At 54.1% G+C, this 70006-nt stretch overlaps 3 protein-coding genes across 4 annotated transcripts; 2 read left to right on the forward strand and 1 right to left on the reverse strand.

Moving 5' to 3' along the window:
- Nucleotides 1–3708: 3708 nt before the first annotated feature.
- Nucleotides 3709–12410, forward strand: LOC144279320 (epididymal sperm-binding protein 1-like). Its single transcript, XM_077840791.1, has 6 exons — nucleotides 3709–3817; nucleotides 5556–5720; nucleotides 6386–6524; nucleotides 7445–7596; nucleotides 10856–11020; nucleotides 12247–12410. Exons 1-6 carry the CDS (start codon nucleotides 3709–3711, stop codon nucleotides 12408–12410), a joined length of 894 nt encoding a protein of 297 aa, XP_077696917.1.
- A 13816-nt stretch (nucleotides 12411–26226) lies between these two features.
- On the forward strand, nucleotides 26227–31822 carry THAP7 (THAP domain containing 7). Of its 2 annotated transcripts, none has more exons than XM_077840458.1 (5): nucleotides 26227–26346; nucleotides 27078–27157; nucleotides 27776–27931; nucleotides 30264–30392; nucleotides 30880–31822. In XM_077840458.1, the coding sequence occupies exons 2-5, from the start codon at nucleotides 27078–27080 to the stop codon at nucleotides 31547–31549; spliced, it is 1035 nt and encodes a 344-aa protein (XP_077696584.1). In that variant the 5' UTR covers nucleotides 26227–26346; the 3' UTR covers nucleotides 31550–31822. The 2 variants fall into 2 exon arrangements, with proteins under 2 accessions (XP_077696584.1, XP_077696585.1); XM_077840459.1 differs by having other exon boundaries at nucleotides 30910–31822.
- A 4774-nt stretch (nucleotides 31823–36596) lies between these two features.
- On the reverse strand, nucleotides 36597–37541 carry LOC144279031 (olfactory receptor 2D2-like). Its single transcript, XM_077840460.1, has one exon. The coding sequence runs from the start codon at nucleotides 37539–37541 to the stop codon at nucleotides 36597–36599; it is 945 nt and encodes a 314-aa protein (XP_077696586.1).
- Nucleotides 37542–70006: the final 32465 nt, after the last annotated feature.

Raw genomic sequence — 70006 nt, forward strand, 5'->3', positions numbered from 1 at the left:
GAGCTACAAAAGGATCTCTCAAAACTGGGTGACTGGGCAACAAAATGGCAGATGAAGTTTAATGTTGATAAACGCAAAGTAATGCACATTGGAAAGCATAATCCCAACTATACATTTAAAATGATGGGGTCTAAATTAGCTGTGACCATTTAAGAGAGATCTTGGAGTCATTGTGGAGAGTTCTCCGAAAACATCCACTCAATGTGCAGCAGCAGTCAAAAAAACAAACAGAACGCTGGGTTAGCTCAGTGGTTTGAGCATTGGCCTGCTAAAACCCAGGGTTGTGAGTTCAATCCTTGAGGGGGCCATTTGGGATCTGGGGCAAAAATTGGGGATTGGTCCTGCTTTGAGCAGGGGGTGGGACTGGATGACCTCCCTGAGGTCCCTTCCATCCCTGATATTCTATGATTCTGTGTTGCCTCTATATAAATCCATGGTACGCCCACATCTTGAATATTGCATGCAGATGTGGTTGCCCCATCTCTCAAAAAAGATACATTGGAATTGGAAAAGGTTCAGAATAGGGCAACAAAAATGATTAGGGGTATGGAATGGCTTCTATATGAGGAGAGATTAATAACACTGGGACTTTTCAGCTTGGAAAAGAGACGGTGAAGGGGAGATATGATTGAGATCTATAAAATCATGACTGGTGTAGAGAAAGTAGATAAGGAAGTATTGTTTACTGCTTCTCATAACACAAGAACTAGGGGTCACCAAATGAAATTAATAGGCAGCAGGTTTAAAACAAATAAAAGGAAGTATTTCTTCACAAAACACACAGTCAACCTGTGGAACTCCTTGCCAGAGGATGTTATTAAGGCCAAGACTATAACAGGGTTCAAAGAAGAACTAGATAAATTCATAGAGGATAGGTCCATCAATGGCTATTAGCCAGGATGGGCAGGGATGGTGTCCCTAGCCTCTGGTTGTCAGAAGCTGGGAATAAGAGACAGGGGATGGATCACTTGATGATTCCCTGTTCTGTTCATTCCCTCTGGAGCACCTGGCATTGGCCACTGTTGGAGGACAGGATACTGGAATAGGTGGACCTTTGGTCTGACCCAGAAGGGACATTCTTATGTTCTTATCACGAAAAGTGAAAATCTCAAAAATATTCCTGTCCTGAAATACTGAAATCTTAAATTTGCTCATCACAAGAAGGGGAAATCTTGGCATTTTTCTGACACGGAAAAGTGAAGTCTCAAAAATTTGCCATCACGAAAAGTCAAAACCTCAAAAATTTTCATACACCAAAAATAAAAAAACAAACTCCATATGAATCAATCCTGGCAGTAAGTTTGAATTGTTTTGTTTCAGTTTTGACCTATTTTTTTATTTTCTACTTTTTTCTCCCATTACCAATTAACTGAAATTTCTAGACAAAAATCCATTCCAAACCAGAACTTTTCTGTTTCCAAAATCTCCAAACCGGCACAGTTGGGGCTACCCATAAATTACAGAATGCACGAGGGTGCTCGGTGGACCTTTAATTTTGCGTGATTGTTTCCGTATTACAAAGGTGGGTAGGTCTTGAAAATGCCCCAAAACTGTCCTGGAATTTCTGAACAGCTCCTTTCAGCAATTTCAAATGTTCCTTTTTCAAGACAAGCAATGTGTCAAAAGCCACTTTTTCCCATGGGCCATGTCACTTGCACCAGAGCTGCATTTCCAGCTGGAAAGTCGTGGCAAAAATTCCCGGCCCGCCATATTCAGGAGGGATTGAATCTCCCATTTCTCCAAAGCCACGCGGGTATTTAAGCACCTAATTTCCACTGATTTTGAATCGCTTTGTCAGGATCTGGGCCCCTGGGCTTTGGGGGTAGCTTTGTGGGGGACAATGAGACGGTCATGGGCAAGGAGTGAGGTGTGGGCAGGGGGGCTCAGGTTTCAGGAAGCAGAGGGCTGATGATTTGCCATGGGCGTGGCAGAGTGGTGAGGTGGCAAACCATCTGGTAATCCCCTGGCGGCGGCCAAGCCGAGGAGCCCCCAAGGGAGGCTGTATATATGGGGCTGCGGCTCCGGGGCTGGGACAGTGGGGACAGGACAATGGCTTCACCCGCAGCCACGTGCATTCTGGCCTGGGCCCTGGCACTGCTCTGCTAGGGGACCCAGAGTAAGGGAGGCAGGGATTGTCTCGGGTCGGTGTGTGTTGTTGTGTAGTGTGGTAGAGTGTGCGGCTGTGCAGCAGGCTGTTGGTGTGTAGTAGAGTGCATGTTGTGGAGCAGTGTGCAGTTGTGTTGTGGAGCAGTGTGTTGTTGTGTTGTGTAGTAAAGTATGTGTTGTGGAGCAGTGTGTTGTAGTGCAGCGGAGTGCATGTTGGGTAGTGGTGTGTAGTGTTGTGAAGCAGGCGTGTTGTGTAGTAGAATGCATGTTGTGGAGCAGTGTGTCGTGTAGTCAAGCATATGTTGTGGAGCAGTGTGTTGTAGTGGAGTGTATGTTGGGGAGTGGTGTGTTGTGTAGTGGAGTGTGGGATGTTGTGGAGAAACCTGTTGTGTTGTGTAGAAGAATGCTTGTTGTGTAGCGGTGTGTTGTGTTGTGTATTAGAATGCATGTTGTGTAGCAGTGTGTTGTGTTGTGTAGTAGTAGAATTCATGTTGTGGAGCAGGCTGTTGTGTTGTGGAGCGCATGTTGTGTTGTGTAGTAGAGTGCGTGTTGTGGAACAGTGTGCTGTTGTGTTGTGGAGCAGTGTAGGAGAGTGTGTGCCAAGGAGCAGTCTGTCGTTGTGTAGCTGTGTGGTGTGAGGTGTAACAGATTGTGTTGTGGAGCAGCGTGTTGTGCGATGGAGTCGTACGGTGCTGTTCAAGAGACTGTTTTGTTGTGTTGAGGAGTGTAATACACTGTGTATTGTGGAGCAGAGTGTTGTTGATTAGTGTCGTGGTGTGGGGACTGTGGTGTGGTGTGCGTGTGTAGTGCAGTGGGTCATGCTGCCGTTGTGCAGAGTAGCACACTGTGTTTTGTGAAGCGGTGTGTGACATACCAGCCTGGCAGGGGGTCGGAGATGGACAGAAGGAGTTTCTCAGTCTGCTCTGCTCTGACCACTAGACCCCCCGCCCCTCTCCTCCCCAAGGTAGGGAGAGAACCCAGGAGTCCTGGCTCCCAGGCCCTCCCCCTGACCACTAGACACCCCGCCCTTCCCCTCCCAGAGCCAGGGAGAGAACCCAGGAGTCCTGGCTCTCAGCCCCTCCCCCAGACCATGAGACACTCCTCCCTTCCTCTCCCAGAGCCAGGGAGAGAACCCAGGAATCCTGGCTCCCAGCCGCCCCCCCCCGCCAACCATTAGACACCCCTCCCTTCATCTCCCAGAGCCAGGGAGAGAACCCAGAAGTCCTGGCTCCCAGCCGCCCCCCCCCCGCCAACCATTAGACACTCCTCCCTTCCTCTCCCAGAGCCAGGGAGAGAACCCAGGAATCCTGGCTCCCAGCCCCCCCCCCCCCCCCCGCCAACCATTAGACACCCCTCCCTTCATCTCCCAGAGCCAGGGAGAGAACCCAGAAGTCCTGGCTCCCAGCCCCCCTGCTCAAACCACAACACCCCCTTTCCTCCCTGAGCCATGGCTAGAACCCAGGCATCCTGACCCCCGGCCCAGGGCTCTCCCTGCTAGGCTTGGAGGGGCCCCCTGGTGGCCATCGCCCCCTTTTCTGATCTCTGCCCCTTGTTCATGGCCAGGCACGGACCCTGCCCCCTGCATCTTCCCCTTCACCTACAATGGCAAGGTCTACACAGACTGCACGACCGTGGGCAGCAGCTGGCCCTGGTGCGACCACCACGGCCAGCTACGACTGGGACAAGGCCTACAGGTTCTGCTCTGAGGAGGGTGAGTGCCCAGGGGTGGGACACGGAATGGGGGCAGCCAGGGGGCGGAACATGGGGGAAGCCGGGGGATGGGGCAGGGGCAGCCAGGGGATGGGATGAGCATGGGGGGCAGCTGGGGGACAGGATGGGGTCAGGATGGGGAAGAAGCCGGGGGACGGGATGGGGACAGGGGGCAGCGCCGGGCAGCACAGACGACCGTCGTGTTCCCCACTTGTGATCCCTCACGCCCGGAGCTGGCGGGTCTGGCCACGGCCAGGCGTTTGACCACCATCTTCCTGGCACCCGCCCCAGCGACACCTCCAGGGCAGAGCCACCCCGTCCATCTGTCTGTCTAACCCATGCACCCTGTCTGTCTGTCTAGCCCCATATACCCACCTCTGTCTGTCTGTCTAACCCCATGTACTCCCCATCCGTCTGTTTAGCCCCATATACCCCTCTCTGTCTGTCTAGCCCCATACACCCCCCTTTGTCTCTCTCTCTAACCCCATACACCCCTTCTTTGTCTGTCTAGCCCAGTACACCCCTGCCATCTGTCTGTCTCTGGGTCAAACCCTTTGTCATGGACTCACAGGTCATGCCCACTCTTGGCCCCCTGTGGTCCGTGGGGGGAACCCCCTTCAGTGCGACAGCCCTTCTCGGGGGTCCACTGTATCTCGGGGGTTAAGCCCCTCCACCTCCTGGAGCCGCACCTCTCCGAGCCTTAGCATGCCTGTCTCTCACCGTGCTCCCCTTCAGGGAGTCCACTCACTCTGGACCCCGGGGGCCTCCACTCCCAGAGGGAATAATGCCCCCCTGATCCCTAGACCGAAGCAATCTGATGAGGTTCAATAAGGATAAGTGCAGGGTCCTGCACTTAGGACGGAAGAACCCAATGCACAGCTACAGACTAGGGACCGAATGGCTAGGCAGCAGTTCTGCGGAAAAGGACCTAGGGGTGACAGTGGACGAGAAGCTGGATATGAGTCAGCAGGTTGCCCTTGTTGCCAATAAGGCCAATGGCATTTTGGGATGTATAAGTAGGGACATAGCGAGTAGATCAAGGGACGTGATCGTCCCCCTCTATTCGACATTGGTGAGGCCTCATCTGGAGTACTGTGTCCAGTTTTGGGCCCCACACTACAAGAAGGATGTGGATAAATTGGAGAGAGTCCAGCGAAGGGCAACAAAAATGATTAGGGGTCTGGAACACATGACTTATGAGGAGAGGCTGAGGGAGCTGGGATTGTTTAGTCTGCAGAAGAGAAGAATGAGGGGAGATTTGCTAGCTGCTTTCAACTACCTGAGAGGTGGTTCCAGAGAGGATGGTTCTAGACTATTCTCAGTGGTAGAAGAGGACAAGACAAGGAGTAATGGTCTCAAGTTGCAGTGGGGGAGGTTTAGGTTGGATATTAGGAAAAACTTTTTCACTAGGAGGGTGGTGAAACACTGGAATGCGTTACCTAGGGAGGTGGTGGAATCTCCTTCCTTAGAAGTTTTTAAGGTCAGGCTTGACAAAGCCCTGGCTGGGATGATTTAATTGGGGATCGGTCCTGCTTTGAGCAGGCGGTTGGACTAGATGACCTCCTGAGGTCCCTTCCAACCCTGATATTCTATGATTCTATGAACACTCAGACAGCATAAAACAGGAGGGTTTATTAAGCATCTGAACCTAGGACAGCGTGGGGTGAGGGGTCCACACCCATCTGCGCTGCCCCCAGGGCGTCCCACCCCCTGACAATCCCTGTCTGTGTCTCCCCCAGTCTACGGCGGAAATACAGGTGGCCAGCCCTGCTTCTTCCCCTTTGTGTACCAGGGTCGCACCTTCCACACGTGCATCACGGAGTGGAGCCACAGGGCCAAGCCCTGGTGCACCGCCACAGCAAACTACGACATGGACACGGACGGCCTAGAAGCCAGAGGGACATGTCACTGCTTCCCAGGACCTGCCTGAAGTCAGCGTTGCTCAGAGCCCACATCCCCAAACCCCTCACTCCAGCCACACCCCAGAGCCCGCACCCCAAACCCCTCACTCCAGCCACACCCCAGAGCCCGCACCCCAAACCCCTCATCTCCAGCCCCATCCCAGAGCCCGCACCCCTCCCACATCCCTCCCTTCTGCCCCACCCCAGAGCCCCCTCCCACACCCCAAACCCCTCTTCCCCGGCCCCACCCCAGAACCTGCATCCCCTCCCATACCCCAACCCCCTGCCCCCGCCCGGTGAAAATGAGAGAGTGAGTGAAAGATGGGGAGAGCGAGCGACAGAGGGAAGGGGATGGAGTGAGCAGGGGTGAGGCCCCAGAGAAGTGGCGGGGCAAGGGTATTTGGTTTTCTGCAATTAGAAAGTTGGCAACCCTAGCTTCCCCCACAACTCTGCCAGTGCCCCATAACCCTGACCCCCATTCCCTGTACTACTCCGGGGTGGTTGGAGGGCAGTCGCCCGGCTGCTGGGGGGCTCAGGGTTTTTATTTAACTGGACACAGGCTCAACTTGGGGTGGTTCTGGTTTGAGTGTGAGCCACATTACCCAGCATGCTCTCTGTTTCCCGTGTCTCCCACATCCCATCTCCCTCCCCTGCCTCATCTCTCCCAGTGCTTGGTGAGAACTCAGAGGAGCCTTGTACGTTCCCGTTCAGGTACAAAGGCAGGAAGTACACGGCTTGTACCATGGATGACAGGAAGCGGCCCTGGTGTGCCACCATGAGCAACTACGAAGCGGACCATAAATGGAGGTACTGCAGCACGGCAGGTACGTGGGGCCAGGAGAGACACAAAGAGTGGGTGCAGTTTGCAGCTGGTATGGGCAGCACCCAGTGCAACAGGGCCCCAATCTCAGTGGCTGTCTGGGCAATGCCCAACCCGACGGGGCCCTGATCTCAGTGACTCTGTGTCTAGGCAGCGCCCGGCGTGACGGGCCCCAATCTCAGAGTCTCTGTATCTGGGCAGCGCCCAGCCCGATGGGGCCCCGATCTCAGTGAGTGTGTGTCTGGGTAGCACCTGGCCTGAGAGGGCCTTGATCTCAGTGATTCTCTGACTGGGCAGCAACTAGTGCGACGGGGCCCAAATCTCAGCGACTGTCTGGGCAACAGATTGAGACATTGGATCTGGGAAGGAGTCTTTTTCCTACCCTAGAAATATTTTGGGAGTTCAACATTTTTCCCATCTTTGATAGGAGGGGCAAAAATGAAACCTCGAAAATATTCATGAACTGAAAACCCAAACTCTCTTTCAATTCGGCTAAGTTGAAACGTTTCATTTCGATCATTTTGAAACTTTGTTTCCATTTCCACCTTTTTTCCTGTTTCTTAACTTTTTTTTCACTCTAATGAGCTTAAATTTCAAAACAAAAAGGTGCTCACAACAAGGAACCCAGGGTTTTGTTTTTTCATTTCAAACATGTCTAAACATTTCCACATTTTTTTCCCTCGACATCTTTTCAAGTCAGGAAATGCATCAAAACTGGCAAAATGCATCAAAATGTTGAAACACTTTCGGTTCCCGTGAATTGGCAGTTTTTCCACTTAAAAATATTGTTTTGTTGGGAAAATTTGCCCCCCATTTCCCCAGCAAATCGGCCGCCCTGCGTCCTACCTTCTGCCCTGTTTTAACCCTTTCCTCCCTTGCCTCTTTCTCCATCCGCGGTGTGGGGGAGTTCGGAGAGCTCCCCTGGTGTCTTCCCTTTCATCTATAAGGGCAAGACCTACCACAGCTGTACGGCCGTCGATGACCAGATGGGAAGGCCCTGGTGTGCTACCACTCCCAACTACGACAAAGACCATTACTGGCACTTCTGCTTGAGCGAGGGTGAGTCCCGGCCATGACCAGAGCGTTCCATGTCGGCACAGGGAGTGCTATCGCCCGGTCTTGCGGACCAAATGAGGTCGCTGGAGGGGCTGTGTGCTACAAATGGCTTCCCCTGTGCAACCAAATTCCCTGGCATCTCCTGGTGATGCAGCCATCAGAGGGGCCTCCAGGATGATCCCATGCTCCTAGACACAACGCCATTCACCCACTGTTAAAAATTATCTTTGGCTTTCGCCGCAGCAGTGAGACGAGACACCCCCACCCCAGCTTTTCTTTTTTGCTAAGAAAACTCTTTGGCTTTCATAGAATCATAGAACTGGAAGGGACCTTGAGAGGTCATCTAGCCCAGTCCCCTGCACTCATGGCAGGACCAAGTATTATCTAGACCATCTCTGACAGGTGTTTGTCCAACCTGCTCTTAAAAATCCCCAGTAATGGAGATTCCACAACCTCCCTGGGCAATTTATTCTAGAGCTTAACCACTCTGACGGTTAGGAAGTTTTTCCTAATGTCCAACCTAAATCTCCCTTGATTCAATTTAAGCCCATTGCGTCTTGTCCTATCCTCAGAGGTTAACGAGAACAATTTTCTCCCTCCTCTCAGTCTTCTCTTCTCCAGACTAAACAAACCCAATGTTTTTCAATCTTCCCTCATAGGTCATGCTTTCTAGACCTTTAATCATTTTTGTTGCTCTACACTGGACTTTCTCCAATCTTTCCTGAAATGTGGCGCCCAGAACTGGACACAATACTCCAGTTGAGGCTTAATCAGTGTGGAGTAGAGCGGAAGAATTACTTCTCGTGTCTTGCTTACAACACTCCTGCTAATACAGCCCAGAATGATGTTTGCTTTTTTTGCAACAGTGTTACACTATTGATTCATATTTAGTTTGTGATCCATTCTAACCCCCAGATCCCTTTCTGCAGTACTCCTTCAAAGGCAGTCCTTTCCCCTTTTGTATGCGTGCATCTGATTGTTCCTTCCTAAGTGGAGTACTTTGCATTTGTCCTTATTGAATTTCATCCTATTTACTTCAGACCATTTTTCCAGTTTGTCCAGATCATTTTCAATGTTAATCCTATCCTCCAAAGCACTTGCAACCCCTCCCCGCTTGGTATTGTCCGCAAACTTTATAAGTGTACTCTCTATGCTATTATGCAAAGTATCAGAGGGGTAGCCGTGTTAGTCTGTACCCACAAAAACAACGAGGAGTCCGGTGTTATCTTAAAGACTAAAAAATTTACTTCAGAAGTGGGTTTTTTACCCACGAAAGCTTATGCCCAAATAAATGTGTTAGTCTTTAACGTGCCACAGGACTCCTAATTGTTTCTATGCCGTTATCTAAATCATGGAACATTAAATCATTAATAATTAATCATTAAACATTTCCTGCTGTTCACTTGCCTTTGCTCATTGCCTTTGCAGCCTACGGGGGGAACTCCAATGGCCAGGGCTTCACGTTTCCTTTTGTCTACAAAACCCAGCTATTTTCCAGCTGCACCAACGCTGGAGACAAGATAGGACATTTCTGGTGCGCCACAACTCACAACTGAGACCGGAATAAGCTGTGGAGCTACTGCCCCGATACCAGCCCCCGATACCAGTATCCAGTCCGCTTTGTACGTTCTCTCTGGGGCAGATCTGACTCGGGTTTTACTTATACAGCTGGGCAAATAACTAGTTTTTGGTTTGCTGATGGTTCTGAAAAATCAGAGGGGAAACTTGTCATGGGTTGCCGTGAAAATGAATTTTTTTGAAATTGTCAGTGAATCAAAAACCAGGGGTGGGGGAATCATTTCAGGTGGATCGTGAAAGTTCATTTTTTTTAAAATTGTCATTGCATTGCAAAGTCAGGGAAATGGTTTTGAGTGGATTCCTAAAATGAAATGTCTGAAATTTTCAGTGAGTCAAAAAATTACAAAAACTTTTGTCTCAGGTTATCCAGAAAATGAAATATTTCAGAGTTTTCAATTAATCAACAAAAAATGGGGAACAATGTGTTTTGGGAGGATCCCGGAAACAAACGTGTTGGAAATTTTCCGTGATTTGAAAGATCGGGGGGGAAAACCATTTTGGGTGGATCCTGGAATTGAAATTTTCTTTAAAACTTTTGATGAATTAAAAAATCAGGAAACAAAATTATTTTGAGTGGATCCCAAAAATGATTTTTTTTTAATGTTCATTTAATTAAAAATTTAGGGGGAAAAATCCCTTTGGGTTGAACATTTCATTTCAATTTTGAACATTTTTTAAACTATCTAAACTTTGGTTTTAATAAAATAGAAGGAAATTTTGAAAGCAGAAGTTGTTTTGAATTGAAGAATTGACTTTTTCTGAAGGTTTTGGTTGTTTTTTCGACATGAACAATCCAACATAACTGACACGCATTCACAATATACTTTGGTTTCACTGAATCTGTACTTTTCGCCAAAAACATTTCATCTGAAAAGTTTCATCCACTTCTATTTACCAAGTTGTCCAGGAGCCTCCGGATCTCCTGTGTGTTCGCATCACCTCTCTGCTGTCCCCCTGAGCCAATGAGAAGTTGTGACACTTGGATGCCAATGGGAGTTGTGCAGTGGGTCTCTATCTGATTGGTGGGTGGAAACCTGGCTTTCAGCACACCCCTCCCAGCAGCTGAATGAGCCTCTAAGGATTCCTTCAGGAAAGGCTCAAGGCCAGGGTTTAGGAGCAGCCATAGAATCAGATCCAGAACCGAAGGAGGGACTGACCTCAGTGGGATTTGGGAAGCCAGGTTCCTGTTGGCCCTCCTGGAAGATGCTTTAGCCATGATAATGTCATAGAATCATAGAATATCAGGGTTGGAAGGGACCTCAGGAGGTCATCTAGTCCAACCCCCTGCTCAAAGCAGGACCAATCCCCAATTAAATCATCCCAGCCAGGGCTTTGTCAAGCCTGACCTTAAAAACTTCTAAGGAAGGAGATTCTACCACCTCCCTAGGTAACGCAAATCCAGATTAAACGCCGTTCTAGAAGACACTTTAGTGAAACCCAAGTTATTGGGTTCAATACAGAGAGAACTGGTGGACACTCACTGGCCTGTGTTCCACAGGAGTTCAGACTGTACGATCACAGTGGACACATCTGGCCATGGGATCTATGAATCCATAAAGCCTACCTGAGATTTCTTGGCTATTCGCAATAGGTGGCCAGGTCATAGTGGGATGCGGGAGCTGTTAGTCCGTGGGCAGGTGGGCGTGTTGGCGGAGTCTATAACCACCTCGCTTTGCCTCCCTAGTCCTGGGTGGGAACGCGGCAGGAAAGAGCTGTGCGTTCCCCTTCCTCTACAACAAACAAATGCACCACACCTGCACCAGCAACGGGGAGAGCTCGGGCCACCTGTGGTGCAGCACCACCAGGAATTACGAGGTGGACAAGAAGTGGACTTACTGCTCCACACCAGGTAAGGCAGGGGGCGGAGGAATCATAGAATCATAGAATATCAGGGTTGGAAGGGACCCCTGAAGGTCATCTAGTCCAACCCCCTGCTCGAAGCAGGACCAATTCCCAGTTAAATCATCCCAGCCAGGGCTTTGTCAAGCCTGACCTTAAAAACTTCCAAGGAAGGAGATTCCACCACCTCCCTAGGCAACGCATTCCAGTGTTTCACCACCCTCTTAGTGAAAAAGTTTTTCCTAATATCCAATCTAAACCTCCCCCACTGCAACTTGAAGCTGAGCCTTGCGGTTAAGGTGTTCGGCTCACTGAGACCTGGTTCAATTCTGTCATAGACTCCTTGGGTGATTCAGTTAGGAACTGGTTGGTTGGTTTTTTGGTCCCCATCCCCCGCCCCTTAGGAAATGCTGAGCAAGCTGAAGTTCATGGGGAGCAGTTCTTAAGACCATCCCCCAAATTGCCCTCGAGCAGAGGGGCTCCTTCTATTGGCTGTTTAGATTGGCAGCGCTTTGAGACAGGGACTCTCGGTCTCTGTCTGTCTGGATAGCGCCTGGCACAACCCCAATCTCAGTGATTCTGTGTCTGGGCAGCACCCGGAGCGATGAGGCCCCGATCTTGGTGACTCTGTGTCTGGGCAGCACGCGACGTGACAGGGCCCCGATCTCGGTGACTGTGTCTGGGTGGCATTCAGTGCCCTGATCTCAGCAAAAGGGACCCCAGCAAAAGGGATCCCAGATCTCACACTAGTATCTAGAGGCCTTGACTAATGCACGTAATAACCACCGAGGATGTACCCCCAAAACACATCTGGGGTGTGGTTGTGTCTAACCACTTGTGCGTGTATAAACTGGCTAAATGCACTTCCCCACAGACTCACAAACCACCTAACACATTTTGCATATGCAATCCCCAACACCACAGACATTTTTTGCCTGTCCCCTTGGCATCTTTGGCTCGTTAGCCCCATGTTGCAGAAGTGGGGAAACAGAGGCATGGAGCTGGGCTGTGCCTTGTGAAAGGTCACCCAGCAGAGCCAGGCATAGCACCCAAGTCTCTCGTTGCTCTGCCTGGTGCCCCTGTCTATGGGGCCGCGCTCTCTCCCTGAGCCCTAAGCTGCATGGGGAACCACCTAACAAAATGTTTGCTCATGGTCTGATGCCGCCTGCATTTGCTATGCGTTGCCCATGATTCTGGCCAAGGTGTTCACCCGCTGTCAGTGTGTTTGGTCTGCAGACTACGACCGCCCCTTCCACCGAAAGCCCTGTGTCTTCCCCTTCATCGACAAGAAGTTTAAATTCCACACCTGCACCAACCTGGCGGAGGCCAGGGGGAAGTTCTGGTGTTCCAGCACAGACAACTATGACTGGGACCATCAGTGGAGCTACTGCCCTGCCTGAGACAGGTAGGACAGGGCGATGGGATGGCCTCTGTTTATAGGTTTCAAAGTAGCAGCCGTGTTAGTCTGTATTCACAAAAAGAAAAGGAGGACTTGTGGCACCTTAGAGACTAACAAATGTATCTGAGCATAAGCTTTCGTGAGCTACAGCTCACTTCATCGGATGCACATCAGTATAGCATCCCCATCTGGACCAGGGGTGTGTGATCCTGCTTCTTTTGTCTGCTTACACTGGGATCTCTTCCAGGCAGCAACTGTCTGCAGCAGCCGGTGCAAGGGGATCCCGATCTCTGTGATTCTATGTCTGGGCGGCACCTGGCATAATGGGTCCTGATCTCAGCGACTCTGTGTCTATCCATACATCCCCATACACACCCATCCATACATTCCCATATGCATCCATCCACCCACTCATCCATCCCTATCCACAGTCACCCATCCAACCCATCCACCAACCACCCAACTATAGAATTATATTGATATAGGGATGGAAGGGACCTCAAAACCCAGCCCCCTCCCCCCGACCCCATGCTGAGGCAGGACCAAATATTCCTAAACCATCCATGACAGGTGTTTGTCCAACCTCCAATGATGGGGATGCCACAACCTTCCCTAGGTAACCTGCTCCAGAGCCGAACTATCTGTAGAGCTAGCAAGTTTTTCCTAGTATCTAACCTAAATCTCCCTAGCTGCAAACTCAGCCAGTTCCTCCTTGCTATCCCTCGGTGGCCGTGGAGAACAATTGTTCTCCATCCTCTTTCTAGCAACCTTTGGCATATTTGAAGATTGTTATCAGGTCCCCCCTCAGCCTTCTCTTCTCAAAACACAACCTGCCCAATTTTCTCAACCTCTCCTCCTAGGTCAGGTTTTCTAAATCTCTGAGCATTTTGGTTGCTCTTCTCTGGACTCTCTCCAATTTGCCCACATCTTTTTTCAAGTGCAGTACCCGAAACTGGGCACTGTCCTCCAGCTGAGACCTCACCAATGCCAACTACAGCAGGACAATGTCCTCCCATGTCTGACATACGATGCTCCCATTCATACACCTCAAAATTATATTTGCCTTTTTCACAACCTCACCATGCGGTCAACTTATATTCAATTTGTGATACACCCGAACCCCTAGATCCTTTTCTTCCGTCCCGCTGCCTAGCCAGTGAAGTGGTGCTGAAGGTCTGTCCTTCTGTCCTTTTCAGGTGACAGCCCCAGAGCCGGGAGGAGACAGAATGATGACATTTGAAATTAAATGAAAGGAATGAGCCCCGCTCTGGACAAAGATCGCTTCTGATCAACAGATGCCAGGGGCATAATCACCCTTGAATCCAAATCCAAATGGGCTCATTTCTCTGGTTGATTTTAGTAAATTCAAATAAAGCATCTTTTGAAACACGGCATCTGCGACTTCGGTGTCCAGGCAGAAGGCAAATAAATGACCTGTCCATATCCCTGGGGTGAGGATGACAATGTGATGGCTTTTGCTTCTGATGCATATTGGGCATTTCCCAATGAACATGGCTTATTGGAAGGGTTATAAATCCTCATGCTTCAGGGTTGAAGATGATCGCTCTTAGTGGTCAGGAAGGGAACATCACGGGAGACAGATTACCCCACATTTCTCCAGTGCTTTCTCTGAAGCTTGTCATGCTTCCATTGCCAGAGATACTGAACTAGTCAGATCTTGGGTCTGGCCTGGCCTGACCAGTTTTATGTTCATGGTTGATGCGTTGGAGGGAAATTACCCAAAACGCCCAGTGGAAATGGCTCTGTGATCTTCGTGAGGTTGGGTGAAGTCCTGGCTCCATTGACATCAATGGCAAAGCTCTGGTCAAGTTTTCACCTCTTATTTTGAAGGTGACAATAACACACTATCTGAGTTTTCAGCAGCGCTCAGGTCCTGCCATGAATCTTTAGGTGCCTTAACTGATCATTTCCGTGCTTGCAAATGGCAAGGGAGCCAGATCCCCAGCTGGCCTCAGTGGGTGTGGGTCAGTATTTAAATGATGGAGTGATGCCGACTTGATGGCAGTAATGGAACAGCACCCACTGACACCAGCTGGGGGCCTGCCCCATTGACTCCAATGGAGCGATGGCTGATTCATACCAGCTGGGGGCCCTCCCCATTGACTCTGATGGAGCTGTGGCCGATTGCCACCAGCCGGGGATCTGGCACTATTGACTCCAATGCAGCTGCAGCTGGTTTAAGTCCAAATGTTCATAGATCCCATAGATTCGAAGGCCAGAAGGGGCCATTGTGATCATCTAGTCTGACCTCCTGTATAACACAGGCCAGAGAACTTCCCCGAAACAATTCCTGCCTGAGCTAGCGCAGATCTTTTAGAAAAACATTCAGGTTTGATATAAAAATCCCCAGTGATGGTGAACCCACCGTGACCCCTGGTAAATCATTCCAAGGGTTAATTACCCTCCCTGTGAAAAACGTGCACCTTATTTCCAGTCTGAATTCGTTTAATACAACTTCTGGCCATTGGATCTTGTTAGAGCTTTGTCGGCTAGACTGGCAAGTCCATTATTTAATATTTGTTCCTTGTGTAGGTCCTGATCCTCCCTGCTCCACCTCCTCTGTGTTAAAATAAACCAACTCAGCTCCTGGAGTCCACGTTTTCCCATCCTTTCATCATGCTTGCAGCTCTTCTCTGAACCCTTTCCAACTTCTCAGCATCCTTCTTTGAATGGTGGCCCCCAGGACTGGACACAGGATCCCAGCAGCGGTTGCCCCAGGGCCAAATGCAGAGGGCACGTAACCGCTCTGCTCCTCCTTGAGATTCCTATGTTTACATCTCCCAGGATCACATTATGATCCCAGGATCACAGATAAAACTACACGGGATCGTTTCAGGGGACAAGACAAGATGTCACGTTTATTATAACACAATTTGATTTAAGACCAATAACTAATATCTAATACCTATGTATACACACACACACACACACACACACACACCCCAAATGTTCTGCAGCTGCTAGATAGTTACCAGTCCTGAATGTAGCTTGAGTTCGTGGCTTGGGTTCCTAGCTTGTGGCGGCTAACTGGCCAGGAAAGCCGGGCACAAGGAAAACCTGGGTCTCTGTCGGGCATACACCGATACCCTTCCATGTTGGCAGCAGAATGTTACCTTCCAAAGTCTTCCATCTCACCCATCCTTTTTATAGGCTTTAGTTTGAATCCAGAGTCTTTAGGTCTTCCTGTGTCACGCTGCCTCTGGGTTCGGGGTGATTGATCACCCGTCAATTGCAGACGTGACTTTCAGCCTAGGACCTGGTTTTGATGTTTCTACAATTGTACTTTTGTTCTTTTCTTTCGAGGATGGACTCTTCTTGCTTTCTCAGGGCTGTTGTCTGCATCTTCACCCATTGGTGTTTACACTTTATTTCATCAGGACAGGCTGGGGCTGGAGGTTGATTCCATCATCCATACATACCTCATTCACACAGCTAAACTACACTAGTAAGATTACAGCAGGGTTTTGCAAAAATGAAGGTTGCAGCAAGCTTTTACAAAATGGAGTGAGCATTTTAAAATGGAGTTTGGGACAAGTTAAAATGGAGTTTGAGTTACAATATGGACAAGTGTAAGGAATGGCAAACAGGGAACAGAAATTCCAACGTAGACAAGTATAATAAATGACAAACAGTGAGCAGAAGTTACAATGTTGAACCAGTGCAAGTTTCAGCGATTTAAGCGGCAGTTGGATTGAAAGTGAAACTCAATTAGCCAGTTATTGGGGTAACCAGTTTTATGAATGAATGTTGTTTCATTCGTAAAACTTTGCTTATGAAGTTATATTAATAAAGTGAACAATTAAAAACAATTTCATTGATCAGTTCTACAATTAGCCTGTTAGTTATTCTCAGTGGTCAGCGTTGTGGTCGTGGCCCAGGTGGGGCGGGGAATACACCAGGAAGGGCCTTTAAAGTGAAGACCACATAAGTCTGATGTGCTAGAGAAGGGGCAGCCAGAGGAGGGATCCAAAATTGAGGGAGAAGGGTGATCTCTTTGCTTGAATTCGCATCCTGGGTGCTGAAAACCAGGACTGAGATGTCTGGAGGTGGGCACCAAAACACCAGCCAAATCCAGAGGCCACATCTGGCTGCGCAGATGCCAGGCCCAATGTAGAGTCTAGAAGCAGACCCACAACTCCCTCCCCATGGGGGAAGACGTGAGCCTCGGCTGCCTCATTAAAGGCAGGTAACCAAAGCGAATTCCACCAGGGCTTGTTAAAAAGGAAGCGCGAAGTGGCTCCGCTGAGCATCAGTAATGGTCGTGCCCAGGGGATTGCGAGGAGACGCAGGCAGAAGATAGACAACAACAAAATTAATTGGAAAAAAGTGGGGGGTGGCTGAGAGTGAGGCGAAGGTGATTTGATTTGTTTTCCCGGTCAGTGTGGGAGTTGGGTGGCACTGTGTCACAGACGGGTCAGGGCTGGGGTGAGACCACGTTCCACCAGGGGGTTTTTTGCAGCAAAAATTTCCTTCTGTGCCTATGTTTCTGCCTCCGGGCCTGTGCTCTGTACCCCCCTGAGCCAGGATGCCTGTCTCCAAGAGCTATTCACAGCCTTGCAGGGCCGGATGCGGTGGGCATGTGCAAAGGCCGCTCACTGGCTCGGGAATCTCAGGCAAGTTCATGCAAGGAGGAGCTCCTGTAAAGCTCTCCCACAGTGCAACTAGCCGCAGGGCATTTTGGGAAGGGCTTGCAATGCCTCATGGGACCAAAACATTGCTTCATGGGGGGAATGGGAACATGGCTTCCAGGGGAGTTCTCCAACCTCTGGGCTCACAGTTATGAGAGGGCCGCTGCTCGCCGAAACACCAGAGGTACCGAGCTCCAGAGAAAGCTCCTGGTTGTGGATTCCAAGCAGAAAAGGGCACCTCCCTGCTCTCTGGCCTTAGGCCCCCCCTCTGAGAGAAGGGTGGGGGCTTAGCACACGCCCCCTCTGATCCGCAGCTCCCATCAGCTAGCTTAGGCAGCTCCCCGCCCAGTGTGCTGGCTCTGGCCGCTCTTATTCTCCGGCTCCTTTCTCCCTGCATTCATTGTGCAGCCACCTAGGCGCAGTGCTCGGGCTTTGTGAATCGCAGCACGTTCCTGTGATCTTCCGGGGCCCACTGCGTAGGTCCTGCAACGCTCAGCATTGCAACAGTTAAATCCCTCTGTGCATCCAGGCCCATAGTGCCTAGCCCTTAATCCAGCCCTTGGCGTGGGCCTCGAGTGCCTGCAGAATCGGAGACTATAAAATAAGAGGGGACCACTGTGATCATCTACTCTGACCTCCTGTGTGACATAGGCTTTAGCTCTTCCCTGAATTAATTCCCATTTGACTGAGAGCAAATCTTTTGGAAAAACGGTCTGTCAAGCTTTCCAAATGAGCGGCGATAGAGAATTCCCCTGCCCAGCACTTGGTAAATTGTTCTGATGGTTAATTATCGTCGCTGTTAATAAATTACACCTTATTGCCAATCTGAATTTGTCTAGCTTCAACTTCCAGCCTGTTGGGAACACTGGGGCATGGCCACTAGGTAACTCGAGGGGATGGAAGACCACGAGTGTTGATGAAGCCCCCTCGCGCTAGGCCCCAGTGTCCTTGGCCCCCCGCCTGCCTGGAGGCACTCACAGCAGCTCTGCGTGCTAGGCCCAAGTGTCCTTGGCCCCCCCGCCTGGAGGCACACACAGCAGTTATGCTGAGAATCTGCAACAGTATGTTGCAGAGTCAGACTGCCTGAAACTAAGCAAGGCCAAACAGGGGAGATATGGAAGAACAATGCTGAATAAAGCAGCTTTATGTATAGTTTAACAAATGATACAGAGAATCAGGGAACTAGCTGGGAACTGGATTGGCTGGCTATATGGATACTTGGAGCAGCTTACTATTGGATAAGTATGCTGGGAAAAAGGATGTATAAAAGCCTGTGTAACTTCCTGCTTTGTTGTACAGGATTTGAGATTCAAATCTCCCTGTACCTTTTTGAAGCTTCAAATAAACTTTTTCTGCTTCTCCACCCCGTTGTGATTATTGGGTGTAGCACACCGGGTAACGAACCACTCAAGCTGTTGTTCAGCCTCTCGGCACTGGGTGCCGGCAACAAGCCCCTGGATCATGTTAGACCAGAGGTGGGCCAACTACGGCCCGCAGGCCAGATCCTTGAGCTCCTGGCCGGGGAGGCTTGCCCCGGCCCCTCCCCCGCTGTCCCCCTTCCCCCGCGGCCACGTCGCTGCACGGGCAGCGGCGCTGCAAGCTCCTGCCGCTCTGTGCGGCATGGTAAGGGGGCGGCAGACGCACGGACGTGCACGCACGCGGCAGTGGGAGGGTTGGATAGAGGGTCCCAGGGGGCAGTCAGGGGACAGGGAGCGGTTGGATGGGGCGGAGGTTCTGGGACAGTCAGGGGTCAGGGAACAGGGGAGGCTGGATAGGGCGTGGGAGTCCTGAGGGGCTTGTCGGGGACGGGGGGTGGATAGGGGCTGGGGGGAAGTCAGGGGATTGGGAGCAGGGGGGGTTAGATAGGGGGTGGGATCCCGGGGGGGCAGTTTGGGATGGGTGTCCTGGGAGGGGGTAGTCAGGGGACAAGAAGCAGGGGTGGTTGGATGGGTCAGGGGTTCTGAGGCGGGCAGCCAGGGGGCGGGAAGTGGGAGGGGGAGGATAGGGGGCAGGGGCCAGGCTGTTTGGGGAGGCACAGCCTTCCCTACCCAGCCCTCCATACAGTTTCACACCCCAATGTGGCCCTCAGGCCAAAAAGTTTGCCCACCCCTGTGTTAGACCTTTCTCTGCTGGAATGAAGAGCAAATTTCTGTTTCCCTGTAGGCTCCAAAAGCCTGGGATCAAGGCACCATTTAACCTTCTCCTTGTTAAACTAAATAGATTGAGTTCCTTGGTTACATCACTCTGAGGCAGATTTTAAAACCCTTCATTCATTCTTGTGGCTTTTCTCTGACCCCTCTCCAATGTATCAACATCCGTCTTCAATGTGGGCACCAGAACTGGACACAGGATCCCAGCAGCGATTGCCCCAGGGCCAAATGCAGAGGTAAAACAACCTCTCTGCTCCTACTCGAGAGTCCCGGATTTGCTCCTCCCAGGATCACATTAGCCCTTTTCGCCCACAGCGTCGCATTGGGATTATCCACCATGACCCCCAAATCTTTCTCAGAGTTGCTGCTTCCCAGGAGAGAGTCCCCCAGCCTGTCGGTACGGCCAACGTTCTTTGTTCCTAGATGGACGACTTTACATTTGGCCATATTAAAATGTGTATTGTTCACTTGTGCCCAGTTTGCCAACCGATCCAGGTTGCTCTGTATCAGTGACTAGCCCTCTTCATCATTTACCAGTCCCCCAATCACCATGTCATCTGCAAACTTCATCAGTGATTATGATTTTATGTTTTCCCACAGCTCGCTGATAAAAATGTTAAGTAACACAGGGCCAACAACTGATTCCTGGAAACAACCCTGCTTGAGAATGTTTCCCCATTTACAATCACGTTTTGAGACCTGTCATTTAGCCAGTTTTTAACCCATGTCATGTGTGCATTCATGAAAACAAGGACCAATTGACTTGGGAACATCTCAAAGATGCAGATAAACATGTAGGCAAGAAGTTACTAGTGTAACTCTTCTGCCCGTCAGAGTTAGCAGCAACAAGGGCCGGGTTCAGTATCTAGGGGTTCTGTTTCAATAACACAATGCAAACCCAGCTCGAGCCCCCACCCACTGACCTGGGACAATTACATACCACCCCCTTGGGCCCTCTAAGAGGCAATAGTTCCCCTCTCACAAGCACAGAGTCTGAGTGTAGCAAAAGCCTTTTAATAAAGGAGGGAAACAATGCAGCATTATGTTGGGGAAACACCACAAACAGGATTCATAACACAAACCATGAGCAAATGACCCACCTCCAAGTAAGTTTAGCAGTGTCCTTTTCCCCCAGGGTCTTAAGTCCAGCAACCCAGCAGTCACCCCACCCACAGTTTCTGACCTTGGTCAGTGCAGCCCCAGAGTTCAGAAGTTCATCTGCAGAGTTTACCTCCAAGCCTGGGTAGAGGTGGGTATGGGGGGGACCATCTTACATGCTCTGCTGCTCAGGTTGATGGCTGAGTGCCACACCTCTCCATGGGGTTCTGCTGCAAACTTCACCGCCAGCCACACCTCTCCACCAGCCACCCTGCTAGCCACGCCACCTGCTGTCCACTCTGCTCCACTCGCTCTCCTGCTGTCTGCGGCACACCACTCTCCTCTCGGCTAGCCACTCACCAACTTGTCTTCAGGGCCCCCCTACTTAGCACAGTTCTCAGCTACATCAGCTCTCAGTGAGTTTACCTGGTAGTAGAGGAGCCTCAACACTTGTGCACCACTAGCCCAAAGTAGGTCCAATGCTTAGACCTAGGTATCAGTGATCTCAGCTCTGCAGCATGTAACAACACTCCTAATGGAGTCAAAATTAGGTCTGCTATTACACAGTAGAGAGAGAGAAGGGGCCAAAGTGGCGTTTAGGACCCTCAGAAGAGCCCCACGCTACCAGATACACATACCTGTCCCCAACCTCTCTCAATTCACTGGTTTTGGAACCCATGTGCCTTGCCTAGCAAGTGCTGCTCAGTTGAGAGTGAGTCCCTTCATCATAAAATGCCAAGTACAGTTCTACTGTCCTTGATTCAGATAACCAGGATAACAACCCTTTATTACTCCTGCCCCAATAACAAAGAGACTGGGGATCCCACAGCAGCCAAAGTGACCATTTGGGCAGGCAGTCCGTCGTATTAGGCAGGGTGGGTGTGCTCATGCAAACGAGATCAGTCCCTGAAGTCCTTTTCCACAGCTCACCACCAGATGTCAGGGTACAGCTCATTCTGACTCTGCTTACAGTAGCTACTAAAAACCCCTGGAAATGCTCTGCTAGATGAAAGACGGAAAGTAAAAGCACACGGATCGACCACAGAAAACGAATACCAAAGACTAGCTAAAATGATAAATAATAAATGCAGATCAGCAAAGTCTTAATGGCTGAATGAGAAATGCAAATAATTTGAAGAACTAGATAAAGAAAATAAACAAAGTGAGATGTATCAAAAGGTTTGATTACAGAAGGAAAGTGACCAATACGACTCTTATTGACAAAAAGCAACCATATCTGACAGGCCCTAAAGACAAGAACAAGAGATGGTGAGAATATAGGAATGAATTATATGGTGATGATAGGCCTGAAAAACCAGCTAGAGATCAATCAAATAAGCACCTGTCAATAATGGATGAAGACAGCATGGTAGCAATAAAAAGACATCTGAATGGAAAAGCAGTAGGTTGTGATGGAAAACCAGCTGATTTAAAGCAAAGGGGCTTAAGGCTCTGTCAAGGTTCCTTCCCCACTCTGAACTCTAGGGTACAGATGTGGGGACCTGCATGAAAAGCTCCTAAGCTTACTTTTACCAGCTTAAGTTAAAACTTCCCCAAGGTACAAACTATTTTACCCTTTGCCCTTGGACTTCCACTGCCACCACCAAACGTTTATCTGGGTTTATTTATTAGGAAAGCGTTGTTTGGAAACGTCTTTCCCCCCCAAAATCCTCCCAACCCTTGCACCCCACTTCCTGGGGAAGGTTTAGTAAAAATCCTCACCAATTTGCATAGGTGACCACAGACCCAAACCCTTGGATCTTAAGAACAATGAAAAAGCATTCCGTTTCTGAAAAGAAGGATTTTAATAGAAGTAAAAAGAATCACCTCTGTAAAATCAGGATGGTAAATACCTTACAGGGTAATTAGATTCAAAACATAGAGAATCCCTCTAGGCAAAACCTTAAGTTACAAAAAGGCACACAGACAGGAATATCCATTCTATTCAACACAACTTAATTTCTCAGCCATTTAAAGAAATCATAATCTAACGCATATCTAGCTAGATTACTTACTAAGTTCTAAGACTCCATTCCTGTTCTGTCCCCGGCAAAAGCATCACACAGACAGACACAGACCCTTTGTTTTTCTCCCTCCTCCCAGCTTTTGAAAGTATCTTGTCTCCTCATTGGTCATTTTTGGTCAGGTGCCAGAGAGGTTATCCTAGCTTCTTAACCTTTACAGGTGAAAGGATTTTTCCTCTGGCCAGGAGGGATTTTAAAGGTGTTTACCCTTCCCTTTATATTTATGACAGGCTCCAAAGGCCTCTCAGAGTTAATGAAGAACATGTATGAGACAGCAGACTTGCCAGAGGATTTGACAACTTCAATGTGTATCCAAATCTCAGAAAAGAACAACGCTATGGACCGTAACAACTACAAAACAAGCAGCCTAGCATCTCAGAGACTTTTGCAAGTTGTTCAGAACCAAATACAAGGAAAGACCAATCAGGAAATAAGCAAACAAGAAGATGATTTCGAATGTGGAAAAGGCACCATAAACACCATTGTGAAACTTTGATGCTCATATTAGAAAGATCAGTTGAACAGGTGAAAACAATATGCTTGTGTTTCATTGACTTCCAAAAAGTATTTGACAGAAGCTACCACTACAAACTGCTCAATATATTCAGATCTGTAGGGACTGATGGATACAAATGCCAGTAATAAAACAATTATACGGATGAGAAGGTAATTAGAACGGGAGATGAAAATGAAAATCTAACAGAGATCTAGAGAGGAGTGAGATAAGGCGGTATGATGTCACTGACTTTATTTTACATTTATAGTGAGTATTTGATTAAATTAATTGAGGAAACAGAGGAAGGTATTAAGATGAATGGAAAATGAGCAAATAACATTCACTATGCAGATGACACAGTGCTCTTGCATGATTCAGAAGAAGGTGGAGGTTATATATGAATATGGCAAAAAATATGGTCTAGAGTTGAATGTGGACAGGACAAAAGCTGTGGTGACATGCAAGAATCCTTGGAAAACATGCAAGATTTCAGTGAATGACACAATCATACAACAAGAGAGAAATGATTGCTAGTTAGGAAGCACCATAACAGAAGATGGCAAATTGGATACTGAAGTCAGCACCAGAATAGCAAGAGCACAAGAGATATTCTGGAAGAATAAATGTCTGATGAGAAGGGACATAAATCTGAAAACTAACTTCTGACTCTTGCAAATGTACAGTTGGTCTGTGTTAAGTTACAGCTGGGAAACATGGACATTCCAACAATCAATAATAAAGAAACTACAATCCTTCGAATGATGGTGTTACAAGAGAATTCTGAAAATATCATGAATGGACCACGTAACCAACAACAAAGTACTGGAGATGACTGGAACTAAGCAAATGTTAATTGGAGGGTTTATGAAAAGAAAGGTTCAATTTGCTGGGGACGTTTTAAGAGGTTCCACGAGCGACGCATGTTTACAGGCACCAGAAGGGAAAGTCGATGACAGAAGAACACAAAGCAGAAAAAGAAGGTCTGGGGTGTACGATGGGTGGATCAAAAGGACTACAATACTCATCCCCAAAGAGATTAGCAGAGGTCCATACACAATGGGGTACCTTGGTTGCAAACCTCCAGTGATGGATATGCCATATAAAAAGAAGACGAACATGTGTCATGCTGACTTTGCACCAGGTGCATACAATCATGCTGGTATCATGAGAATGAAGACAATCATGGTGGCGAAATGAGAATGAAGACAAATTTGAGCTGCCTGTTACTGAGGGCTGGTTTCGCTAATGAAGTCCAAACTTTGTTGCTCCCAAAAGCAAGCACCGCTCATGAACTGAATCTGTAGTGCAGGGACTTTGCCCTCCTTTGTCTAGTTCTTTCGCACGGTCCCTGAATGTGAACATAGCAATGAGTGCAGGGCAGAATGATGATGTTTGTGAAGGGATGAAGAATAAACAGGTTTAGCAAAGCTGGGATTTGAACCCACGTATCAAGAGCACAATATATAACTACCTCATTGCCTTAATCACTCAGCCACACCACCTGAGGAGGATATGAGCATTTATCTCCTTCTAAAATCTTGATTTACCTATTACAAAGGGTGGGCTTTCTAACACACAATTTCTGTGCTTTTATACATGAGTGACAAAGAAGAAGGATCACACCCCAGAAACAGATCCTGTGGGGGCACAGCTGGATTTGCTGTTCGGATTCTGCATCTCATAAAAATGGATATGCTCCAGTTCAACCACAGCTATTGAACCGGAAACAAGAATTAATTCGGAGAAACCCCCTGGCCTACACCATGCTGGAGGTCAGATGAGACAAGCATAATTGTCCCTTCTGGACTTACAGTCTAGGAACTGGTCTGTGGTTTTAAACTGAGGGCAAAGAGAAGATACAAGCCTGCATCTCCAACACCAGGGGTTATTTCTAAAGAATATGGACTGGATTCTGTTCACACTTAAACCAATCCAGAACAACTTCATCTTGGTCAGGTGTGACTCCAGATTGACTCCAGGGAAGCTGAGATCAGAATCCAGCCCTGACCCCACTACAGACAGGGGCTGGCTCAGGACTGACCCTGGGTGATGTTCCCCCGAGCTTTGCCCAAGGCACCAGTAAGCGTTTCAGACTGGCAGACGCGCAGTGAACTGGGAGCAGGGAAGGAGTCCTGTAGGGGGATAGCACCTTCCAGCGGATCCGAGAGGTGGTAGGATATTTCAAAGCTTTGGAGACGCAGCTGCCCCTACAAAGCAATTAAATCCTTCTCCAGCTGAGAGCTCTGTCTTCTCGCAAGGGGATGGTGTTGTAAGAGGCAGAGATGTCCAGAGCCCCTGCTCTATCCGGCCTCGGTGAGGCACTCCAGTGACCTCTGCACCAGGAATGGGATGGTCTTCTCAGACACCGACACACATCTGTGCATGCCTTGGCCCAGTGTGACTTCCCTTCGCACGGATCCGGAGCTGAAGGTAAAGACTGTACCTCTTCCCCAATGGCTGAGAGCCCTGTTGGGGTGAATCAGTATCAGGCCCAGGTGGTGACATGCTGGGCCCCCATCCAAAATCCAGGAAGTCTGCAATGGGTTTTGGATTGGGCCCACCACATTCAGACAAGTGCCTGGTTTGCTAGGATGGTCCTACCACAGACAGCCTCCTCAGCACACGAACTGCAGGTGGACATGACGGTCTGCACCCCTGTATTCCCCCCTTTTAGGATTTCTAAATTTCAACCCATATACTTCAGGAGTAATTTGAAACCTTTATAAAACAGCTTTCCTGACAGTTTTGCAATCAGGGTGGGGACTTCCTTGTCAGAGACCTGGCATCTCTGGGCTTACCGCATCAGTTATGAAAGTAACTGGACGTGCCGTGTCGCCGGCCTCCCAGCCTGGGAAGCCTGAAGTCAGATCCGTGGCCCTGGGGCTGGGAGAGCACCGGGCAGAGCCCGCGGGACCTCTCCCGCCCGTCACCGGAGAGGGAGCCACCTCAGGGCTGCCCAGGCCACTGGGGGTCCTGCCCGTGGAGGTCGACACCATCCCTCTGGAGGAGTGGGGTGGGGGAGAGAAAAAGGGCAGGACTCTGAGGGGCGGCGCCTGTGGCAGGTGATGATGGAAGAGGCGGGGCTCTGAGGGGAGGGGGAGGGGCCTGTGGCAGGTAATGAGGGAAGGGGCGGGGCTCTGTGGAGCGGGGCCTGTAGCAGACTTTGAGGGTGGGGCGGAGCTTGCGGCGGGCTAGGAAGGAAGGGGCGGGGCTCTGTGGAGCGGGGCCTGTAGCAGACTTTGAGGGTGGGGCGGAGCTTGCGGCGGGCTAGAGGGAAGGGGCGGAGCTTTGACGGGCGGGGCTTGTCTCGCGCCTCCAAAGCAGGGGCGGAGGCGGGGCATGCGTTGGAATCTGATTGGCCGCCGGGCTCCCCACACTTCCCCGCCCGCGCTCTCGCGAGGTTGTCGCGGGCAGACGGGGCTCGCGCTCCTTCCAGCTCTCGCGAGAACAGGGCGAGAGGCTCGGCTGCGCCTGCGCCGGACCTGGACCGCAGCGTCTGTGGAGTGATGGGAACGGGGAGGTGAGACCGGAAACGGCCCCGGGGATACCCTCCCCCGCGCCACGTCACCGCCCCCCCCATCTGGAGACCTCTCCCCGGAGATACCCCCGCGTCACAGCCCCCTCCCAACTGCCCCTCCCCGCACGGGGTTCCCTGCCCCCCGCTCCCACCCCCCTTCCCAGCCTGCCCCCCCCCGCCACAGCTCGTTGTGCCCCACCCGGATCCCCGCCCTGGGATCAGACCCCCCCCCCACCGGGCACCTGGTTCCTGCCCCCCCCCCCCTCCGCAGCTGCTGCGCAGGCTCCAGGGGTTTCAACCTGGGGAGGCCCAAACAGATGGCGGGGGGTCACATATGGGGAAGCTGAGCCAGCCAGTGTGTGGTAGAAATGCTCATAGGGGAGGGGGGGTGTCCTGGCTATACGGGGAGGGGTAGCTGGGGGAGGGGCGGGTGTCCTGGCTATACGGGGAGGGGTAGCTGGGGGAGGGGCGGGTTTCTTCGCTGCGTGGGGGGGGAGGTAGATATGGATAGGGGAGGGTGTCCAGGTTATAGGAGGGTGATGGGGTAGGTATTGATGGGGCAGGAGAGTGTCCTGGCTGGGGCGGGGGGTGAGGGGTAGATGTGGACGGGGGCAGGAGAGTGTCCTGGCTTAGGGTTGAGATGGATAAGACTGAGAGCCACTGGCTGGGGTGTAGCTCTGGAAAGGGGATGAGTGATTCTCAGGGCCTCCCCATCTCTGTCTCTCTCCCCACAGATGCCCCGTCACTGCTCTGCTACCGGCTGCTGCACCCGGGACACCCGCGAGACCCGCAATCGAGGCATCTCCTTCCATCGGTAAGAACTACCCTTGCCCTGTGCCCTCCCCACAACCTCCCCTTACAACTGACCCTTTCGCCCTCCCCTCCCTGTGGGGAAGATGCAAGGGGACATCTGGGTACACTGAACAGCTGTACATTTAACGCCAGTGGAAAGGAAATACTTTCCTAGCACAGCCTGCATAACTTCCTGCCACAAGGACTCACTTGTTATCATCAAAGCTTGTTGCTCCAAAACCACAGCTGAGACCTGGTGCGATCTAGGAATCGCTGAGAAGTTAGGACCAATTTCCCCTTTTAGGCAGGTTATTCCAGAGCTGTCCACTAGGGGGTGTCTTGCCTCTTCCTCTAAGGCAGCTGGGTTCTGTCGGAGAAGGATGCCGGGCTACCAGGGTCTTTGGTCTGATCCAGTCTGGTTGGTCCTACGTCCCAGCTCCAGTGGGTCATTTGGAGGTGGTTTTGCTTTTTCTTCTCTGGACCTAGAGGACATTAGCATCTCTGGGTTGAAAAGTCCTGCGGGGGAGGTTGTTCTTAGATCTGCCTTTGCACCCATGGACACTCTCCTTGTGGCAATTGAACCCCTGCCCCGGCCCATGCCTCTTCCAGAAGCTGAATGGTGCCATCTCTGTCCTTGCAGGCTACCCAAGAAGGACAACCCACGGCGCAGTGTGTGGCTGGAGAACTGTCAGCGCAAGGACCCGAGCGGCCAGGGCCCCTGGAATCCAGCCTCTGACTACATCTACTTCTGCTCCAAGCACTTTGAGAAGAGCTGCTTTGAGATGGTGGGAATCAGGTGGGTGCAGGAGACCGACTGACACCCAGGGACGCCCAGCTCTGTGTCCTGAAGCTGGGTGGTTTTAGTGAGGCTGAGCCTTGCTAGCCTGGGAGATGAGCTTTTTCACCAGGTCTCCATAACTATGCCAGCAGCTGCCCCTGGCATCCCAGCTGGGCATGCCAGGGTGGAGGGGTGGAGAAAAACAGCACCACCAGCCACATAGATTCCTGGTTCAGGTCCTCTCTCCTCTGGGAGGATGGGTTGGACCATGTGGAGCCCTGCCCTGAACTCTCTTCATCTGCCCTCTGGAAGGATGGACTGGTCCGTATGGTTCCCCTAATCCTGACATACCTCCTCCTACCCCTGGGAAGATGGACTGGTCTGTACAGTTACCCCTAGACCAAACATACTCCTCCAGAAGAAGGACTGGTCTGTACAGTTCCCCCTGGTCCTGGCATGTCCCCCCAAAGCTGGACTGGTCCATATGGTTCCCTCTAGTCCAGATGTCCCCCCTGGTGAAGATAGACTGGTCTGTACAGTCCCCTCCGGGTCAGTCCATCCTCCCCTCCCTGTGAGGATGGACTGGGCCATACGGTTCCCCCACCTTCCAGTCCAGGCACACTCCCTCTATCCTGGATGGTGAACTAGTCTGTATGGTCCCACTAGTCCAGATGCACTTAGGCCACGTCTACCCGATCGGCGGGTAGTGGTCGATCTATCGGGGATCAATTTATCGTGTCTAGTGTAGATCGACCACTACCCGCCGATCGGGTAGACGTGGCCTAAGTGCATCTGGACTAGTGTAGACACGATAGTCTAGTGTAGACGCGATAAATCGATCCCCGATCGCTCTGCTGTCGACTCCGGAACGCCACCAGGGTGCGAGGCGGAAGCGGGGTCGACGGGGGAGCGGCGGCCATTGATCCTGCGCCACGAGGATGCGAAGTAAGTGATTCTAAGTCCATCCAAGATGCGTCGACTTCAGCTACGCTATTCTCGTAGCTGAAGTTGCGTATCTTAGATCGATTTCCCCCACCCCCAGTGTAGACCAGGCCTTACACTCCCCATGAGGGTGGACTGATCTGAATGGTTTCCCCTAGTCTAGACACCCCCCTCGTCCCGCAAAGGTGAGCTGGTCCATTTTGAGCACCCCCACCCCACCCCAGATGCAGACACATCCCATCTCCCTCTCCCTGTGAGGACTGATGGACCGTGAGTCCCCTTAAGGCCTTTCTTAAGGCCTGTTCGTCACAGTTCCTTGGCCACATTTTGCAATGAGTTCTGTTGAAACACAGTTCCGGTTTGTTACAGCAGATCTCTCAATGCAGGGTCTTGCTAGCAAGCAAAAGAATGCATGGTGTGGGGGTTTTACATTAATTTTTTTGAGAACATAAAAATAGGGTGGGGTTTATTGTAAGGGAGGGTAAACATACCCACAACCACTAACCCACCTAATTAAAGTCAATCCGCAGTTGTGTAATAGGACAAAGAGCTCATCTGCACTGGGAAGTTAACTGGGTGAGGTGTGAATGTAAAGCACTGTAACTATTCTACAATAAGTATACACAAGTCACTGGGCTCAAGGCAGGGGAGAATGGCTGAAATGCTGTGGCCCGTGTTAGATAGGAGGTCAGAGTAGATGATCTTTTGGCCTTAAAAATCTATGAATGTGGAACCCCAAGGGCCGGCTGTGTGGATCCAATCATGGGATCGGGGCCTTAAGCACCTGAATAAAACAAGGTGTGCTTCAGAGACTAAGGGATTTGTGAGAGAGAGGGTAAAAAAAATCAGACTGCTTCTTATTTCGAAGCCTATATGCAGGTGACCACAAATTAAGCCCTGGTCTACACTTAAAATTTAGATCAGCCTAGCTACATGGCTCAGGGGTGTGAAAAGTTCACGCTTTTGGGCGCCGTAGTTCAGCTGCCCTAAGCCCCGGTGTGGACATGGCTAGGTCGACAGAAGAATTCTCTCGAGGAGGTGGGTTACCTGCATCTCCATCAACACAGGAAGCGTCTACGCTCCGGTGCTACAGCATGAGAGCTGCTGCTGCGCCACCCAGAGTGTACACCTGGCCTAGGGCAGACCAATTGATAAGTTGAAAACCATATGCGCCAAAGTCAGGGCCTCATCCTGGCCTAGTGGTTCCTATGGGACGAAGAGCCACTTAAAAATATTCCCAGGCCAGCAAAGAGACACCCAGCTAAGCTAGTGGAACAGCGTTCCCATCCAAGAGTCCCTGTGCCGGGAAAGCTTCCCCCCAGGGTGATGCCTCCAGCGCAGGGCTGTGGGGTTCTCCCCAAGCCAGCTGGACCGGGGGCAGCTCGTGCCTGCCGATGTCTCTCCGCAGTGGCTACCACCGGCTCAAGGAGGGGGCCGTCCCCACCGTCTTCGAGTCCTTCTCCAAGGCGCGCCGGGCAGCAAAAGTGAGGCAGAAGGGTGATGACGCCAAGGCCGCCAGGGCCTGGAGGAGGTGGAGGTGAGTGCCCGTCCTGTAAATGGTCTGCTGGGCTGGGTCGTGGGGTGAGGGGCTGGGATGTGCCAAGGCAGAGCACATGGAGCAGGAGGCTATGCATCCCGGGGTGCGGTTCAGAAGGGCCTGGTCTGCCCTTGTGAGACTGAGGAGGGCCCAGCCATGGCAGGGACAATGGGTCAGGGTGAGGAGCTGGAACTGGCTCTGCTGGGCTGTGTGCATTGGAGACCAGATCTCGGGGGCGGGGAGCAGGGTGAAGGTCTGGAATGAGTGGAGCAGCCCTGGATGTTACTAGATAGAAGGGGCGTGGTCAGAAGCTAGGGCTGTCCCTATATGCTAGCCCCGCCCCAACCTAGCCTGGGTCATCTTGGGAGTGGGGTCAGGGTGTAGGTGGGAGGGGCTGGGGCTGCCCCAGGTTTGGACTGGGCAGTCGGGCTGAGGGGAGTTGGGATGGTGTGTGGCTCTGGGACCCTGCTGTGCATGCTCTCTGCAGTGCATTGTGGGATGAGCTCTGTCCCCTCAGACGCAATCCAGGCCGAGGGGAGCAGGATGCCCTGGCCAACACGGATATCTCGTGCTTCCCGGAGGAGGAGGAGTCCGAGCTGGCCACGCCCGCAGCCGCCCCCACCACTGAGCACCGCAGCTTGCCCGGGCCCCTCCCCCAGGGGGCGGAGCTAGAAGATCAGCACGACGTCATCCTGGCCAGCCTGTCGGACATCCTCCTGGAGTACCCGGCCGTTGGCACAGGGCAGGAGGCGGCCACAGGGCAGGAGGCAGCCACAGCCACGCCGGCACTCCCGGAGACAGATGCCCCCACGCTCCCGGAGACAGAGGCCCCCACGCCACCCGCCCCGGAGCCGCCCCGCCCCGTCTCCCCGTCTTTCTACATGTTGCGCCTGCCGCCCCCAGCCGGCGCCTACATCCAGAGCGAGCACAGCTACCAGGTGGGCAGCGCCCTGCTGTGGAAGCGGCGTGCGGAGGCAGCCCTGGAGGCCCTTGACCGGGTCCAGCGGCAGCTGCAGGCCTGCAAGCGGCGAGAACAGCGGCTGCGGCTGCGCATCTGTGAGCTACAGCGGGAGCGGCGGGCGGCCCCGGACATGCGGCGCCAGCTCAAGGAGCACCTCCAGGTCTTCGAGCTGCAGCTGCTGCGCGAGCTGGAGTGAGGCCTGGGACTGCAGGCAGGGAGCGTCTGTGTGTAGGGTCGGGGGGCTTCGCGCCACCCCAGAGGGACTGTGTGGGACTCGGGCCTCTGCCAAGGCCCTGGGCTCTGGGGCTCGGCCATGGCTGAGCTCACTCCTGCCCACAAAAGGTGGCATGCCAGGGCTGGAGACGCATACCTGGTGACAGCACTTCTCTGCCCCCCACCCCTGCCCCGACCTTTGCCTCTGTGCCAGGGAGGCGGATTTAAGGGTATTGTAAATAAAGATCTTGTTTTATATGGGGGTGATGGCCCCGGAGTGTGCACAGCCTGTGGTGCGAGTGTGGCTGGGGGACAGCTGCAGGGTAACCCCAGGGCAGGCACTGCCCCTGGTATGCATGTGCCCATTGCCCGAGGGGGAGCTGTGGGGTCAGTCCCAGGGCAGCCAATGCCCCTGGTGTGCATGTGCCCATTGCCCTAGGGGGAGCTGTGGGGTCAGTCCCAGGGCAGGCACTGCACCTAGTGTGCGTGTGCCCATTGCCCTAGGGGGAGCTGTGGGGTCAGTCCCAGGGCGCGCAGTGTTCCTGGTGTGAGTGTGCCCATTGCCCAAGGAGGAGCTGTGGGGTCAGTCCCAGGGCAGCCAATGCCCCTGGTGGGCATGTGCCCATTGCCCTAGGGGGAGCTGTGGGGTCAGTCCCAGGGCAGGCACTGTACCTAGTGTGCGTGTGCCCATTGCCCAAGGAGGAGCTGTGGGGTCAGTCCCAGGGCAGCCAATGCCCCTGGTGGGCATGTGCCCATTGCCCTAGGGGGAGCTGTGGGGTCAGTCCCAGGGCAGGCACTGCACCTAGTGTGCGTGTGCCCATTGCCCTAGGGGGAGCTGTGGGGTCAGTCCCAGGGCGCGCAGTGTTCCTGGTGTGAGTGTGCCCATTGCCCCAGGGGGGAGCTGTTGGGTCAGTCCCAGGGCAGGCACTGCCCTGGTGTGAGCGTGCTCCATGCCTACGATTTTCCTCCTGTGCCACCTCCTTCAGGGTCAGTTTGAAGTGGGACTCACCGCCCCCGAGTTTCCCCATTTCTGAGCATGGAGCTGTGGGCCGGCCCCTGGTGGCTGGGTGCTCTGAGTGGCCCTAGGCCCTGTGTCCATTCCCCTTTGACCTTTGGGTTCCCAGCTTGCCCAGGCTCTGCAACTCGAACCCCCCATCCTGGCTGCCAGGGGCCTGCTGCATTAACTGAGTGTTGGCATGTTGGGGGGTGATGCCACCTGTTGTCCCCCCCCCCCCCCATCAGCTTGTCCCCTGCCCTCTGACAAGCCAAGCGCCAGAGCTGCAGTGAACACCCAGCTGAGCTCCCAGCTGGGAGACAAAAACAAGGGCATGAAACTGACCACATGGCAGCGAAGGGGAGCAAGAGATGGAGTACGGGGGGACTTGATCCCCAGCTGGTGTCAGTCGCCCTAGCAAACAGAGCGGTCCTGGGTTACACCAGCTGTGGATCTGGACCCACTGACTTGGGGCCGGTTGATACCAGCCGTCCCTGATGTTCAGTAATCCTGGATGGAGAGGGGTTTACAGGTAGTTACAAAATGACAAAGTCAGGCCTAAATCAACTGTCATAAGCACTGACGTGTTCTCTGTGTATCAAAAAAACATGCCCCCATCGCTCACCACCCCTGGGGCCCAGCGAGCACAACAAAGAGCGCCACAGCTCCAGAGGTCTTCTCTGTGGCACAGGGTTGGCCTACGCAGGCAGGCTCTGGGAGGGGGGCTGAGCCATGGCAGTTTTGAATGGGTCAGGGGGCCCTGCTGGATACCCTGCCCAAGGCAGTGGCTCCCTGGTGGGCTCTAACTACCCTGGATGGACCCAGCTGGACAGCATCACCCGGCGCGCCCCAGCATGAGAGACTGAGGAGGTGGGAGACCAGGAGAAATGTAGCAGGACAGAAGTCCAGGCCTGTGACTGCCCTAGCTAATTAAGCTCCCTAGTAGGCACCATAGGTTGGCATCTTTCCTAGGGTTGAACCCCCTCACCTTTCCTGTTTGGGGTGTGGGTCAGACACAACCAGGGAGAATCCAGACCCAGACACACACACCCGTTGGCTATGGATGGGGTGGGAGAGGTCCTGGTTTTTCTGGAGGTGGGAGAGAGATCCAAGCAGCCTCCTAGTTCCTCCCAAAACATCCCTCAATGTCTCGGAGCAAGGTTGGCATCTTCACCTGGGGATCTGGCCCTATTGGCCCCAGCAGGAGTCAATGGGGCAGACCCCCAGCAGAGGGGCAGACGGCCATAGCTCCTTTTAGGTCACCATCACTCAGCAGCCCAGGCTGACGAGCTGGACAGGGCAGGGGCAGTCGGACCCAGAGCAATGTCAGTAGAGCAGCCGAGAACCTAGAGCCACCCCAGGACCTTATCCTCACTCAGCCCTCACTGGATGAGCAGGAGCGTTATGTGGAGCTGCACAGACGCTGTTTGAGGGACAGTCTCTGTCCCAGTGAGCCCACAGTCAACGTGCACCAGGCAGAGGCGTGGGACATGAGCATCAGCATTCCTGTTCTACAGAGGAGAAAGTGAGGCATGGAGAGATTGAGGGGCTGGGCTAGGACTCGAACCCAGCTCTCAGCACCACCTTCTGCCAGCTGAGAGACCCAGCTCGTGTTTCTTAGCTTCCAAGAGTTCCCACAGAGTCGAGCTGAGAATCGGGGATGGTGAGCTCGGGGCCTCAGGCTCTTCTGGTGAAGGCTCAGTCAGACAATTGTCCCTCTTTTCAAGATCCCATCCATGGGACACCATGTCACTGATTGTTGGGAACTATTTTGATCCGGAACTGAGGGGTCCTGGCCCTGGGATTTATCTACACTGAAGGGGGCACATCTGTGATGGATCTCGGGGTGCCCAGCACTATGACCCAACTCTAACAAAAGGGGATAGCTCATGGTAGCCGGGTGTCATCTCCTAAACCCCACGAGCCCTTCCACCACCCAAGGACTCTCCTCTGGGCAGTGCCTGCCCGACTTCACCTTGCATGATAACAGGAGCACCCCACTCCCTGTGTCCCTTTGCCCTCTGATATCCAGCCCCGGGCACAGGCTACTCACTGACCCAGATCCTCCTCCCCCAGGCATGTCTCAATTTTGCCTTCAGCCGCCACTCCTGTAAACCACACAGCACTGACAATGCAACAGAGGTGGGTTTATTTAGGAAGAAGTAAAGATTTAGCTAGGAGTGCGAGGAAGTGGTGGAAACAAACAGTTACGCCACACAGCAAAATCACCGGGCGTGAAGGGTCTGATCACTAGTTTCCTTTCCTTGCTAATAAAGTAGGTTCCCCCCTCCCCCCAATAAAAGTTCAGTCTGTTGCAGAGCTGGCTGGTTTCATGAGAACCAGGATCCAAATGTTCAGGAAAACACCCTCCCTCCACTGGGGATTTCCTCCATGAATGCAGCCAGAGTGCATTTCCCTCTGTGTTATGCTGAAAATAGCCTTTTGATCCTATTCGCTGGCAGGGTAAACCTCTGCCTCAAGGCAATGTTCCCTTTTTTAACCTTCCGGTGGTTTCATTCGATAGTTTGCAGTGACCTCCAGTGATTTCCTGTTCAAAGTCTTAGTATTGTGCAAGGCTAAACGACTGAGTCTTGCATTGCATCACTGGCTAAGGAGGGGGAGGGTGAAAACTCCCCTGGCTGAATGGGCCATCACCGAGACATTATCCCCCTGGGGTCTAATTTCTTCTCCAAGTCCGGAAAACATAGGGTCAAGATCAAAACATTATCCTTTAAATGTTACCTGTACATGCATCCCGCAACAATTATGAATCTTGACAAATTATAAGCATTCTGTATGTACTTTTCTCATTACACTTTCTGGATAAATATCCTTAAGATGCATTTGGTATAGTGAGTTTGTCAGGTCTCAGGTGAGAGCTGTTTGCAAAGAAGGGGACCTTTCGCCAATGGTTTGTGGCGTTTCAGCGTTGCATTAGGGCTGGGAGGAAGTTTTCCATCAAGTGCTTTTTTTAGACAGAAAATTGTTGGGGTTTTTTCCTCTCTGAAACATTTTTTTTTCCACCAACCCTTGGTGAAATGTCAGTTTTTCAGCAAAAATGTGACTGCTTGGAAAATGGAATATTTTGATTCAGAAATGCCACAGTGATGGCTTATGGGAATTGTAGTTTGCTTGTCTCATGTCCCCATTCTCCTCTCTAGTCTGGGCTCTCCATTTGGACTATATCTCCCACGATGAACTACAGTGTAGCATTCCCATGATGCACCACCTCTGTCCAAGAGGAGAAACCACAGTGCCTCAAGGGAGATGTAGTCTGACCAGAGAGCCCAACCCATAGAGGAGAATGGACACATGAGGCAACATGATGGCATTTCAGAATTGAAATATTTAGGGGTTTTAGCCAAAAAATTTCATCCATTGGTGAAAATTTTTTCACCATTTGGCAGAAAGTTTCCAGTATTAAAATTTTCACGAACCAAAATTGAAATTTTCTGTGGAAAAGTCAGAGAAAAACAAAAAAAATCCACTTCAAGGTAACTTTCTGAGGACAGATTTAGCTGAAAACAAACCACTTCGGTTCCATCAATATTTTCTGTGGAAAATGTAACCAAAAATGAAAAATTTCACAGCCAACACTATTGTCTCTGGAAAATTAAGAGGGAAATGAAAAATTTCTGTTCCATTGATGTTTTCTGTGGAAAGTACAGATAGGAACAAATATTTTCTCTTTCACTGAAATTTTCTGTGGAAAGTGTAGATGAAAAGGGATATTTATGGTTCCATCTATGTGTTCTGTGGAAAAATTAGGGAGAAAAAGACAAATTTTCCCTCTTGCCAACATGTTCTGTGGAAACTTCAGACGAAGAATAAAAAAAATCAGTTCTGTTGACATTTTCTGTGGAAAATTTAGGCCAAAAAAAATTTTAATAATTTTTTTTCCGCCGCTATGGAAAATTAAGACAAAAATATTCTGTGGAAACCCCTTTGTTTCCCAACCAGCTCTCACCCCAAGACATGTCCCAAGTGCCCCCTCATTTTAGGTCCACATTCAGGTAGCATGGCCTATTGGCCACACTTAGGACTTCTTGGCCCATCCGGCCCTGTACATCAGCTTGGCCATGGCCCCCTTGACCTCCTTGTTCCTCAGGGTGTAGATGAGCAGGTTGAGGGCCGGCGTGACCACGTTATAGAAGACAGCGATGTGCTTATCCCAGTCGGGGGTGGTGCCGGAGCGGGGCCTCATGTACATGGAGATGACAGTGCCGTAGAAGATGGTCACCACGGCCAGGTGGGAGGCACAGGTGGAGAACGCTTTGTGTCGCCCAGCGGCCACCTGCCCCTGCAGCACAGAGGCGAGGATGAGGCCATAGGAGGCCAGGATGACAGCCAGCGGGAGCAGCAGAATGAGCACGGCCGCCCCAAAGACCACGGCTTCGGTGAGGCGCCTGTCGGCGCAGGCCAGCTCCAGCACCACCGGCAGCTCGCAGAAGAAGTGGTTGACCCGGTTGGGCCCGCAGAAGGGCAGCCGCAGGACACAGGCCACGTTGACCACCGAGAGGAGGAACCCACTGGCCCAGGAGGACAAGGCCAGCGCCCAGCAACGGCTCCGCCCCATGAGGGCGGCGTAGCGCAGCGGCCGGCACACGGCGACGAAGCGGTCGTAGGCCATGGCGGCCAGCAGGATGGCCTCGGAGCTGCCGAGCGAGAGGGCGAGGTACATCTGGGCAGCACAGTGAGCAAAGGGGATGGATTTGCTATGGGTCAGGAGGTGGGCCAGAGCCTGGGGGACGGTCCAGCTGGTGTAGCAGATCTCCAGGAAGGAGAGGTGGCTGAGGAAAAAGTACATGGGGGTGTGGAGGCACGAGTCGGTCCGCACGAGGCCCACGATCAGCAGGTTGCCCGCCAGGGTGGCCAGGTAGGTGGCCAGGATGGCCGCGAAGAGGAGGCGCTGCGTCCGCGGCTGGCTGGACAGACCCACCAGGATGAACTCGGAGACCGAGGTGCGGTTCTCACCCCGCATCGCCTCTGTCTGCCTGCAGGGAGAGAGAGCGGGGGGATAACACAGGCCGGACTCTGAGGCAGACTCAACGGGGGCTTGGCTACGCCCGGGTCAATCCAGAGTCACACCTGACTGTACTGAGGGAAGGGCTGGGTTCTGATCTCAGCCTCCTTGGATCAATCCAGAGTCACACCTGACTGCAGTGGGGGCAGGGCTGGATTCTGATCTCAGCCCCCTGGGGTCATTCTGAATTTCAGGGTCAACTCCAGATTGACCGCAGGGGGACTGAGATCAGAAGCCAGCCCTGACCCCATTGCAGTCAGGGTTGACTCTGAGCAGGGATCTGTACCTGGGGTGCCCCCCTCCCAGGAGAATGCCCTACTCACTGGGCTATTAGCAAGTATCTCTTTCCCTACCCTTCTTCCTTATCCTGCATTTGCAAAAAATGTTTGTCAAATCTTTTGAAACTTCCTGGTCATTAAAGATCCCCTGAAACATCCCATCCTCCACCCCCACTCCCACACCCACACACAGCCCAGATTCCTGGCCAAGCCCTCTGCGCTCTCAGCTGGTTTCTCCATCACTTCCTGTCCCAAACTCTTGCAGTAGTGTTGCTTATGCTGTTAAAGAGCCCCTGTGCTCCACCCCAGAGGTGGCCGCAGCTCAGCACCAGCAGAGGGGTCCCTGTATAACCATCCCCTGTGTCCCACCCCAGATCCCACCTCTCCTGCTCAACCAGAGCGATTTGCTGGGCAAAGAGCACTGCACGGAAGCTGAGGACGGGATGTCCAGAACCCTCCAACAATTGGAGAAGACACCGGTAAGGCCTCATCTGTAATACTGCGTCCAACACCTGCCCCCCGCATTCAAGGAGGAGGATTCCAACTGGACAGGAGCTGGGATGAGCGGGGGTCAGCGCCCTGATCTCCCAAGAAGGAACTGGCAGAACGGGGCCTGTTTAGGCCGGAATACGAGCTGAGAGGAGCACCGGTTGGTCTATCCATCCCGCTGCGAGGTGAACACCCAGAAGGGGATCCACTACTGAAGCAGAATTTTTCATATGGCTAAACATCAATGCAGACGTCCAGGAACAAAGAAACGAGGCTGTATTGTATGCTCGGACTCTCTCCTGGGTAGCAGGAACTCTGAGAAAGTTTTGGGGCGTCATGGTGCGTAATCACCTGAACACAAGCTCCCAGTATGGCCAGAGGAGCCAGTGGAATCTTGGGGTATGCAGAGAGCAATCTCAAGTAGGCGCGGAGAGGTTATTGTATCCCTGGATCTGGCCCTGGGGTCACCACTGCTGGGATCCGGTGTCCAGTTCTGGTGTCCACCATTCAAGAAGGATGCTGATAAATCAGTGATGGGTCAGAGAAGAGCCAGGAGAATGATTGAAGGATTAGAAAACCTGCCTGTGAGGGATAAACTCCAGGAACTCAATCTATTTATTTTAAGAAAGAGAAGGTCCAGGGAGGATTTGATTCCAGTCTATAAGTGTCTACATGGGGAACAAATATTTCATAGTGGGCTCTTCAATCTAGCAGACAGTGGTCTAATGCCATCCAATGGCTGGAAGTTGAAGCTAGACAAATTCAGACTGGAAACAATGTGTCCATTTGGAATGGGGAGAGTAATTAACCATCAGAACAACTCACCAAGGGCGTGGCGGATTCTCCATCACTAGCAATTTTCAAGCTGGATGTTTCCCTGAAAGCTCTGCGCTAGGAATTCTCTGGCCTGGGTTATACGGGGAGTCAGACTAGATGATCACATTGGTCCCTTCTGGCTTTGGAATCTATGAATCTGTGACGGACGATGTGACCCAAGGGCAAATGGGGATACGCTGGCTGGGAGCCACATGAGGCTGGAAACCAGGAGCAGGTTCCCCCCCACTCCCACCCCCGTCAGCGGGCAGGTTCTGGAGCAGTCTCACAAGAGGAAGAGGTGAAGGCAAGAAACCAAACCGGAGCTCGATGAGTTTCTGCCCCACAAACTTTACTCAGGTTAGCTAACCCAGGTTAAAATAACAATGAAGACACAGCCGTTTGGCTTTTAACGCAGGTTAGCAGCTCTGATCAGACTCCAGTCATGCTAGGATACATCTACACTGAAAAAAAGAAAGAAAAGAAGAAAAAAAAGAAAAAAAAAAAGGTGTGTTCCTAGAATGGGTTAGCCTGCATGGGTTAGCCACATCTGGCGAGCAGGGGTTGCAATGCTAGTGAAGACAGGGCAGGCATGACCAGAATTCAAGCCTATGGTCCCTGGGGCTAACGTACAAGGAACATGCATTTTTTGCAGTGACAATGCACACATATAGAATGGTAGGACTGGAAGGGACCTCGAGAGGTCAAGTCCACTGTTCCCTCTAAGCTGTGCACGTGTGCACACGCACACAGATCCTAAACCCGCGCATACAGTGAAACACCGCGCACACAAAAATTTGCACAGTAGCACAACAATTTGCACAGAAGAAATTTTTTGTGCACACAGCCTGTCAAAAATTTGCACAGAATAAATTTTTTGCACACATGGCCTGTCAAGTCCAGTCCTCTGCACTCACGGCAGGACCACGCATCATGCAAGACCAAGCACCCTGTTTAGCCAAGTGTCCTGGCTGCATTTCTACATAACCCAGGTTACCAACGCACCTTTTATTGCGTCTCCTCCGTCTCACCCGTGCCGGGCAGCCAAAACTCACAAGCCAGACTTCAGAACCATCCCCTGGTCGGCTTTCAACCCAGGAGATCGGTTTTATCAAAGGAACCACCGGCGAGTCATTTCTTTCCCTCCAGGGTTTGTGCTCAGGCCATGATTCCCGGCTTCACTCCTCAGCTAGGAGGATTCAAAGCCCGCTCTTTTATTTCAACAAAGGCCAAGCGTCTCCCGTGACTGCCCGACCCCAGTGGCTGGGCCTTTGAGAGCAACCCGGACAGCAGGAGACTCGGCAGCACGACTCATGTAGAACAGGAGCTCCTGCGGCGAGCCCAGCCCCTGCGATGGTTGACGGTCCTCGTGTCCTGCTTGGTGAATTTATCATGCTCCATCTTCAAACCAGTTCGGTTGTTGGGCCCCCACTTCTCCTACCCCAGAACCTCCCTCTGGTGGAGGTTCTCCCTCCTTCACATTTCCAGCCTCTGCTTATTCGTGGCCAGTTTGTCCTCATTTGTCCGAGGGCCAATAGACTCATAGACATTAAGGTCAGAAGGGACCATTATGATCATCTAGTCTGACCTCCTGCACAATGCAGGCCACAGAATCTCACCCACCCACGCCTGCAATAAACCTCTCACCTATGTCTGAGCTATTGAAGTCCTCAAATCATCGTTTAAAGACTTCAAGGTGGAGAGAATCCTCCAGCAAGTGACCCGTGCCCCATGCTGCAGAGGAAGGCGAAAAAACCCCAGGGCCTCTTCCAATCTGCCCTGGAGGAAAATTCCTTCCTGACCCCAAATATGGCAATCAGCTGAGCCCTGAGCATGTGGGCAAGATTCACCACCCAGATACCCAGGAAAGAATTCTCTGTAGTAACTCAGATCCCACCCCAGCTAACATCCCATCACAGGCCATTGGGCCTATTTACCATGAATAGTTAAAGATCAATTAATTGCCAAAATCATGTTATCCCATCATACCATCTCCTTCATAAACTTATTGAGCTTAATCTTGAAGCCAGATAGGTCTTTTGCCCCCACCTCTTCCCTTGGAAGGCTGTTCATTTCATCCAGAGAACTCCAAGCACTTTACAAAGAAAAGTGTGTATAATGGCCCTCAGTTTACAGACAGGGAAATTGAGGTATAAAGAAGAAGGGAGTCCCATATGTCTTCCTTTTCCACTGTACTGAGCCAGCTCCGCACTCGTTCACCTAAACACATGGTTAAATGCTAAAGAAAATGCAGAGCTACACTTTGCAGTGCCCAGCACAACGGACTCTGGTCCGTCCCTAGGCACTGTAATAAACATGGTCACTAATAGCTAGCTACCATGTGCTATTAATTGGAAGAGATACTCTGGGTAAATCCCTAGCTGATCCAATCCAAGATATACACAGCATGGTTTAGTGGTCAGCACTAAATGGAAATCTGGACACCTGGGTTCTACCCTCAGCTCTGCCACCAATTCGCTGCAGTACCTGGGACTTCTCTCTGTGCCTATAAACCTGTGAGGGGGGTCAGTGAAGTTGCCATGCTGGAGCATAGGGAGCACTGGAAATTGCTTGTTCAAGGGCGCTACCGATGGGTCTAGTATTACTTATGGGGTGCTGTTCAGTATACATGGTGCTTTATTAACGAGGGGCAGAGACCTGTGTCCATAAGAGATGCTATTTCGCAACCATGCTAAGGCCGGAAGTATTTGGGCATAGGCACATGCTGATTAGTTAGAGCCACCGTGATAATTAGAACTGTGTACATTGGTACCCTGGGGCTAGCCCAGTTCCTTTGTTAACCTGGGGAGATACCAGTTGTAGTCAACAACTAACTGGTGAGGAGGCCGGGGAATGAAGGACAACTGTGTCTGCACCACTTGGTTGGCTGCAGACTGCGTGCCAGCAGTACGGGACCAGGCAGCCTGCCAAGCCTGCAGCTCTCACTCTTGGATATTCACAAACAGGCTGCAGAGGCATGGCAGCAAGAGAGAAATGTCAGTGTCACTTCTCACATAAGTCTACCTGAACATGGGGTCCCCAGTAGGCTGGGTGGGCAGCAAGTAAGAATCAGACGTACCCCTGGTTCAAGATTACCCATTCCTCCACAGGCTAGAGAGAGGCAAATACATCCTACTCTTCAAGTGTAGGCTCAGTTTGTGCCAATAGCATCCCTCTTCTTGATGGTACCCAACGTGGTGGCCCCTGGAAATAAAACTTCCCACTGCTGCTTATGTATATAGCACCTGCTCTCCTGGAGGAAGGAGGTTTTGTGGCCTTATGAGGTGTGAACCCAGTATAACCCTTCTCTCATCCCCATCCGAAACTGCTTTGCTGCACACATATTAAGACCTGTTATCCAAGGCATGTGTAGTCTTTTCCAAACTTTAATTAAGCTTCTCGGTGCTCTGGAAAGCCCAGAGCCTAGTAACCATATTGCCAAGGGGCAAGCTAAAGCAGAGATGTGAAGCGGCTCATTCAGCCTTACTCAGCAAAGCAACGGGAGAGCTGGGGCTGGACTCTGCTGCCACCTCAGCACAAGAGCCCCAGAGCTGGGGCTAGAACACAGGCATCCTGACTCCCTGTCCCACCTTCTTCTAAGCTCCAGACCTTTCTCCCTCCCTTCACAGAGCTGGGGATAGAACCCAGGCATCCTGACTCCCCGTCCCACCTTCTTCTAAGCTCCAGACCTTGCTCCCTCCCTCCACAGAGCTGGGGATAGAACCCAGGCATCCTGACTCCCCGTCCCACCTTCTTCTAAACTCTAGACCTTGCTCCCTCCCTCCACAGAGCTGGGGATAGAACCCAGGCATCCTGACTCCCCGTCCCACCTTCTTCTAAGCTCCAGACCTTTCTCCCTCCCTTCACAGAGCTGGGGATAGAACCCAGGCATCCTGACTCCCCGTCCCACCTTCTTCTAAGCTCCAGACCTTGCTCCCTCCCTCCACAGAGCTGGGGATAGAACCCAGGCATCCTGACTCCCCATCCCACCTTCTTCTAAACTCTAGACCTTGCTCCCTCCCTCCACAGAGCTGGGGATAGAACCCAGGCATCCTGACTCCCCATCCCACCTTCTTCTAAGCTCCAGACCTTGCTCCCTCCCTTCACAGAGCTGGGGATAGAACCCAGGCATCCTGACTCCCCATCCCACCTTCTTCTAAGCTCCAGCTTGCTCCCTCCCTCCACAGAGCTGGGGATAGAACCCAGGCATCCTGACTCCCCGTCCCACCTTCTTCTAAGCTCCAGACCTTGCTCCCTCCCTTCACAGAGCTGGGGATAGAACCCAGGCATCCTGACTCCCCATCCCACCTTCTTCTAAGCTCCAGCTTGCTCCCTCCCTCCACAGAGCTGGAGATAGAACCCAGGCATCCTGACTCCCCGTCCCACCTTCTTCTAAGCTCCAGACCTTGCTCCCTCCCTTCACAGAGCTGGGGATAGAACCCAGGCATCCTGACTCCCGGCTTCCCTGCTTCAGCCATTAAGCTGCACAGCCTCTGTTTGATGCAAGAACAAATCCATTTAAAAAACCAAGGAAATGATAACTGAAGTAAAACTGCATTGCCAGCATTGCTCTCCCTAGATTGCGACTCCTTGAAAGGGATTCTGCTTGAGCGTCTTTGGGGCGCTGCAGACCAGACACCTAGAACAGTTTCTTAAGCATTACACTTGTCCTTAATGTGCAGTCAAGCAGAGGGCCAGAAGACAGACTGGCGGGGTCACAGCACACAGACAACTATGAAGTGGCCGGAAGGGAATTTGGACTTTTTCAAAACCAACCTGAAATCTCAGTTCAAGTTCCCCACCGTCAACGGCTCGGAAAAAAGGCATTCCACTTGTAGTGCAGCGTAGCTCTCCTCACCACGCAACCAGAACAACTGCACCTGCCTCTCCGGCTGCCCTAATCATCAACCATTTGGGGAAGTGTCCTGTGTTTTCCCGTAGACCAGTCACCTGTTAGCCCAGGCACGCACCTGCTCACAGGAGACCGGCGCTGCCGCATAAGCGGTGCTAGAAAGAATGAGGAGCCCGGGAGGAGAAAGGGGAGCACAGAGTTGATCGACGACTGCTCCAGCCACACTGAAGAGTCCGTGATCCCCTCCACACTTGGTGCATTTTCCACCTTTAACCCCTCAGCCCCTACTTCTCCCCCACAAAAGCTGTCAATGGATCTTCCAGCCTCATCACTTCAGCTACACTGTGCAACACTCCTCCTAAGATAGCTTCACTCGCCAGCTGATTGTTTTCAGAGTCGCAGCCCTAAGCAACTTCCACCTTCTCTGTAGGTATATATATCTCTTCTTACTATATGTTCCATTCTGTGCATCCGATGAAGGGGGCTGTAGCCCACGAAAGCTTATGCTCAAATAAATTTGTTAGTCTCTAAGGTACCATAAGTACTCCTGTTCTTCTTTCAGCTGATTGTTGTATCTCAAACTCGAACACCAACCGCATGGCTGGGAGACAACAGCACTCACGTATGCCCACGCAGGCACATTGCACTCAACTTGTTTACAGGCAAAAGGATTAAAAACCTGAGGGCGGTGAGGAAAAGTATTGGGAGGAGGAGAGACAAAGAAAAGGCAAATCCCACCATATATGCCATTGGAAGCTTTAGCAAGGAAATACCAAGAGGGCCCCTATCAAGGTTCCTTCCCCACTCTGAACTCTAGAGTACAGATGTGGGGACCCGCATGAAAGACCCCCTAAGCTTATTCTTACCAGCTTAGGTTAAAAACTTCCCCAAGGTACAAACTTTGCCTTGTGCTTGAACCGTATGCTGCCACCACCAAGAGTCTTACACAAAAACCAGAGAAAGAGCCCACTTGGAGACGTCTTCCCCCAAAATATCCCCCCAAGCCCTACACCCCCTTTCCTGGGGATTTTCTAGCTAGATTAATTACTAACTTAACAGGAGTTGGAAGGCTGCATTCCTGATCTGTTCCTGGCAAAAGCATCACAGAGACAGACAAACTCTTTGTTCCCACCCCCCCTCCAGATTTGAAAGAATCTTGTCCCCTCACTGGTCATTTTGGGTCAGGTGCCAGCGAGGTTACCTTAGCTTCTTAACCCTTTACAGGTGGAAGCGTTTTGCCTCTGGCCAGGAGGGATTTTATAGCTCTGTATACAGAAAGGTGTTTACCCTTCCCTTTATAGTGATGACAGCCCCCTACTAAGAGATCTTTCCAAAGCATAAAGCAGATACCTATCACCAGCATTTACTCATATGCCAGATGCTGCTTAAGACCAAGTGACCTTGGCATTATTGGCCAGGCTTCACAGCTCCTTGTGCTAACAAAGCAAGGTTACGGGGAAGCAAAACATTCTTCAGCGATCACTTGAGCAAGAAAAGCAGCACTGGCCAAGCGTCAAAGGAAACAAAGCAGATATTGGTGCTGGCTAAAGTGACAACACCTGAGCTCCCCCATCTCCCATGGAAGGCAGAGGGAACTGCTGGTGCTCAACACCTCCGCAAACCCAGGTCAGGATGCGTTCCGAATCCCAGGAACTGCTTCCGATCGCTGCGGGGCATGGAGGCGGCTACTACGCCAAAAGGGCCCCTGAGCAGCTACAGCTTGAGATTTAGACTGGAAGTTCTCCAGAACAGGGCCTGTCTCTCCTTACGGGTCTCGATGGCACTGGGTACAACTGGGCTCAATCGTAGCACTAGGGTAGCACCTGCAAGCCCCAACTGAGATCAGGGTCCCCTGCCGTTCACCCCCCTGGCGTATTTATGGGGAGCAATCGCATCCCCTCCCAGCCTGCGTTTTACCAAGCTCTTTCGCACTCCATCCATAGACTGCAAGGCCAGACCAGACCAGTCGTGACCATCTCGCTTCAACTTCCAGCCATTGGACAGTGTTCACCCTTCCTCTGCTAGATTGAAGAGCCTGTTACTGAATATTTGTTCCCCATGGAGATACTCACAGACTGGGATCAAGTCGCCCCGAAGCGTCTCTTTGTTCAGCTAACTAGACTGAGATCCGGGAGTCTCTTGCTCTCAAATCCTTTCGCCATTCACCTGGCTCTTCTCTGACCCCTCTCCAGTGTGTTGTAAGCGGGTGTAGTGGATGGGCTCTTTCTTTAAAAGCTCGCCTCTGGTTCTGACAGGAATGAATTCAGGGCTGTTCTCCAACCTGTGCCATCCAGGGGGTCAGACTAGAGGATCACAGTGGTCCCTTCTGGCCGTGGGGTCTCTGAACCCCCTCAGAATGCCATGGGAGAACGGAGTATTATGTCCGCCCTGCCCCTGGCTTACAGCGAGTTGAACCAAGGTCCTCCAAGCCCCAGACCAGACCCATCGTGACCATCTAATCCGATCTCCCCTCCAGCACTGCCTGGAGAACGGGGACCAGAACATCTGTGTCTTGGGAGATTCCGACCCTTGGAAACTGGTTTCCATTGCAAAGCGTCAAATCTGTACACTTCCCCGCGCAAGAACATTTTCGCCAGGTTTTGTTGCTGTTAAACCGCGACGCTGTCCCCCTTTCGGCGTCTAAACCAAAGATCACCTTCTGTTGTGTTGTGCCATCCCGGAAACCAAACACGAGTCGAAAGGAAAAGCCGTCTCCAAATGACAAACCGAAAGAGTGGCCGAACCAATTTGCTCCCCCCTTCTCCCTCCCGCATGAAATATCGTGGAAAGCGATGGGTTCCTGCGGAAAGTTTGGACAGAGACAGAAGGGCATTTTCCCAGGGGAGAAGGGAAATGCCTGTTGGAGACCGTTCCCCCCGCTGTAATAACAGACCCTTCCTCTGCAAGAGGGAAATGAAGACACACCAAGAAACGTCTCACCCCTATTCTTCTCTGACGGGTCTGCACCAGCGGGGGTGTCACATAGAAATCAGTGGCAAAGAGGAAAGGCTCAGACCCAGCCGGAGCTGTGGGGTCAGGCTCCGGCACCCAGAATAGGCTACGTTAACTGCTCAGGAGCTTTGGGTCAACCAGCCGCAGAGACACAGAGCAGAGATGGCTGCTAGATAGGGACTTGCCAAATTGTTTTGCTTACCCTCTTATTGAAGATTGGCACATACCTGAAGTCCTGGGTGGGGGAAGATCCCCACCTCACCCTCCAGAGAGTGCGTTTTTCATCCGTCTCCTGAATCCAATCCGCAAGGAAGCATCCTGGCTTCCACACTCAAAGCCAGCACCCGGCTGCGGTTGTTAATGAAGCCATCGGCACCAGAAGAGATGCTAAATCAGACCCAGAAACCCTCTGCAGCGCAAGGGACGACCCAGAGGGGCACTGGAGGGCCTGTGGCGTGGTCCCCCTGGCACAGAGCTCTCTGATTGCCCGGGGCAGAGGATCAGCTCCACGGGGACCCCTCCGTTCCTGGTGGCAATTAACGAGCCTCATCTGGGTCATAGACAGTCTCCCGTGGGTGCTCGCCCCATGGAACCTGCAGGATTTTCAGCCTCTCTGAGCCAAAGGTGGGAACCAAAATTAGAGCCGGGAAAAATCACAGATTAAGAATGGCCCTACTGGGTGAGACCATGGTCCATCTTGCCCAGTATCCTGTCTATGACAGGGGCCCATACCAGAGCCTATGGGGAGAGTACAGAATAGGGTGATTATGCAGTAATGCACCCCCGCTACTGGTAGCCAGAGGTTTAGCATCCCCCCCGAGCACGGGGTTGTGTCCCTGACCCTCTTGGCTAATAGCCATCAATGGACCTAGCCTCCAGGATCTTATCTGGTTCTTTTTTGGTCCCTATTATGCTTTTGGCCTCCACAACATCCAATTGCAGTGAGTTCCACAGGTTAATGTTGCGCTCGGTGAGAAAGGACTGCCTCTCGTTTGTGTTATGGATTTCATTGGCTGACTCCTGGCTTTTGTGTTATGTGAAGTGGTAAGTAATTCCATATTCACTTTCTCCACACCAGCATGAGGGAAGGAGGGATAGCTCACAGAAGGAGGGATAGCTCAGTGGTTTGAGCATTGACCTGTTAAGCCCAGGGTTCTGAGTTCAATCCCTGATGGGGCCATTTAGGGATCTGGGGCAAAAATTGGGGATTGGTCCTGCTTTGAGCAGGTGGTTGGACTAGATACCTCCTGAGGTCCCTTCGAACCCTGATATTCTATGATCAACCTCTATCATATCCCCCCTTAGGTGTCTCTTTTCCAAGGTGAACACCCCTAATAGTTTTGGTCTCTCCTCATACGGAAGCTGATCCATAACCTGATTCATCTTTGTTGCCCTTCTCTGAACCTTTTCCCGCTAAGGATAGCCTTTCCGAGTTGGGGCAACCAGAACCAGGTGCGGCATTCAAGGTGTGGGTGCACCATAGGTTTAGAAAGCAGTATTGCGATATTTTCTGTTTATTTATCCTATTCCTAAATGACGGTCCCTAACATACAGCTGGCCTGTTCGGTCTCTGCTGTAGATTGAGTTTTCAGAGAACTAGTCACGGGGACTCCAAGATTTTTGGTTCTCCGGCTATTCCAAAAAATCGCGCGGGAGGAGAAGGCGGATTCAGGGTGGGTCCATCCAGAAGGGGATTTTTTGAACTTGTCAGCGAATGGAAAAGTAAAAATAAAATAGGGCAGGGATGCCCAAACTTCTCTCCTCGCGCCCCCCTTAACAGTAGTGGAATGGGTCCACATCCCCACCCCCCAGAGTGGGAACGGAGCTACAGCCAGGGTCAGGAGCTGGGAGCAGAGCCACAACTGGGACCGGGGGCTGGGGACAGGGGCTGTGGCCAGAACCAGGGGCTGGGCTTGCAACCAGGGGCAGGGCTGGAGCCACGGCCAGGGGCTGGGGTGAAGGGCAGGGCCAGAGCAAAGCTAGGGGCAGAGCAGGGCTGGGTGGTGCTCCCTCCTGACCCCCCCATGGGGGCTCTCAGGGCCACTACATACCCCCCAGATGATCCTCCACGTCCCCCCTAGGGGGGCATGCCCCACAGTTTGAGGACCACTGAAATAGGGTGATGAGCTGTCCTGGGACTGTCCCAATATTAGGGGCTCTGTCCTCTCGACGACCCTGTTCCCTGTTGTCCCAATATTTCACCCTGGCTCACCCTAAAAGAAAACAAAACAAAAACATCCGTGTCCCTTCCCTGCGGAGCTGAGCGCTCTGTGCCATGGGAATAAAACAAAAGGAACTTTCCAATTGTTTTCCATCATAAAACCAAACCGTTGCTGTTGAGAAATGGGGAGACAAACATTTGGATGGTGCCTGCATTTTTTCCCCCACAGCTGAAATAATTCAGCCCCATTGACCCAGATTTCCTAACGGTCCCTGTGTCGTCACATCTGTACATTTCACCCCAAACAACTTTAGGCTGCATAACTTCACCCAGTTCTAACTGAAACTCACCAGGATCTGAGAATCCCAGGGTCTGTGTCCTCCGCCCCAGGGCAGAGGGGTAGGAGCCAGCCCCGGCCATGACTGATGCCCTCCAAGTTGGGTGTCACTGGGGCTGAGGTGGGTACTGGTGCCAGCCTGTCTGTGTGGAGAGAATTGGCCTTGTGAGTGGAAGCTGGCGAGTGAAATGTGCGGCTTCAACTCCCTCTAGTGGCCGCTCCGCAGCAGAGGGTGGGGAGTTGGCCCAAGTTCCCAGCTGTTCTCCCTGAAGGTTCCTGGTTCGGTCCCCGCTCTCGGCCTGGCCGGGAGCCAGGTTAGAAAAGGGTCGCCCCCGACATGCTGCCAGACCCCGGAGACAGGGTTGGGAGTCGCCACAAGTGACAACGAAGGTTTGTTTCTAGCCAGTTTGATTTGGTGGAGTGGCGGCACAGGAGAGACATTCCCCCGGCAGGTGAATTTTCTGGTGATGTTTGGGCAAAAATCAGACATGAGGTTTGGGAGTTTGAGAGATTGTGAAGGAAATACACTGAGAGCAGGCCCAGCCCCTCCAGCAGGGGGCAGGAGGGGGACACACACACTGAGCGCAGGGCACCCCCTCCAGCAGGGGGCAGGAGGGACACACACACACAGCGCAGGGCACCCCCTCCAGCAGGGGGCAGAAGGGACACACACACACTGAGCGCAGGGCACCCCCTCCAGCAGGGGGCAGAAGGGGGACACACACACTGAGCGCAGGGCACCCCCTCCAGCAGGGGGCAGGAGGGACACACACACTGAGCGCAGGGCACCCCCTCCAGCAGGGGGCAGAAGGGACACACACACTGAGCGCAGGGCACCCGCTCCAGGAGGGGGCAGGAGGGACACACACACTGAGCGCAGGGCACCCCCTCCAGCAGGGGGCAGAAGGGACACACACACTGAGCGCAGGGCACCCGCTCCAGGAGGGGGCAGGAGGGACACACACACACAGCGCAGGGCACCCCCTCCAGCAGGGGGCAGAAGGGACACACACACTGAGCACAGGGCACCCGCTCCAGGAGGGGGCAGAAGGGACACACACACTGAGCACAGGGCACCCGCTCCAGGAGGGGGCAGGAGGGACACACACACTGAGCGCAGGGCACCCGCTCCAGCAGGGGGCAGAAGGGACACACACACTGAGCGCAGGGCACCCCCTCCAGCAGGGGGCAGAAGGGGGACACACACACTGAGCACAGGGCACCCCCTCCAGCAGGGGGCAGAAGGGGGACACACACACAGCGCAGGGCACCCCCTCCAGGAGGGGGCAGGAGGGACACACACACACAGCGCAGGGCACCCCCTCCAGGAGGGGGCAGGAGGGACACACACACACTGAGCGCAGGGCACCCGCTCCAGCAGGGGGCAGAAGGGACACACACACAGCGCAGGGCACCCCCTCCAGCAGGGGGCAGGAGGGACACACACACTGAGCGCAGGGCACCCCCTCCAGCAGGGGGCAGGAGGGACACACACACACTGAGCACAGGGCACCCCCTCCAGCAGGGGGCAGGAGGGGGACACACACACAGCGCAGGGCACCCCCTCCAGCAGGGGGCAGGAGGGACACACACACTGAGCGCAGGGCACCCGCTCCAGCAGGGGGCAGGAGGGACACATACACAGCGCAGGGCACCCCCTCCAGCAGGGGGCAGAAGGGACACACACACTGAGCGCAGGGCACCCCCTCCAGCAGGGGGCAGGAGGGACACACACACAGCGCAGGGCACCCCCTCCAGCAGGGGGCAGAAGGGACACACACACTGAGCGCAGGGCACCCCCTCCAGCAGGGGGCAGAAGGGACACACACACACGCTGCCTTCCACACGCGCTTCACTCAGAAATTCTGGCCGAGCCATGGCCACTGCTCCAGATCAAGTTTTGCAAAGGAACCAAAGGAAGTTAAACACCCAGATCCCATTGGACTCCACTGGATTAGTGCAACTCAAGATTGGTTCAAACCCAGCCCAGAATGTTGTTGTTTATTCTTATGTATTAAGTGTAATATGGTAGTGGTAGGAGCACCAGGCATTGATCAGGGTCCCACTGTGCTAGGAGCTGTATGTTATCTATTAGGTGTATTACAGTAGCACTGGGAGCCCCATCATGGCTTAGGACCTCTGCACTAGGAGCTGTACGTTATCTACTAGGTGTATTACGGTAGCACTGGGAGTGAATGAGAGATGATCAGTCTGCCAGGGGTTGGCTGTGAGGAGCCCTGAAAATAAAGCCAAGCAGCTTCTGTTGGATGCACTAGAGATGAGGGAGGTGGCAGAGGGCTGCCAGGAGAGGAGGGGCCCGGTTGAAGCAAGGGGCTGGGAGAACAATCTGGCAGTGCTCTGGGTGGCCAGCAGCCAGGAACGTCGGCCCGGGCCTGTTCGCTGGCACTCAGAGATCTAAGAAACAAGCCAGGTTTGAAGCTGACGCAGCCTGAACTCCCAAGAGGGGAGTCACAGCTGCTCTGTAATGGACTCTAAGCAGCAGGCGCCAGAGGGCGAGACGGCGACTCTGGGAGAGGTTTGCCTCTGGGTCCAGCCGAACGGCCTGGCACAGGAACACAGATTTGGTCAACTCCCATCGGATCAGCCCCTCAGTTAGCCCTGGATCCGTGCTCTGGCAGGCCGGCTGCTCCGTAAAGAGGAGCGAGGAGCGCACGTTTCGCTCACAGAGCACGGAGCTGAATGGCAACTTATTCAACCCCGCGCACTGCTCGGTCCATGTGATCCAGTCACTTCCAGCCATGTTCCCTGTTCTCCCCGGGTCTGTCGCTGGGCTTGGGTTGGGTCTGCAAAAGCCAGGGCTCCCAGCTGCTGCCCCAAGACCGGCCCTTTGGCACCGGAGGCCCCGTCTCTCTCTGTGGCTCCCTGCAGCGAATGCAGCCCAGCCAGACACCTGCGGAAGGCTTGGACCGGCCTCTCCAGGGTGCAATGCCCAGGGGGGATTTGCAGCGACACTGGCAGCCTCCGCAGAGCTATTGATGGACTCCGGCTCCAGCTCTCTCTCCCATCTGCCCCAGGCCAGGCTCCTGAGTCCCTCCAAACGGCTCCTTCTCTCAGTCCCCTGAGTCCATGTTCTCCAACTCCACTCCCAGATCCTGCCAGTCGGGGTTTCCTGCTGATTGTCCAGTCCTTGGGGGCTTCTCTTGGTGTCGCTAAATCCTCGGTTGATTTGGGTCGGCCAGAGCCACTTCTTCAATGACTCCAGTCCTTCCCCACCACACACACACAGCGAGGTGACACCCCCACCCCTCCTGTGCCATTCCAGGATCAGTATTAACCCTTTCGCACCTGCTGGGTAGCCATGCCATGTACATAGGGAAACTGAGGCATGCCTCAGATTCAGGCAAATATGACAGAAAATGCCCACTTCGTCACACCAGGCACCTGGGAAAAGCAGTGGGCCGGGAAACGCAGGGATGGGAGTGCAGGTGGAAGAACCAGAACAAGGAGCTACCCCAGCCAGCACCTGGCGCGCCACGAAGGAGTCAGCTTTGCCCAGAAGTGCGGGACAATGAGGGAATGAGCACGCACCCACATTTGCCGAGATTCCTTCCCTTGGGCTGGAAGCTGCCCCGCTTGGCCAGTGCCAGGGGGCAGCCGACAGGACGGTCTTTTGGCTCTATTGGGTTATGAGAGGGGAGCACGGAAATGAGGAAATGTAGGGGAAAGGGCTGCCGGATCTTCTGGAAGAGCTGAAAGAGGAACTGGGCCTGGCACGTTGACACTGGGGGCCGATGTTGGGCGACCGTGAACCATGCCAGCCATGCACAGAGGCACCGACTTTATGATTTCCTGAGGGCTTCTCAACCCCCACCTCCATCCCAAGCCCCGCCCCCACTCTACCCCTTCCCCTCGTACAGGGGAAACTGAGGCATGGAGCAGGGTAGTGACTTGCCTATGGTCACCCAATGGCAGAGCCAGGGTTAGAACCCAGGTGTCCTGTGTCCCAGTCCAGTGCTAGAGCCATGGGGAGCCCCGTGGCCCTGGTTGGAGCATGAGACCATCCCCCTGAGCCCTGTCCCTCCTAGAGAAGCCAATGGGGGGGTCCCAGTCCTAGAGACAAGGACCCATCCCCTGCCCCATACCATTGCTAGAGACCCCACTCAGGCACGCAAGCCCCTCTGCCCCCTCCCCCCATTCTCTAGCTCTTTCACAGCAGAATGCAGCCCCACAGGTAGGGCACCGCGAGGGCACAGGCCAAGCATGGGGCTGGTGAGAGCGCGGCTCTGAGTTTCCCTGCCCCCCTCGGGGGCACTGTGACCCAAGCAAGTGACCCAAGGAGAGCAGCAGCTGGGGCCGGGCACAAAAGGGGCCAGTCCCAGGCACCAGGCCCCCAAGAAACATTTCGCCTGAGAGGCGTTGACGTCCATGCAAGCTCCAGCAGAAAAACATTTGGGAAGATCCAAACTGGGAGCAGAGAATTGCCTCCCAGGTTTCTCCTTTAGGTTCCTTCCCACTACCAGTGTTTTTTGCCTCCTTGTGATCAGGGCACCCTCACGCCAGGCACAGCCCAGACACAAAATCACCAAGATTGCGGTCCCTAAACCAATGGCCAATTATCATCTAGGGGCTGGGGCTCTCTGCTCCCTCTAGAGGGGAGAGGAGGCAAAGCCTGCTCTGTCCAGCCTGATTTACATGCATTTTACCCATAGTCCCACCTGATGAGTTTGGCTGCTCTACTTGGCAAGTGCTCACACTTTGGTGTGTAAATGTGACAATAGATTATTATCCTCGCTGGACTCAAGATGGGGTAGGGGGCTGGGGCATGAAGCCACCTGGCTGAGGGGTCACCCCGAGTGGACAAGCAATGTCATTTGGTTGGATAACGAAATGGGTAGGGAGAGGGATAGGAGGTCTGGAAATGAGGCGAGGCAGGGCGAGGCAGGGCAGGGCAGGGCAGGGCATTTTGTGGGGTTCCTATCTAGAGGTTTACTTCCCTGCCTCTGTGAGCACAAATCTGTGGGGCACTCGGAGCAGAGGCTTATTGGCTGTGAGGTCAAGCTGAATGTGGTGAATGGACTTCACAATATGGCTGACAGTGGTAATACAAGGCCTGATGCAATGCAGCCCCCATCTCAGTGAGTGTGTCTGGGCAGTGCCCCATATGACGGGGCCCCGACCTCGGTGCCTTAGTGTCTGGGCAGCGCTGGGCATGACGGGGCCCCGATCTTGGTGACTCTGTGTCTGGGCAGCTCTCGGCATGACGGGGCCCTGACCTCAGTGGCTCTGTGTCTGGGCAGCGCTAAGCACAAGGGTACACATAGGCCGTGCTGAGCGAGTCTCTGGTTTCCTGTTCTACCCGCGTTTCCTGCCCAGCACTGGCTGCAGCATCACTGCCCAGTTGCTGCCTGGGCCCCGACGCCATGGGCCATGCGCTCGTCCTCTTCCTCATCTGCTGTGAGTAGCTTCCCCTGCCCACCCCCTACCCCCACCCTATGGCTGGAGTGTCCCCCCACCCAGCCCCCACCCCATGGCGAGAGTGTCTCTCCGCCCAGTCCTCACCCCGTGGCCGGAGTGCCCCCCACCCATCCCCCATCCCGTGGCCAGAGTGTTCCCCCCCAACCACCATCCCATGACCGTAATGTCCCCCTGCCCAGCCCCCACCCCATGGCCAGAGTGCTCGCCCCATCCAGCCCTCATCCCATGGCCGGAGTGTCCCCCTACCTAGCCCCCCACCCCATGGCCAGAGTTCCCCCTCATGGTCAGAGTGTCCCCCTACCCAACCCCCACCCCATAGCTGGAGGGTCCCTCAAGCCTCCACCCCGTGGCTGGAGTGTCCCCCACACACCCAGCCTCCGTACCCCGTGGCTGGAGTGTCCCCCACACACCCAGCCCGCCCACCCCGTGGCTGGAGTGCCCCATCCAGCCCCCCACCCCACTCAGAGACTGGGATGTGCTTGCTTAGGGACTCTGGAGTCCAGCTGTTTCGTGCATCCTTAGAGGAGGGACAGTGCCAGGGTAGCCCCCTCTCCACACACACACCCCCAGACCCTGTCCATTGCCCCCCTCTGCCCCCCCAGACCTTATCCACTGCCCCCTCCTCTTGTTACCAGATTTGCCCATGACTTTGGGGTATGCTCATTTATTAGGGTTACTCTTTGGGTGGTGGGGGGGGTTCTGTATTTCTATTAACATGCTGCTTATGTCAGTGGTGTTCTCACATGGAGCTCTGCCTTTCCCTGCTGCAAGTTCCCTCCCAACGGAGCCATCCCCCAGGACCTCGGTTCCCTCCCAACGGAGCCATCCCCCAGGACCTCGGTTCCCTCCCAACGGAGCCATCCCCCAGGACCTCGGTTCCCTCCCAACTGAGCCATCCCGCAGGACCTCGGTTCCCTCCCAACGGAGCCATCCCGCAGGACCTCGGTTCAATCCCAACTGAGCCATCCCGCAGGACCTCGGTTCCCTCCCAACGGAGCCATCCCCCAGGACCTCGGTTCCCTCCCAACGGAGCCATCCCCCAGGACCTCGGTTCCCTCCCAACGGAGCCATCCCCCAGGACCTCGGTTCCCTCCCAACGGAGCCATCCCCCAGGACCTCGGTTCCCTCCCAACGGAGCCATCCCGCAGGACCTCGGTTCCCTCCCAACGGAGCCATCCCCCAGGACCTCGGTTCCCTCCCAACGGAGCCATCCCCCAGGACCTCGGTTCCCTCCCAACTGAGCCATCCCGCAGGACCTCGGTTCCCTCCCAACTGAGCCATCCCGCAGGACCTCGGTTCAATCCCAACTGAGCCATCCCGCAGGACCTCGGTTCCCTCCCAACTGAGCCATCCCCCAGGACCTCGGTTCCCTCCCAACGGAGCCATCCCCCAGGACCTCGGTTCCCTCCCAACGGAGCCATCCCCCAGGACCTCGGTTCCCTCCCAACTGAGCCATCCCGCAGGACCTCGGTTCAATCCCAACTGAGCCATCCCGCAGGACCTCGGTTCCCTCCCAACGGAGCCATCCCCCAGGACCTCGGTTCCCTCCCAACGGAGCCATCCCCCAGGACCTCGGTTCCCTCCCAACGGAGCCATCCCCCAGGACCTCGGTTCCCTCCCAACGGAGCCATCCCCCAGGACCTCGGTTCCCTCCCAACGGAGCCATCCCGCAGGACCTCGGTTCCCTCCCAACGGAGCCATCCCCCAGGACCTCGGTTCCCTCCCAACGGAGCCATCCCCCAGGACCTCGGTTCCCTCCCAACGGAGCCATCCCGCAGGACCTCGGTTCCCTCCCAACTGAGCCATCCCGCAGGACCTCGGTTCAATCCCAACTGAGCCATCCCGCAGGACCTCGGTTCCCTCCCAACTGAGCCATCCCCCAGGACCTCGGTTCCCTCCCAACGGAGCCATCCCCCAGGACCTCGGTTCCCTCCCAACGGAGCCATCCCCCAGGACCTCGGTTCCCTCCCAACTGAGCCATCCCGCAGGACCTCGGTTCCCTCCCAACGGAGCCATCCCCCAGGACCTCGGTTCCCTCCCAACGGAGCCATCCCCCAGGACCTCGGTTCCCTCCCAACGGAGCCATCCCCCAGGACCTCGGTTCCCTCCCAACGGAGCCATCCCCCAGGACCTCGGTTCCCTCCCAACGGAGCCATCCCCCAGGACCTCGGTTCCCTCCCAACGGAGGCATCCCCCAGGACCTCGGTTCCCTCCCAACGGAGCCATCCCCCAGGACCTCGGTTCCCTCCCAACGGAGCCATCCCGCAGGACCTCGGTTCCCTCCCAACGGAGGCATCCCGCAGGACCTCGGATCCCCAGGGCTGGGTTCCTCCAGCCCCAGAATCTGACAAACACACACACACATTAACAGAGTGTGTCTGAGAGGACAGGGTTAATCAGCACTCCCAAGCTGACCCCTTATATGTCCATGGTCTCAGCAGACTGGGTCGAGCAGCACCTCCAAGCTGCCACCCTCGTATGTCCCAGGTTCAGCACATCCCTATCCTCACTTTCACGTTACAATTGTTGTCGTAATAACCCACTTGATGAGCAAACCCCACAGGATTTTTGGGCGCTGCCGGGAACTTTTAACTTAGGTACGAGGAGCGTTGCTGCAGAGCGAATGAGGAAACCAAAAAACACCCACAAGGGGGGGAGGGAGAGAGAGAGAAGCAACCAGCTTAACTATGAAAGTTATTTATTGCCAGGTGCCACAGAGTGTGGGGGAGTCAGGGCCCTGCACCCCCCACTTCCTGCCATTCACCATGACTCTCAGCCCGCCAGTAAAACAGAAGGTTTATTAGACAATAGGAACACAGCCCAAAACAGAGCTTGTTGGTACAGAGACCAACACCCCTCAGTCAGGTTCATCTTGGGGGTGGGGAGCCCAGACCCTGGTTCTGGGCCTCCCCCATCTCCCCAGCCAGCTCCAAACTGAAGCTTCTCCTCCAGCCTTTGACCAGTTTCCTGGGCAGAAGGTGTCTCCTGGCCCCAATCCCCTCCTGGGCTCAGGTTACGTGCTCAGGTATCATCCCTCCAGTGAAGTCACCCCCTGATATCCCACCACCATCCAGCACCAATGCTGACAGTCCCAGTAAAACTCCCATGCAACATCCCCAGGTCAATACTCCCCACTCCCTACTCTGTCACATCTCTCCCCCCTTCGAGACTGAACTGAGCGGGGTCACTCTGACCAGTGCCCTGGGGAGTTCAGGGCCCCCTCTCCGGGACAGCGCATTCGCTATCATGTTGGCACTTCCCTTCACATGGACCACGTCCATGTCGTAATCCTGCAGGAGCAGGCTCCACCTCAGGAGTTTGGCGTTGGCTCCTTTCATCTGGTGTAACCAAGTCGGGGGGGAGCGGTCGGTGTACACGGTGAAGTGTTGCCCAAATAGATATGGCTCTAGTTTCTTAAGGGCTCACACCATGGCCAGGCACTCCTTCTCGATGGCCACGGAGTTTTGCTCCCGGGATAACAACTTCTTGCTCAGGTACACGATGGGGTGTCTCTCCCCCTTTTCATCCTCCTGCATTAACACCGCCCCCAGCCCCGTGTCTGAGGCGTCGGTGAACACCACAAAGGGCTTGTCAAAGTCTGGGGTTACCAGAACTGGGCCACTGACCAGAGCCTCCTTCAGCGCCCAGAAAGCCTCCTGGCACTGCTCGGTCCAGACCACCTTGTCTGGCTTCCCCTTCTTGCATAGCTCAGTGATGGGGGTGGCCATGGCGCTAAAGTGGGGCACAAATCTTCGGTAGTATCCTGCCATCCCAATAAAGGCTTGGACTTGCTTTTTGGTGTGGGGAGCGGGCCAGTCTCTGATCACCTCCACATTGGCTGGTTCTGGCTTTAGGCAGCTGCTCCCCACCCGATGGCCCAGGTAAGATACTTCAGCCATCCCCACCTTGCACTTCTCCGCTTTTACAGTCAGCCCAGCCCCCTGGAGTCGGTCCAGCACTTGTCTAACCTGGGACACATGGTCCTCCCAGGTCTGGCTAAAGACACAGATGTCATCAATATACGCCACAGCAAAACTCTCCATCCCCCTCAGGAGCTGGTCCACTAGGCGCTGGAAGGTGGCCGGCGCTCCCTTGAGGCCGAAAGGCAGGGTCAGGAACTCATAGAGCCCCAGAGGGGTGATAAAGGCTGATTTCAGCCGGGCATCTGCATCCAGCAGCACTTGCCAGTAGCCCTTTGTAAGGTCCATGGTGGTAAGGTACCGAGCTCCTCCCAATTTATCTAGGAGCTGGGGTAGGCATCAGATACAGTGATGGCATTGAGCTTCCGATAGTCCACACAGAACCGGACCGATCCATCCTTTCTGGGGACCAGCACCACCAGCAAGGCCCAAGGGCTGGCAGATGGCTGGATCACCCCCAAAGCCAGCATGTCCCAGACCTCTCTTTCCAGGTCCTGAGCAGTTTTCCCTGTGACTCGGAAGCGGGAGCATCTTATCGGCGGGTGCGACCCTGTCTGCACCCGGTGGACAGTCAGATTAGTGCGTCCAGGCTAGTTGGAAAACAGCTGTCGGTACGGATGCAGCACCCCCTGATCTCAGCTTGCTGGGCAGGGGTTAGCTGATCCGAGAGGGGAATTGTTTCCAGGGGGGAACCAGCTCTGGTCCCAGGGAATAGATCTACTAAAGGGTCATCTCCCTGCTCCTCCCACTGTCCACACACGGCCAACACCACATTCCCCCTGGCATAATATGGCTTCATCATATTCACATGGTACACCCGGCGGTGGTGTGCCCGGTTCGACAGCTCCACCACATAGTTTACCTCATTGAGCTGCTTGACGACCTTGAAAGGGCCCTCCCAGGCGGCCTGTAGTTTGTTCTTTCTCACGGGGATGAGAACCATCACCTGATCCCCGGTGGCGTAGGCAGGGGCCCGCGCCGTGCGGTCATACCAGACCTTCTGCTTCCTCTGGGCTCTGGCCAGATTCTCCCTGGCCAGGCCCATGAGTTCAGCCAGTCTCTCTCGGAAGATCAGGACATACTCCACCACTGACTCTCCATCGGGAGTGGCCTTCCCCTCCCACTCGTCTCTCATCAGGTCCAGGGGGCCCCTCACACTCCTGCCATATAACAGTTCGAAAGGCAAAAATCCGGTAGACTCCTGGGGCACCTCCCTGTACGCGAACAGCTGGTGAGGTAAGTACTTGTCCCAATCCTGCGGGTGCTGGTTCATAAAGGTTTTCAGCATCATCTTTAGCATCCCACTGAACCTCTCCAAAAGCCCATTGGACTGGGGGTGACAAGCTGAGGCCCAGATGTGCCGGACCCCACATTTCTCCCACAAGCACCGGAGCAGGGCCGACATGAAGTTGGATCCTTGGTCTGTCAAGACTTCCTTGGGGAACCCCACTCTGCTGAAAATGGTCAGCAGTGCGTCTGCCACGGTGTCTGCTTCGATAGAAGACAAGGCCACTGCCTCGGGGTAGTGGGTAGCAAAATCTACCACCACCAGAATGTATTTCTTCCCCAACCGTGTCGTCTTCCTGAGAGGCCCCACTATGTCCATGGCCACCTTCTGGAAAGGCTCCTCTATAATGGGCAAAGGTCTCAAAGTCACTTTCCCCTGGTCCCAGACCTTCCCCACCCTCTGACAGGGGTCACAGGATCGGCAATACTGCCGGACCGTGGTAAAGACCCCAGGCCAGTAAAAATTCTGTAGCAACTTCTGCCAGGTGCGCCGGATTCCCTGGTGCCCTGCGAGGGGGATGTCATGGGCCAGGTACAGTAGCTTGTGGCGATCATTCTGGGGGACCACCAGCTGCCTCCTGATCCCACAGGACTCTACTTCCCCTGGGGGAGCCCATTCTCGGTACAGGAACCCCTTCTCCCACAGGAACGTCTCCTGGCAGCCTCTCCCCAGGGTCTGTGCGCGCTGAGGTCGGCCAGGTCCCTTAGCTTCTGTGAGGAGGGGTCTTTCCTCAACTCAGCCTGGAACTCAGCGGCTGGGGAAGGGATGGGGGCCCGGTTCCCTTTCACTGGCTGGGCGTGAAGCCGCCGCCCCTCTGAGCTGTGCCCCTCGGCGCTCCCTCCCCACCAGGGCAGGATCCTGCACCTTCGGTGAGGTACCCTCCCCGAGGTCAGGGCACAGTGATCCTCGCCGGCCCTGGCTACCAGTCACGACTAGGGCATTCTGGGGGTTGCTTGGCCAGTCCTCTAGGTCCCCCCCCCATCAACACCTCAGTGGGCAAATGGTGGTGCACCCCCATGTCCTTGGGGCCCTCCTTGGCCCCCCATTTCAGATGTACCCTCGCCATGGGCACCTTGAATGGGGTCCTGCCCACCCCCGTCAGGGTCAGGTAGGTGTTGGGCACCACCCGATCTGGGGCCACCACCTTGGGCTGGGCCAGCATCACCTCCGCACCCGTATCCCAGTATCCATTGACCTTCCTCCCATCTACCTCCAGGGGAACAAGGCACTTGCTCCGCAGGGACAGCCCCACGCCGACCCTGTAAACCATGAACCTTGAGTCCAAAGCATCCAGCCCCCCAGAGGAGCTGGTCTGGGAAACTCCTCCCTCCTGAGCAGTTGGAAAGCTGCCAGCCCCCCTTGCCTGGGAAGCCTGCCCCTCATCCGGGTGGGTCCCTACCCAGTTAGCCCTGTGCGGGTTCATTCTGCTCAGTCTGTCCCTGAGCTTGGGGCACTGGGTCCGTATGTGGCCTCTCTGGCCACAGTAATAGCAGCTCATGTCCCCTTGGTCCCCTCGAGCCAGGCGGTAGGTCCTGATGCCGGTTGTTCCCCTTGGGAGGGGGTTTTCCATGTTCCCCCTTTGGGGGGTCCCAGGGTGACTCTCTCTCTCTCTGTCTCTCTGCATCATGGTTGGCTTATTCTTTTGGGCCTCCTCCTTTCCACCGCCTGACCGGCTGTCCACAAACTCGTCACCAGCTGCCCAGCGGCTCTGCGGGTCCTCTGGCTCTTTGTGCCCCAGCCATGTCCTCAGGCCGGCTGGGCACTGTTCATACACTCGCTCCACTACAATCGGTTTAACCAGGTCCTCCTCAGTCTGGGCCCCATCTGCCCACTTGTAGACATATCCCTGTATTCGGAGGGTCAGTTCCAGATACGTGACCTCAGGGGTTTTACGCTGGCTCTGGAACTTTTTCCGGTACATCTCGGGAGTCATCCCAAACTCATGGAGCAGGGTCTTTTTGAACAGTTCATAATCCCCTGCCTCTGCCCCTTCCATTCGGCTGTACATCCCCACGGCTTTGGGGTCCAGTAAGGGGGTAAGAAACCGGAGCCTATCTGCAGGGTCAACCCAGTGCAGCTCGCAGGCCTTCTCAAAGGCAATCAGGAATTCATCTATGTCCTCCCCTTCCTTACGCTGGGACAGGATGCGCTTATCAACGCTCCGTGCAGTCCTGGGTCCCCCCTCACTCACCGCAGCAGGGGGCTCGCTGCTCCTCAGCCCGGCCAACTCCAGCTCATGCTGACGCTGCTTCTCCCGATCCTCCAGCTCTTTCAGTTTTATCTCCCTCTCCCATTTCAGCCACCTCAGCTCCAGCAATGGGGAGCTCTGCCGTGAGGATCCCCTGCTGGCTGCGGGGGTCACAGTGCCCCCAGGGTTCGCCGGACTCCTTCCAGCCTGTCCCCTAGCCATAGGTAGAAGGGGCCTTGGGATGCCCTCTGCAGCAGTCTGACCAGCCGGGGTAGACACCAGTACCCACGCTGCATCTGCCTGGCTGCTTCCCTCAGGAACAGGGATCGGCTCCTCTGAGCGATCTTCCTCCTCCAGCTGGGCAATCAGCTGTTCTTCTGTGAGCTTTCCAATGCGCAGCCCCCTCTGCTGGCACAGCTCCACCAGGTCCCTCCTAAGGCATCTTCCTGCTGTTCCCTAAGTTGCTGTGGACTCGCAGGCCTGTGTGCTCTCGGCTCCCCACGGTTTCCAGGAAGAAACCCTAGTGTGCCAGCCCTTCTCCAGGTCACCACCTCTCTCCCAGGGTCAAGCAGCAGACTCCTCCGCCCCTGGAATTACTCACCGCGGTCAGCAGGGGGACCCTGTTACTGCAACAGTCCTTCTTGCTGGTGACACACGCCCAGAGGTTGAGCGTAGCTTCTCTTTCCCCCAAAAACTGCTCCTCTCTGAGCCTTCAGCACGCCTGGTCCTCGTCAACCCCACTTTGTTTTACTGCTCCCCCGTCACTTACTGCAGGAAGCGCGATCCATGGGGTGCACAACATCCCACCTCTGCCACCAGTTGTCACGGAGTGCGGGGGAGTCAGGGCCCTGCACCCCCCACTTCCTGCAATTCACCGTGACTCTCAGCCAGCCAGTAAAACAGAAGGTTTGTTAGATGACAGGAACACAGTCCAAAAGGAGCTTGTAGGTACAGAAAACAGGTCCATCTTGGGGGCTAGGGATCCCAGACCCCGGTTCTTGGCCTCCCTCCATTTCCCCAGCCCACTCCAAACTGAAACCCCCTCCAGCATTCTCCTCCAGCCACACACCCCTGGCTCCTCCTCCAGCCTTTGTCCAGTTTCCCGGGCAGAAGGTGCCACCTGGCCCCCACCCCAGTGAAGTCACCCCCTGATATCCCACCACCATCCAGCACCGATGCAGACAGTACCAGTAAAACTCCCACGCAACATCCCCAGGTCAATACTCCCCACTCCCTGCTCCGTCACACCAGGTAATAACCAGAGGGGAGCCAAACGAACAAAACAAGTTATAATATTAAATCTAACTTAAATTGATTATAAAAGTCAGGTTTACAAAACTAGAACTGATCACACAAGTCAGGGTCGGGAGGCTACACCTAGAGAGAGAGAGAGAGAGCTGGGTTCTCACCACTCTGTGAAGTTTGAATCGATCAGGGTCCCAGGTGGTGGGGGTAGCTGAGGGTCCGGAGTGCTGGAGACAGGCAGAGCTCCCAGCACGATCAGTCAGGAGAAGATGAAGTCCCAATGGAACTGATGCAGATTTTGGATCCAGGCATCAGAGCATTTACTTGAGCGTGGGTAGAGGGGGTTTTGTAGGGAAAGAACAATGGCTCCAGGGAGAGCACTAGATTTGTCTGTGTGTAAACAAAGGAGGATACCAAAGTTGTTTTCTTCAGGCTAGACAACAGGAGCTGATCATTCCTGGCTACGGAGGGTGTTCCTCGGAGGGAGCTCACAATGCAGTTAGGGAGCTTCACTATTTTGGATACCAGTAAAGGATTCATTACTAGAATTGGGCTGATAACTGCTGAGTTGGGGGTGTACAGGCATGGGTTCATTAACATCTGGAGCAGAGATCCCCCAGCGTGCCGTGCTTCCCTGCTTCGCTGGTCCCAGAGTTCCCTGCGGGTCTGGCCTTGGGATCTCTGGTCTCCAGGCTGTAGGCTGATGGAGATGCCTCCTTGTCCCATCTCCGATGCAAATGAGGCCGGGGAGTTTCCTTAATCCTGTCACCCTCGTCCCAGGGGTTTCGGTGGGTCTCCCACGGCCTTTCCATTGCTTTTTGTAAGTCTGTCTTCTGATCCGCTTTCGTGCAAGCAGCGGCTGGGGGGGCGGGGAAGGTCTTTCATGAGTCAGACAGGCTGGGTACTGCACCCTGGTTCCCCAAGAACACAGAGCTACTAGGTAACGCACTCCTCCACTGCTCCCCTCTGCCACCCCCACAGACCCCCTCCACTGGACCCCTCTGCCACCCCCACAGACCCCCTCCACTGGACCCCTCTGCCATCCCCCACAGACCCCTCCACCACCCCCACACAGGGCCCTCCTCCACTGCTCCCCACTACCCTCACAGACCCCTTCCGCTGCACCTCCACCGCCCCCTTCTGCCACTCCTCACAGACCTCCTGCACTGCCCCCTCCACTTCCCCACACAGGGGCCCCCTCCATGCCTCGACTGCCCCCCCCGCAACCCCCACAGACCCCCTTCACAGATCCCCATACCTCCCACTGCCCCCCTCTGCCACCTCCCCACACAGACCTCCTGCACTACCCCCTCCACTCCCCCACACAGGGCCCCCCACCACTCCCCGCACAGCCCCCTACCTGCTACCTCCCCTCCCACCTCCTGATCCCCTCCACCCCCAACCCCACCTGCTCTGCCCGGGGCTGTGTCTCTGGCCCAGTCTGGCTGGCTGGATGGGAGCCATCGGTGTGACCCCATCCCATCTCTGGGGGGGTCTCGGTGCCAGGGGAGCTGGGAGACCCAGGGGGTGCCTGACCCTTCCACCCAAGCCCCCTAGAGCCCCGACCACCAAGGACCCACCCTCCCCCCAGATTGACACCCCCCCTGCTCGTTACAGGTGTCCTGAGGATTGGCCGCCCCCCGGCTGCTGCAGCACGTGAGTGACCCTGGGATGGGCATGGAGGGGGGCCTGACCCCTCCCCACCATGCAACCCTCTGGGAATCCCAGTGAGCCAGGCCTTCCTGCTCTAGGGAAGGGCTGGGCCATGGGAGAGAGATCTCTGACGCCCCCTTAAAGGGTTGCCAACTTTCTACTCGCACAAAACTGAACACCCTTGCCCTGCCCGCTGCCCCACCCCTCCTATGAGGCCCCACCCCTGCTCTGAGACTCCCCCCCCGCTCCCACTCACTCCTTTCCCCACCCCCGGTCGCTCACTCACTTTCACCGGGCTGGCTCATGGAGCTGGGGTGCAGGAGCGGGTCAGGGCTCTGGCTGGGGGTGCAGGCTCTGGGGTGGGGCTGGGGATGAGGGCTTTGGGGTGTAGAAGGGTGCTCTGGGATGGGACCGAGGGGTTTGAAGGGCGGGAGGGGGATCAGGGCTGAGGCTGGAGCAGGGGGTTGGGGTGCGGGAGGGGGTCAGGGATGCAGGCTCTGGGCGGCGCTTACCTCAGGCATCTCCTGGAAGCAGCGGCATGTCCCGCCTCCGGCTCCTATGTGGAGGTGTGGCCAGGCGGCTGTGCATGCTGCCCCGTACGCAGGTACCACCCCCGCAGCTCCCATTGGCTGCAGTTCCCAGCCAATGGGAGCTGTGGGGGTGGCAGTTGGGCCGGGGGCAGTATGTGGAGCCCCCCAGCCTACCCCTATGTGTAGGAGCTGGAGGGGGGACATTCCGCTGCCTCTGGGAGCTGCATGGAGCCAGGGCAGGCAGGGAGCCTGCCTTAGCCCCACTGTGCTGCTGACCGGACTTTTAACGGCCCGGTCAGCAGTGCTGATCAGAGCCACCAGGGTCCTTTTCCACTGGGCATTCCAGTCAAAAATCAGACACCTGGCAAACCCTTCCCCCTATGGGGAGGGGAGAGGGCTCTGCCCCCCAGGGGATGTGGGTGCAGGAGGGGACAAGTCGCTGCCCCGGGGGAGGGTTATGGGGGAGGAGAGGGGTCTCTTCCCCCTGGGGGTTGGGAGATGGGGGAGAGGGAATAGGTCTCTGCCCCAGGGAGTGGGGGAGGGGGAGGGCAGAGATCTTTGCCCCCTGGGGTATGGGGGTTGTGGAGTGGGGGAGGGGAGGGGAAAGGATTCTGCCCCCCAGAGTGGGCTCTGTGTCTCATTGCCTCTCCCACTGTCAACCCAGACAAGGCCTCACTCCAGGTGACCCCGGCGGGGGGTGTGGTCCCTGCCGGGGGGCGGGTTTCCCTGCGCTGCCTCTGCCAGGTGCCCTGCGCCCGGCTCTTCCTCTACAGGGGCATGGGCCCCGTCCCGGTGCAGCACGCCGAGGCATGGGGCCAGGCGGCTGAGTTCCCCATCGACCGCGCCGGCCCGGGCGATGCCGGCACCTACCGCTGCAGGTACCTCAGCCAATATGGGCAGCCCCGGTGGTCAGAGAGCAGCGACCCCGTCCGGCTGGTCGTGGGAGGTGAGTCCTGACCGTGCGGCTGACTCTGGGGTGGGGGGTGGGGTCTGGTTATACAGGAACACCTCATCCGGAGCAGAGATGCAGCCACCTCTGGGGTGAGGTGCGGGGCTGGGTATATGGGGACTTTCACCCAGAGTGGAGATGCAGCCACCTCTGGGGTGGGGCATGGGGACTGTTTAACAGCGCAAAGCAACATCCCAAGCGTTTGGGACAGGAAGTGAGGGAGAATCCAGTGGAAAGCGCAGAGGGTATTTAGGGCAGTCGTGTGGAACACACACACACACACACACACACCCGTTATGCAAGAGAAATTCGCAGGGATCCAGAGATGCTCTCCTGGAAGGAGCTGAATGAAGGGCCCCAGCTTCACTGCCCCTCTTCTCTACCCCCTTCCTTCCCTTCCCAGCTCCCACCAGTGAAAGCTACTTCTCTTCACTTTGCTTTCATCCTTTTTCTCCAGCACACGCCAGCCGGGGGGCTTTGTACGTCACAAGTCACCAGGTCCAGTTGTGCCCCATCGGACTGGGGAGAATTAATTATCGGGTGTCTCGCTGCGGCGGGGTGGCCAGTGGGGGCCATGGGCTGAGAAGCCGAAGTCTGGTTTGTCTGGGTTGGGTGGGTTTTTCCTAGACCACTATTTTTAAAATCAGAATCAAAAGTTAATAGGAAAAAACAGCCAAGAACTCCCCCCACACACACTGGGGTTTGGCCAGGATGCCGGGGTTCCTGCCCCCCATGTGGGGGGACATGCCAAGAGATCTGTAATTCCCAGGTGCTGGCAGGGCAGGGGCATAGAGCCTGAGACAGCAGCAGGGGTAGCGGCCAGAGAGACCGTGCTGGGTTTAAACACCCCTCCCCTCCCCGCACCATTCTTCGTACAGGCACCAGCCTGGATTCCAGCCCTGCCGCCCCCCCCAGAGACCCCAGCCCCACCACCCCACCACCCCCGGCGCACAGCCACAGACCTCCGCCAGGTAAGTGATGTGGGAAACAGAGGCCCAGGGCTGGGTTCGGATCTCAGCCCCCCAGAGTCAATCCGGAGTCACTCCTGACTGCTGTGGGTCATATGGGGACCCCTCGCCTGGCGCTGAGATGTGGCCCCTCTGGGGTGGGGCACAGGGGCTGTTTAACAGCACAAAGAAACACCCCAAGAGTTTGGGACAGGAAGTGACAGAGTATCCAGTTGAAAACATAGAGGGTATTTAGGGAGGTTGAACAGAATCCTCTCCCCCCCACCCCTGCTGGGGTTTGGCCAGGATGCCAGGGTTCCCACCCCCCATCTGGGGGGACATGCCAAGGGATCTGTACCACCCAGGCGCTGGCAGGGCAGGGGCATGGCGCCCGAGACAGCGGTGGGGTAGCGGCCAGACAGACAGGGCTGGGAGGTTTCTGGAGCCATGTTTAACACCCCCCACACACACGCTCTTTGTACAGGCGCCAGCCCGGATTCCAGCCACTCCACGCACCCCAGAGACCCCAGCCCCACCACCCCAGCACCCCCGGGGCACAGCCACAGACCTCCACCAGGTAAGTGATGTCGGAAACAGAGGCCCAGGGCTGGGTTCAGATCTCAGCCCCCAGGATCAATTCGGAGTCACCCCCGATTGCATTAGGAGCTCAGTGAGGTCTGATCCTAACACCCAGGAAGTGGCTACAGACTGACCCCTCCCCTCTTTAGCAGCTGCGGCCTCACCCGGGCACTCGGATTTCACCCAGGGCAACATCGTCCGCCTGGGCCTGGGCGCAGGGGTCCTGCTGGCCCTGGGGCTGGTCCTGGCTGAGTCCTTCTGCAGCTGGGAGAGACGAAGACCCTGGACCAAGAGAGCTGCCAGACGCAGGGGAGGGGTCCCCCCATCAGGGCATCTTGCCCCTCAACCACGACCTCCCCCGCTGGGAAGGATGCTCCTTGCTCCCGACCCGCAGCCCCAGGAAGTCCAAAGCAGTCTGCGAAGCGTTACAAAGGGATCTCACAAAACGGGCGACGGGGCGACAAGACGGCCGATGAAATTCCACGTAGATCAATGCAAAGGACTGCGCATTGGAAACCATAATCCCAACCATACAGGCAAATGGACGGGTCTCAATTAGCTGTTACCACTTGAGAGAGAGATCTGGGGCTCAGTGCGGAGAGTCCTCTGAAAACAGCCGCTCAATGGGCAGCAGCAGCCAAAAAAGCCAACAGAATGCTGGGAATCATTAAGAAAGAGATGGATAAGACAGAAAATATCAATCGCCTCTGGATAAATCCATGGTAGGCCCACACCTTGAATACTGGGTGCAGGTGTGGTCACCCCATCTCCAAAAAAGATACATTGGAATTGGAAAAGGTTCCGAAAAGGGCAACAGAAATTATTAGGGGCTGGGACAGCTGCCGTATGAGGAGAGATTGATCAGACTGGGACTGTTCAACTTGGAACAGCTTAGACCCCCCCCACACCCCGAATTTCACCATTCATGCTCCGCAGTGTGGGGGTGCCAGTGACCCCTTTCACACAGGAAGCCTCTGAGTGTGACCCACCCCTTACAAATTAAAAAAAGGGGGTAATTTAATGGAGGCTCAGGGCTGGCAGCCCCATGGACCCCCATGTAACCACCTTGTGACTCCCTGACGGGTCACAACCCCCAGTCTGAGAACCCCTCTGCTAGAGCAGTGGTTCCCAAACTTCAACAACCTGTGAACCCCTTTCACTAAAATGTCAAGTCTCGTGAACCCCCTCCTAAAAATGAATATTTCCAGGGATTTTCTCCTTTACCTGAGTATGAATTATAAAAGCAGTGATCTCGGAAAAATAAAATTTGTTCTTATGACATGCTTATTACACACTATTTATTATTAACTATTATTTATCATGACAGTATTTTTATTACATTATTAAAACGGCAACACTCGTCCAAGATCTCACTTTCGTCGTTTGTATCACTTTGACTAAGCCTGTTAGAAGACAAGGCTCTTAGGTTTCATCAGGGAGTATCAGATGTGAAACCGCATGAAAGGATTTAAGAAGCCAACTCAAATCGTTCCTCCTACACAAGCATTCAGGTCTTGAGCAGTCCAGGCAAACAATGCACAGAACAACAAAGCTTAAACTTGTTCTTCATAATAATTTTAAAAAGAATACTAGCTGTCTATTTAATTTTAAAAACAGCCAAAAATATCCACCTCCCTTTCCATTTCTTGCAAGGAGTCTTGAAGTTTAAATCTCCTCAGTGTGATAGATATGCTTGGTTTGATCTGCTTAGCTCTTGGAAGTCCAGGGGCTCCGGGCTGCTGGCTCCGTGCTGCCCGGGATCCCTAGGGACAGCTCTGTCTTCTCTGTCTGAATTTTTTCCCGAGA

This window comes from Eretmochelys imbricata, chromosome 23 (assembly GCF_965152235.1).
Source record: "Eretmochelys imbricata isolate rEreImb1 chromosome 23, rEreImb1.hap1, whole genome shotgun sequence".
Taxonomy (NCBI): Eukaryota; Metazoa; Chordata; order Testudines; family Cheloniidae; genus Eretmochelys; species Eretmochelys imbricata.

Excerpts from the sequence above, each read along its gene's own strand:
- THAP7 (XM_077840458.1), top strand. The coding sequence starts at position 27,078 with ATGCCCCGTCACTGCTCTGCTACCGGCTGCTGCACCCGGGACACCCGC. Across the intron at positions 27,932-30,263 it reads TTTGAGATGGTGGGAATCAG|TGGCTACCACCGGCTCAAGG; the intron begins GTGGGTGCAGGA and ends GTCTCTCCGCAG. Across the intron at positions 30,393-30,879 it reads AGGGCCTGGAGGAGGTGGAG|TGCATTGTGGGATGAGCTCT; the intron begins GTGAGTGCCCGT and ends TGCTCTCTGCAG.
- LOC144279320 (XM_077840791.1), top strand. The coding sequence starts at position 3,709 with ATGGCAAGGTCTACACAGACTGCACGACCGTGGGCAGCAGCTGGCCCT. Across the intron at positions 7,597-10,855 it reads GCACTTCTGCTTGAGCGAGG|TCCTGGGTGGGAACGCGGCA; the intron begins GTGAGTCCCGGC and ends TTGCCTCCCTAG. Across the intron at positions 11,021-12,246 it reads GACTTACTGCTCCACACCAG|ACTACGACCGCCCCTTCCAC; the intron begins GTAAGGCAGGGG and ends TTTGGTCTGCAG.
- LOC144279031 (XM_077840460.1), bottom strand. The coding sequence starts at position 37,541 with ATGCGGGGTGAGAACCGCACCTCGGTCTCCGAGTTCATCCTGGTGGGT.